The 72,089-nt window shown below is 37.7% G+C and overlaps 3 protein-coding genes across 3 annotated transcripts; all 3 read right to left on the minus strand.

Annotated features, from left to right (window-relative positions):
* Positions 1-18,711: 18,711 nt before the first annotated feature.
* On the minus strand, positions 18,712-19,686 carry LOC140609384 (olfactory receptor 2T2). The gene has a single exon (XM_072784731.1). The coding sequence runs from the start codon at positions 19,684-19,686 to the stop codon at positions 18,712-18,714; it is 975 nt and encodes a 324-aa protein (XP_072640832.1).
* Positions 19,687-31,489: 11,803 nt separating this feature from the next.
* On the minus strand, positions 31,490-32,443 carry LOC140609576 (olfactory receptor 2T27). The gene has a single exon (XM_072784782.1). It carries the CDS (start codon positions 32,441-32,443, stop codon positions 31,490-31,492), a length of 954 nt encoding a protein of 317 aa, XP_072640883.1.
* Positions 32,444-68,219: 35,776 nt separating this feature from the next.
* On the minus strand, positions 68,220-69,305 carry LOC140609577 (olfactory receptor 2T1-like). Its single transcript, XM_072784783.1, has one exon. It carries the CDS (start codon positions 69,174-69,176, stop codon positions 68,220-68,222), a length of 957 nt encoding a protein of 318 aa, XP_072640884.1. The 5' UTR covers positions 69,177-69,305.
* Between the last annotated feature and the right edge of the window lie 2,784 nt (positions 69,306-72,089).

The raw sequence follows: 72,089 nt of genomic DNA on the forward strand, positions 1-72,089 counted from the left end.
CACAGTAGCAAAATAAACATTCTTCTCAAACACACACAAAACATTTTCTAAGTTATATCATATATGAATTTGTAAATGAGTCTTACCAAATTTAAGAAGAGTAAAATCTTGACAAGTATTATTTCTGACCATTATGATATGAAAATCACAACATGGGGGAAAGCTGGAAAATCTACAAATATGTGAAAGCTAAACAGCATGCTTATAATCAATAATGAATAAAAGAAGAAATCAAATTTGAAATCAAAGAATATCTCAAAACAAGTGAAAATGGAAGTACAACATTCCTAAACCTATGGGATCCTGTAAAAGAAATGTAAGGGAATGTTTATAGCAATAAATATATCTATTAAAACATTATAGAGAATGACAAAAATAAGATGGCAACACAAGTTATTTCCAATTCACTCCCTTTCACAAAAACAATGGACAGTTACTCATGGGGAGGACACCATTAAGAAAGCTTTACAACATGGAGAGGAGGCTGAAGCATCCCCCTGTACCACGCATAGAGAGAGAGAAAAGTTCATTAGAAGGGTAAGAGAAGCAGTTACATTCTGACTGCATTGCCCCTCACCCAGGCATGTAGAGCACCTCACTGAGAGAGCTCCCCTGAATCTATTGTCCTCCAGAAGGAAAAGAGTGCAGGACTGACATCCAGCTCTCCAGTCTTGTGGGTCATTTTTTGGGATCCTTCACCCTAGTCTTGCACCACAGGGATTGTAGGGGAAATAATGGGACTTGATTACTGAAAATCTGATTGTGATGGAGAAGAGTGGGGGACTAACAACAGCCAGTACTCAGATACTAGCATATCAATTTCCTACCTGCTGCGCCCAACCACCAGTTATGTGCATCTGGAGAGATAGAATGGTGGTGCAGTCTAACCCGGGAACTAATTGGGGTACAGGTCTCCCTGATTCAGGACCTCAAACAATAGCCTTTTTAGATTTAGGGCCTGGTCTGCTGAGTCATAGCCAGGCCCACTTATGAGTATAGCTCCTGGCCCTACGTAACCAGAAAGGCTGGAACACTTTGAAACTGTAGCTCAGCAACATTCAAGCAGAGAGTATGGTAGGCAGAACTGATAGTCACATAGTAAAGCCAGTAGCATCATTTAACCAAGGAACTTGGAGAGTGATTTGGCTTGAGTCAAGATCACAAACAAAGAGCCTTTGGGTCTATAAGTCAGTTCTTTCCCCTTGGCCAGTAAGGGGAAGTGATTCATAGTCTCACCCATTGATAAATATAGCCCTATACACCTCTAGATCAGAGAGCCTGACTAGGAACATTTAGGAGGCCACTTGGGCCTGATCTTCCCATTCTGCTCTTGCAGAGGAACTAAATCTAGTCCCACTCGCCAGTGAATGTAGCTCCAGGATTCACCCAAAACAGAAAGGTTGGATGGAACACCTGGCAAACTGTGTAACCCAAAATATTTGAGTAGAGAGTGTACTAAGAAGAGATGATTATACTGATGACAAATTCAGTGGTCCCACTTGATCAGGGTACTTGGAGGCATGCATCACCTTTAGCCAAGACAACAAAGAGCCTTGGTGGTCTTGGAAGCAATTTTCCTGCTTTACCTGTTTAGGAATTTAATTTAAAGCCCAACCTACTTCCAAAAAGAAATGTCAGTCCACCTAATCAGGGAACTTAAGCAAACTACATGCTTAAGCCCACCAATAGCCTTGCTTAGAGTACCAATGGAACTCAGAACACAGCCTGTGGCTTTCACCATCTGCAAGACAAAACCGTAAATTCTACCTACCAGAAATTTTGGTGTACAGTCTTCAACCAACCACCATGGAGGCTCTGGGTTCTATTTCTGTGTTTTGCCACCTAATCACAGTCCTGACTATTGCTGAAAATAGTAGCAAGTTCCTAAATCCAGTAAAGCTTATCAGAAACCAAGACCACTACTGAACCTTCTACAGCCTCGCTAAACAGGGATCCAATCATCAATCCTACCCAAATGTTCTCAGCAGCAGCACTCAACCACTGATCTCATTATTTATGAATTGGAAGAATTAATACTCTTAAAATGTCCATGCTATCCAAACTTATCAGTACATTCAATGTCAACTTTATCAAAATGTCAATGTTAATTTTACAAAGGTACACAAAAGTTATCTTAAAATTTGTGTAGGACCAGAAAACACCACACATAGCCAAAGCAGTCCTGAGAAAGAACAAAGTAAAGGAACATCTGGATGGTTCAGTTGGTAAAGCATCTGGCTCTTGGTTTCAGCTCAGGTCATGATCTCATGGGTCATGGGAAAGAGCCTGGGGTCAAGCTCCACACTCAATGGGGAGTTTGCTTGGAGATTCTCTCCCTCTGGCTCTGCTCAGAGTGGGCCCTCTGGCACCACTCAGGTGCATTGCCACTCCAATCAATCAATCAATCAATCAATCAATCTTTAAAAAAGAACAAAGTCAGAATGATCACACTTATTGATTTCAAAGTTATAAAGCTATAGACTCTGGATCAAAATGGAAACATTGAAAAATCCTAAACTCTCCTCCTCCTATGGACACACTAAGTATATAGTTATGTCTGGAAATTTTTTTTCTGAAAAATACATAGAGGCTGATTGAGTGATGACTGCATATTGGACAAAGGAGAAGAAAACCACACCAAAGTATATAGGAAAGGGAACAGCGTCTCATAAAACCTATCTCTAATGCAGTGTTCCACAACTGGAGGGAACTCAAAACCCAGAGTTTCTCCCTGAAGAGCAAAAGGTTCAAATCCCATATCAAACATTCCAAGTTTTTAGACATGAAATTGAGATACAAATTGCAAAAAATCTAACTTTGAAAATTACCGGATCTGTGTCCCCAAAACTACAAGTCTGAAAAAAAAAACACTCTTGAATTTCAATTCAATTAGCCAACATACAGTACATCACTAGTTTCAGATGGAGAGTTCAATAATCCATCAATTGCATATAACACCCGGTGCTCATCATATCACATGTTCTCCTTAATGCTCATCACAGAATAACTCCATCTCTTTACCCCCTCCCCTCCACCAACTCTCAGTTTGTTTCCTATATTTAAGAGTTTCTCATGGTTTGTCTCCTTCTCTGATGACTTCCCATTCAGTTTTCCCTCTTTCCCCCTTTGATCCTCTGCACTCTCTCTTATATTGCACATACGAGTGAAACCATATAATTGTCTTTCTCTGATTAACTTATTTAGCTCAGCGTAATACCCTCCAGTTCCATCCACATCAATATGAATGGTGGATATTCCTCCTTTCTGATGGCTGAGTAATATTCCATTGTATATAGAGGCCACATCTTCTTTATCCATTCATGTGTCAATAGACATCTCAACCACAGTTTGGCTATTGTGGACATTGCTGCTTTGAATCTGGCGATGCAGATACCCCTTCCAATCACAATATGTGTATCTTTGGGGGCAAATACTGAGTAGTGAACTTGCTGGGTCATAGGGTAGCTCCATTTTTAACTTCTTGAGGCACCTCTATACTGTTCTCCAGGGTGTCTGCACAGGTTTGCATTCCCACCAACAGTGTAAGAGGGTTTCCCTTTCTCTGCATCCTCACCAACATTTGCTATTTCCTTACTTATTAATTTTAGCTATCCTCACTACTGAAAGGTAGTATCTCATTGATTTGTATTTTCCTGATGCCAAGTTATATGGAACATTTTTCTTTCATGTTTCTGTTGGTCATTTGTATATCTTCTTTGGAGAAATGTTTGTTCATGTCTTCTGCCCATTTCTTGACTGGATTGTTTGGTTTTTAGGTGTTGAATTTGATAAATTCTTTATAGATTTTGGATACTAGCCCATTATCTAATAAGACATTTGCAAACATCTCCAATTCTGTTGGTTGTCTTTTGGTTTTGTTGACTATTTCCTTTGCTGTGAAGAAGTTTTTATCTTGAAGAAGTCCCAATAGTTCATTTTTGCTTTTGTTTCCCTAGCCTTTGGAGATGTGTCTAGCAAGAACTTGCTGGGCCTGCAGTCAAAGACAATGCTGCCTGTGTTCTCTTATAAGATTTTGATGGATTCCTTTCTTAAATTTATGTCTTTCATCCATTTTAGGTTTATCTTCATGTATAGTTTAAGAAAATGGTCCATCTTTATTCTTCTGCATGTGACAGTCCAATTTCCCAACATCATTTGTTGAAGAGACTGTCCTTTTCCCACTGGATTTTCTTTCCTGCTTTATTAAAGATTAGTTGACCATAGAATTAAGGGTCCATTTCTGGGTTCTCTATTCTGTTCCATTGATCCATGTGTCTGTTTTAGTGCCAATACCATACTGTCTTGATGATTACTGCTTTGTAATATAGTTTGAAGTCAGGCATTGTGATGCCACCAGCATTGGTTTTCTTTTTCAACATTCTTCTGGCTATTTGGAGTCTTTTCTGATTCTATATAAATTTTAGGATTATTTGTTCCAACGCTGTGAAAAGTGTCCATGATATTTGATAGGGGTTCCTAGAATGTGTAGATTTCTCTGGGTAGTATAGACATTTTCATAATATTTATTTTTCTAATCCATGAACATGGAATGTGTTTCCATTTCTCTGTGTCTTCTTCAATTTCTTTCATAAGTGTTCTGTAGTTTTTGAGTGCGGATCCTCTTTGTCAGATTTCTTCCTAGATATCATGAGTTTTGGTGTAATTGTAAATAGGATCAATTTTCTAATTTCTCTTTCTATGGTCCCATTTTTAGTGTATATAAATGTAACTTATTTCTGTGGATTGATTTTATATCCTATCACATTACTGAATTGCTGTCTGATTTCTAGCAATTTTGAGGTGGTGTCTTTTGGGTTTTCCACATAAAGAATCATGTCATGTGTGAAGAGTTGGAGCCTTCTTTGCCAATTTGAATGCCTTTTATTTCTTTTTATTGTCTGCTGAAGCTAGGACTTCTAGTACTATGTTGAATAGCAGTGGTGAGAGTGGACATCCCTGTTATGTTCCTGACCTTAGAGGGAAAGCTCTCAGTTTTTTCCCATTGAGAATGACATTTGCTGTGGGCTTTTCATAGATGGCTTTTATAATATTGAGGCATGTTCCCAGTATCACTACATTCTGAAGAGTTTTAATTAAGAAACGACGTTATATTTTGTCAAATGATTTTTCTGCATCAACTGAGAGGATCAAATGGCTCTGTCCTTTCTCTTATTATTGTGATTTATCACGTTGATTGATTTGCTAATGTGGAACCTCTGTTGCAGCCCAGGAATAAATTCCATTTGGCCAAGGTGAATAATCTTTTTAATATGCTATTGGGCTAGTATCTTGGTGAGAATGTTGGCATCTAGTTTCATCAGGGATATTGTTCTGTAATTCTCCTTCTTGATGGGGTCTTTGCCTGGTTTTGGGATCAAGGTAATAATGATGGCCTCATAAAAAGAGTTTGGAAGTTTTCCTTCCATTTCTATTTTTTGAGACAGCTTCAGAAGAATAGGTATTAGTTCTTAAATGTTTGGTATAATTCCCCTGGGAAGCCATATGGCCCTGGACTCTTGTTTCTTGGGGGGTTTTTGATGACTGCTTCAATTTCCTTGTGGGTTATGGCTATGTTCAGAGTTTCCGTTTCTTCCTGTTTCAGTTTTGGTAGTTTATAAATTTTCAGGAATACATCCCTTTCTTCCAGATTGCCTAATTTGTTTTCATATCGTTGCTCATAATATATGTTCTTAAGTTGTTTGTATTTTTCGATGTAGTTCATGATCTCTCCTCTTTCATTCATGATTTTATTAATTTGCATCTCTACTCTTTTCTTTTTGATTAGCCTGTCTAGGAGTTTGCCAGTCTTACTAATTCTTTCAAAGATCCAGCTTCCATTTTCAATGATCTATTTCACTATTCTTTCTCTTTTTATTTCTTTGATTTCTGTTCTAATCTTAATTATTTCTCATCTCCTGTTTGGTTTAAGCTCTATTTGTTGTTCTTTCTCCAACCCCTTTATAAGGGTAGCTTTGGTATTTTAGATTTTTCTGGTTTCTTGAAAAGACTTGTATTGCTGTGTACTTCTCCGTTAGGTCTGCACTTGCTGAATCCCTAAGGTTTTGAATAGTTGTGTTTAATTTTCATTTGTTTCTTAGAATTTTTTAAATTCCGCTTTAATTTCCTGGTTGACTCATCCATTCTTTTAGTAGGATGCTCTGTAACCTGCAAATGTTTGATTTCCTTCCAAATTTCATCTTGTGATTGAGTTCAAGCTGCAAAACATTGTGGCCTGAAAACATGCAAGAAGTAATCCCAATCTTTTGGAGCCAGTTGAAAGCTGATTTGTCATCCAGTATGTCATCTGTTCTAGAGAATGTTCCATGTGCATTCAATAAGAATGTGTACTCTGTTGCTTTAATATGATTTTTAAAAAATACTTTATTTATTTATTAGAGAGAGAGAGAGAGTGGGGGAGAGGCAGAGGGAGAAGCAGGCTCCATTCAGGGAGCCTGATGAGGACTTGATTCTGGGTCTCCGGGATCACGCCCTGAACTGAAAGCGGCACCAAACTGCTGAGCCACCTGGGCTGCCCTTAAATACTCTTCTTAAAGGAGCAAATGATTCGTCTTGGAAATTAAAAACAAAAGGCCTATTCAATGTTAATATATAGCAATCCAGTTCTAGGCAGGACTCTGAGGATATAAGAAACACAAACACCCAAAGTAGAGGAGAAATGGGAACTGTGAAGTAAAAGATTTTGAGAAGGGAAAGACCAGGAGAGGTGGTAACAAAGGCAGGAAAAAATAGGAAGTATCGGTGTAAAGACTCCAGGGAATAAAAGGGAAGGAAACTTAACTGAAACAACATTGAGTATATTTCATAGATGAATCTTAGTCAGTTTCTTCACTTGAAGAGATTTATCTGTCCAAGCAATTTCCTCCATTTCTCTTTTATTTGTTTGATTTCTGGGTATGATCAAGTTATTAGGAACCTTCCAAGGCAAAACTAACCTTAAGAATCTTGTTGATGAATGTTTTACTTGCATCAACATTGATAGGGGAAACATTTCCCTCTCTATGTTGATGTTAGATTAACATAAGGCTAAGTAACTGTTTAGTATTTGTCAACTATGATACCTCTAAAACAAAGATCCAACATTTTCTAAGCCTTCTACTGATAGAGAAAATAAACACCAGATGAATCAAAACTTCTTTTTTTTTTTAAATTTGTCATATTTTAGAACCATATATTTCTTAGGAAGTTAAAATTAGATAAATGGATGAAGACAGTTCAGTCAGGGGTGGGAGGTTGTTTAGTTAATAGTCTACCAAAGTCTGGCATCTAGCAAAACATCACACTTAACCAAAAGCTAATTAAAAGCAGAAATATTTGTCTACCAGTATATCAGATCAAGAAGTTGAGAATAGGAGGATTGACCAAGAGAACTGACTTAACTCATGAAATGTCTTGATTTATTCTATGTTTTTCTATACCATATTATTAGGGCATAAAAAAGATTGTATTTAAAGACTCCTCCTCAGCCAAGCTTATAGACAAAACTCAAAGGTGCTTGTAGTTGGCCCTAATTCTGTTTTTCTAGGTTATAGTGACCTACATTCTCAGAAAATGGACACAGCTATAAAACATATTCTCTAGCTGGATCACAATCCACATCCTGGATGAGCCCTTGGGCAAAGCACCTCAGAAAACCTGCCACCTGCTGCTTTATCTGGCCAACAGTCAACTCCTTCCTCACACCCCGTGGGGCACAGGGCAATCCTCACACATCTTTCAAACCCCTTAAAAGGCTCAGCCTGACAGAAACTAAGGGCCAACATCTCACTTGATGTCTGGTTTCTCTCCTCCCTTGGAAAGTGAATCAACTCTGTACTGCTGGTGGCTCTACTCTTTGTGCAACGGGTTGTCATCCCCATTACCAGGACACCCCAACATTTTGGTGGCCTTACATATGGGGGTTGGCCATCACCTGCTTACCAGGATCCATCTCATCAAGATCTCCTTGTCAACCAATCTCGGGTGTGTCAACAGTTTCATTTTTCAGGAGGGCTCTTTGAGATTTTGAGCATTGGGAACAGTCATCACATGTTGGCTGATTCCCTATAGCAGGTTCAAGCTCCAGTATTGGGCTTAGTCAACAATCATTGGATTGACCATTGGAGAGATGCCTCCTCTGGGCCTTTCCATGTCTTGATATACTCAATCCCTTCCCTGCACATGGATCTCTGAGTTTGGGGGATGTCCCTTTCTCTTGGGCTCAGTGAGGCTCAGGGTTTCATCTTCTTGGGATGCTGGATTAAGATGTCTGCCTTCATGTTTTTTCCCTTTGTTCCAGTTTTCAAAATATCCCCTCACCTTTTCCTAGATTTCCAGATGGGCAATACCTTGCTCACCCCTCCCAATGTCTCCTTAAAAATCTCAAAACCTCTAATTGAAACAAGATATTCATCCCAAATGTCTTATTTTCTACTGTAATACAGCATGGCTCCAATATAAATTAGATGGCTCTGGAGGCTAAAGAATGACTCTCTCTTTTTAAAAAAATATTTTATTTATTTATTAATGAGAGACACACACAGAGAGAGGCAGAGACATAGGCAGAGAGAGAACACGCAGGGAGCTGATGTGGGACTCAATCCCAGGACTCCAGGATCATGACTTAAGCCAAAGACAGACACTCAACCACTGAGCCACCCAGGTGTCCCCAGAGAATGATTCTCTTAACCACAATATTCTTCTCCAGCTGAGTTTATGTTGTCATCACCTCTGAAAATGATGTGAGGTTCCTTATGTCAAAGATTTTTTGAACTCAATCGTTATCCTGACCTTCACTCTGCTTGGCATATGCTCCTTCTATCGCCTCAAAAGACCCCTCTCCCTGATTCTTCCAACTCAGACTTCGACCCTAATGACCAATCTCTGCCTTTACACTTGCCCATGGTTGATCCAACTTTGGCACCTCTACAACCTCCCACTTCCTCTCCTTCCCTTCAAGACCTGTTGGCACCCATTACCCTCTCCTTCAGCTCTTCCCTCCACATTTTGATCTTTCTCCCATACACACTCATTCAGACCACTCATCCCAACTTCCTGATGCTCCTGCCACTGAATTCCCTCTTTGTGAGGTTGCTGGAGCAGAGGGCATTGTTCAAGTCCATATGGCCTTCTCACTGCCAGATCTTTCTCCTATAGAATCCAAGATTGGCTCTTTCTCAAAAAATCCCTCCAGTTTCACTAAGCAATTTGAGTATCTAACCTTTTCCTATGATTTATCCTGGAGAGACTTATATGTTATTCTCTCCATTTGTACCACTCCAGAGGAAAAGACCAGAATTTTGTCCAAGGATACTGAATATGCTGGTGATTTGAAATGAATACAGCCTGAACAGTATGCTTCTGGCAAGGCAATGGTTCCCTTGGCTGAGCCCAACGGAAATTATCAGCCCTTTTCTGGAAACAAGGTCAAACACAACCACATGGTCACTTGCCTTATATAAGGCATGAAATGGGCATCTTCTAAACAGGTCATTTATTGGAAGTTATGGAAGATGACTCAGAGATGAGATGAAAACTCTGCCCTTATTCTCACTCACCTGACTGAGGCTCTCCAAAAATTCACCAACTTTGATCCTAACTCTTATGAAGGAAAATCTATTCTGGCTATGCATTTTATCTCCCAGTCAGCATCAGACATTAGGAAAAAAACTTTGAAAACGATATAAAGGCCCTCAAACCCCTCAATCTGAACTACTAAACCTAGTCTTCAAGATTTTTAGCAGCAGAGATGAGGAAATCAGAGAGAAAAAGAGGCAAAGAGATAAAAAATGATCTTAGGCTTACCAGCTCCTCACACTGTCTTTAATGGAGCTATTGAGGAAAAGACTTACCCTGTTACCTCAACTCAAACATTCCACAAGCCTCCTCTGAGAGCTTGCTACACCTGTAGTAAGCTTGATCACCGGTCTAAACAACGTCCTGATAAAAACCACCACTTAAAACCCCTTTCCTCTCCTGTAATCAGGTTGGTCACTGGAAGACTGACAGCCTCACCCTCACAGTAGGGAGGGGGGCACCTCCCAAAACCTATCTTTAGGACCCAAACTGGGGGCATTAGTCATATTTCTAGTGTCACATCTCTTGGGACTTCTTTAGGATAGGGACTGACCACCAGGATCTGCAAAGTCTCTCATATATATCATTTCCATGGCCAAAACCAGGGTAAATATCTGTTGAAGGTAAGAACATAACATTTCTTATCAACACTGGACCAACCTACAACATTCTCTCAGAAATTTCCAGACCCTCCTTTTCTTCCTCCATATCTGTGTCCTGATTGACAGAGGTTTTTTTCTCAAACCTTAGTTACCCTGCTTTTCTCTTGTGCCTTGGGAGATCAAATCTTTACCTATTCCTTTCTTTTTTTGGATATGCTGTCCTGTGCCCTTCCTGGGATGAGATATTATGACCAAACTAGGGACTCACCTTCATGTCCACCCCCTAGACATCCCCAATTCCAAATCATGGGACTCCTTGCTGAACCAATATATCCTGTCCCCACTTCACTCTCTTCAGTTTGGACTTTGATTTCCTCACCCATGTGGGACACCTCCAAATCAGTTAAGATTACTCAACTCACCACCAAGACCATATGCCTTAAGGATTCTACTTGTTTCCCTTCTAAACTTCAACATCTTCTCAAGCCTGAGACCCTGTGAGGCGTACAACCCCTCATTTCCAAATTCTTTTTTATTTTAATAATAAATTTATTTTTTATTGGTGTTCAATTTGCCAACATACAGAATAACACGCAGTGCTCATCCCGTCAAGGGCCCCCCTCAGTGCCCATCACCAATTCACCCCCAACTGCCGCCCTCCTCCCCTTCCACCACCCCTAGTTTGTTTCTCAGAGTTAGGAGTCTTTATGTTTTGTCTTCCTTTCTGATCTTTCCCACACACTTATTCTCCCTTCCCTTATATTCCCTTACACTATTATTTATATTCCCCAAATGAATGAAGACATATAATGTTTGTCCTTCTCCAATTGACTTACTTCATTCAGCATAATACCTTCCAGTTCCATCCACGTTGAAGCACATGGTGGGTATTTGTCATTTCTAATGGCTGAGTAATATTCCATTGTATACATAAACCACATCTTCTTTATCCATACATCTTTCGATGGACACTGAGGCTCCCTCCATAGTTTGGCTATTGTGGACATTGCTGCTATAAACATTGGGGTGCAGGCGTCCGGCGTTTCATTGCATCTGTATCTTTGGGGTAAATCCCCAACAGTGCAATTGCTGGGACATAGGTAAGGTCTATTTTAAACTCTTTGAGGAACCTCCACACAGTTGTCCAGAGTGGCTGCACTAGATCACATTCCCACCAACAGTGTAAGAGGGTTCCCTTTTCTCCGCATCCTCTCCAACATTTGTGGTTTCCTGTCTTGTTAATTTTCCCCATTCTCACTGGTGTGAGGTGGTACCTCATTGTGGTTTTGATTTGTATTTCCCTGATACCAAGGGATGCAGAGCATTTTCTCATGTGCGTGTTGGCCATGTCTATGTCTTCCTCTGTGAGATTTCTGTTCATGTCTTTTGCCTATTTCATTATTGGATTGTTTGTTTTTTTGCTGTTGAGTTTAATAAGTTCTTTATAGATCTTGGAAACTAGCCCTTTATCTGATATGTCATTTGCAAATATCTTCTCCCATTCTGTAGGTTGTCTTTTAGTTTTGTTGACTGTATCCTTTGCTGTGCAAAAGCTTCTTATCTTGATGAAGTCCCAATAGTTCATTTTTGCTTTTGTTTCTTTTGCCTTCGTGTATGAATCTTGCAAGAAGTTACCGTGGCCAAGTTCAAATAGGGTGTTGCCTGTGTTCTCCTCTAGGATATTGATGGAATCTTGTCTCACATTTAGATCTTTCATCCATTTTGAGTTTCTCTTTGTGTATGATGCAAGAGAGTGGTCTAGTTTGATTCTTCTGCATGCGGATGTCCCATGTGCCCAGCCCAATTTATTAAAGAGACTGTCTTTTTTCCAGTGGATAGTCTTTCCTCCTTTATCGAATATTAGTTGACCATAAAGTTGAGGGTCCACTTCTGGATTCTCTATTCGGTTCCATTGATCTATGTGTCTGTTTTTGTGCCACTACCACACTGTCTTGATGACCACAGCTTTGTAGTACAACCTGAAACCTGGCATTGTGATGCCCCCAGATATGGTTTTCGTTTTTAAAATTCCCCTGGCTATTCGGGGTCTTTTCTGATTCCACACAAATCTTAAAATAATTTGTTCCAACTCTCTGAAGAAAGTCCACGGTATTTTGATAGCTATTGCATTAAATGTGTAAATTGCCCTGGGTAACATTGACATTTTCACAATATTAATTCTGCCAATCCATGAGCATGGAATATTTTTCCATCTCTTTGTGTCTTCCTCAATTTCTTTCAGAAGTGTTCTATAGTTTTTGGGGTATAGATCGTTTACCTCTTTGGTTAGGTTTCTTCCTAGGTATCTTATGCTTTTGGGTGCAATTGTAAATGGGATTGACTCCTTAATTTCTCTTTCTTCAGTCCCATTGTTAGTGTATAGAAATGCCACTGATTTCTGGGCATTGATTTTGTATCTTGCCATGCTGCCAAATTGCTGTATGAGTTCTAGCAATCTTGGGGTGGAGGCTTTTGGGTTTTCTATGTAGAGTATCATGTCATTGGCGAAGAGGGAGCGTTTGACTTCTTCTTTGCCAATTTGAATGCCTTTTATGTCTTTTTGTTGTCTGATTGCTGAGGCTAGGACTTCCAGGACTATGTTGAATAGCAGTGGTGAGAGTGGACATCCCTGTCTTGTTCCTGATCTTAGGAGAAAGGCTCCCAGTGCTTCTCCATTGAGAATGATATTTGCTGTGGGCTTTTCGTAGATGACTTTTAATATGTTGAGGAATGTTCCCTCTATCCCTACACTCTGAAGAGTTTTGATCAGGAATGTATGCTGTATTTTGTCAAATGCTTTCTCTGCATCTAATGAGAGGATCATATGGTTCTTGCTTTTTCTCTTGCTGATATGATGGATCACATTGATTGTTTTAGGAGTGTTGAACCAGCCTTGTGCCTCGGGGATAAATCCTACTTTGTCATGGTGAATAATTTTCTTAACGTATTGTTGAATCCTATTGGCTAGTATCTTGTTGAGAATTTTTGCATCCATGTTCATCAGGGATATTGGTCTGTAATTCTCCTTTTCGGTGGGGTCTTTGTCTGGTTTTGGAATTAAGGGGATGCTGGCCTCATAGAATGAATTTGGAAGTACTCCATCTCTTTCAATCTTTCCAAATAGCTTTAGTAGAATAGGTACGGTTTCTTCTATAAATGTTTGATAGAATTCCCATGGGAAGCCATCTGGCCCTGGACTTTTGTGTCTTAGGAGGTTGTTGATGACTGCTTCAATTTCCTTCCTGGTTATTGGCCTGTTCCGGTTTTCTATTTCTTCCTGTTCCAGTTTTGGTAGTTTGTGGCTTTCCAGGAATGCGTCCATTTCTTCTAGATTGCCTAATTTATTGGCGTATAGCTGTTCATAATATGTTTTTAAAATTGTTTGTATTTCCTTGGTGTTGGTAGTGATCTCTCCTTTCTCATTCATGATTTTATTAATTTGAGTCTTCTCTCTTTTCTTTTTAATAAGGCTGGCTAAAGATTTATCTATCTTATTAATTCTTTCAAAGAATCAACTCCTGGTTTTGTTGATCTGTTCCACAGTTCTTCTGGTCTCGATTTCGTTCAGTTCTGCTTGAATCTTTAAAAACTCTCTTCTTCTGCTGGGTGTAGGATCTATTTGCTGATTTTTCTCTAGCTCCTTTAGGTGTAAGGTTAGCTTTTGTATTTGAGTATTTTCCAGTTTTTGGATGGATGCTTGTATTGCGATGTATTTCCCCCTCAGGACTGCTTTTGCTGCATCCCAAAGAATTTGAATGGTTGTATCTTCATTCTCATTAGTTTCAATGAATCTTTTTAATTCTTCCTTAATTTCCTGGTTGACCCTTTCATCTTTTAGCAGGATGGTCCTTAACCTCCACATGTTTGAAGTCCTTCCAAACTTCTTGTTGTGATTTATGTCTAATTTCAAGGCATTATGTTCTGAGAATATGCAGGGGATGATCTCAAACTTTTGGTATCAGTTCAGACCCGATATGTGACCCAGTATGTGGTCTATTCTGGAGAAAGTTCCATGTGCACTTGAGAAGAATGTGTATTCAGTTGAGTTTGGATGTAAAGTTCTGTAGATATCTGTGAAATCCATCTGGTCCAGTGTATCATTTAAAGCTCTCGTTTCTTTGGAGATGTGTTTAGAAGACCTATTGAGTGTAGAGAGTGCTAGATTGAAGTGACCAAGTATAAGTGTATTATTATCTAAGTATGTCTTAACTGTTGTTATTAATTGATTGATATATCTGGCAGCTCCCACATTAGGGGCATATATATTGAGGATTGTTAAGTCCTCTTGTTGGATAGATCCTTTAAGTATTAGATAGTGTCCCTCTTCATCTCTCACTACAGTCTTTGGGGTAAATTTTAGTTTATCTGATATAAGGATGGCTACCCCTGCTTTCTTTTGAGGACCATTTGAATGGTACTTGGTTCTCCAACCTTTTATTTTCAGGCTGTAGGTGTCCTTCTGTCTAAAATGAGTCTCTTGTAGACAGCAAATAGATGGGTCCTGCTTTTTTATCCATTCTGAAACCCTGTTCCTTTTGATGGGGTCATTAAGCCTGTTCACGTTCACAGTTACTATTGAAAGATATGAGTTTAGTGTCATCATGATATCTATTCAGTCCTTGTTTTTGTGGGTTGTTCCACTGGACTTCTTCTTAAAGGGGAATTTTAAGAGTCCCCCTTAAAATTTCTTTCAGAGCTGGTTTGGAGGTCACATTTTCTTTCAGTTCTTGCCTGTCTTGGAAACTCTTTATCTCTCCTTACATTTTGAATGAGAGCCTTGCTGGATAAAGTATTCTTGGTTGCATGTTTTTCTCATTTAGGACCCTGAATATATCCTGCCAGCCCTTTCTGGCATGCCAGGTCTCTGTGGAGAGGTCTGCTGTTACCCTAATAGTTCTCCCCATAAAAGTCAGGGATTTCTTGTCTTTTGCTGCTTTAAGGATCTTCTCTTTATCTTTGGAATTTGCAAGCTTAACTATTAAATGTCGAGGTATTGATCAGTTTTTATGATTTTAGGGGGTGATCTCTCTATTTCCTGGATCTGAATGCCTGTTTCCCTTCCCAGATTAGGAAATTTTTCAGCTATGATTTGTTCAAATACATATCCTGGACCTCTGTCCCTTTCGGCTCCCTTGGGGACCCCAATTAAACGTAGGTTTTTCTTCCTCAGGGTGTCATCTATTTCCCTTAATCTATCCTCACGGTCTTTTAATTGTTTGTCTCTTTTTTCTTCAGTTTCCCTCCTTGCCTTCAACTTGTCTTCTATATTACTCACTGTTCTTCCACCTTGTTAACCCTCATCATCAGGACTTCTAGTTTGGATTGCATATCATTCAATTGATTTTTAATTTCTGCCTGATTAGATCTAAATTCTGCAGTTATGGTGTCTCTTGAGTCCTTTATGCTTTTTTCTAGAGCCACCAATAGCTTTATAATAGTGCTTCTGAATTGGCTTTCTGACATTGAATTGTAATCCAAACTCTGTAACTCTGGGAGAGAGGACTGTTTCTGATTCTTTCTTTTGAGGTGAGGTTTTCCTTCTAGTCATTTTGCTCAGTGTAGAATGGCCAAAAACAAGTTGTATTTGGAAAAGGAGAAAAAGAGAGGAGAGAAGGAAGGAAAGAAAAGAGAAAAAGAAAAAAGAAAAAAGAAAGAAAAAATGAGAAGAAAAAGAGAAAGAAAAAGAAAGAAAAGAAAGAAAAGGGTGTGGGAAGCAAACAGGAAAAAAAAAACAAAAAACAAAAAAAAAAAGAAAAAACAAACAAACAAACAAAAAAACAAAAAACACTGGGGAGTGTCTTCTGATTCTGTATACTTTAAGTCCCTTGACTTCCCCTGGAACTTGTCTGTCTAGCTGGTCTTCTGGGGGAGGGGCCTGTTGTGCTGATTTTCAGGTGTTAGCACTTGGGGTAGGTGCTCAGCCCCCCTGCCTGGTGCAGGGCTCAGTGAAAGATGTTTAAGGTGTTTATCCTGTGAGGCCACTGTGAGGCCTAGTGGGGGTTGTTTACCCCATGAGGCCCCAGGAGGAACAACCACAGTGGCGGCGGCCAGCTCTGGAGCCCTGGAGTCAGCTCCTGCAGTAACTACAGAGCTCCATGTCTGCAGGAGCTTGGATGTTCCAGGGGCGGGGCATCTGATCTGCTCAGCTCGGGGCAGGAGTGTCCTTGCTGTCCTGGGCCCTCCTGGCCTCTGCCTGTCCCGGGGGGAGGTCGGATCCTGGGCTGTGTCCCTGGCGCCCTGTGCTCCGGGGCCTGCGCTGTTGGATTGGTGTTCGCAGCCCCCTCCGTGGAGCCCCCCGCCTGAGCCCCTCTGAGCTGCTCCCGGGTCCAGCCATGCACGCGCTGCAGCCCCTTAGGGAGCTCGGCAGACTCTCCCCGGGTAGCAGGTGCCTGTTAGTGTCCCAGGGAGCCTGAGGGCATCCCTGCCCTCTTGCTCTAACTCCCTGCGAGCGCCTTTCTGCCTGGGAAGATTGGTCATTTCCAAATTCTTTACCTCAAAATTAAAACCTACTAACTTGCCTTATCATACTCCCATTCTTATAGTAAAAAAAGCCAGATTTTTTTTTATAGACTAGTTTAGGATCCCAGAATTACCAATGAGGCAGTTGTCTCCATCCATTCCATTGTTCCTAATTTGTATTCCTTCTCTGCATCATTCCACCCCCCCCAACATGTACTTCACTTTATTAGATCTTAAAGATACATTTTTTTTCACTATTTTTATCTCCCCAGAATCCCAAGACCTTTTCGCTTCACTTGGACTGACCCCAACACCTGATGTTCCCAGCAGTTAACTTGGACCATTCTCCTATAGTGTTTCAGGGATTGCCCTCAACCGTTTGGATAAGCTCTGGTAGCAGATCTCTGTAACCTCTCCCTCCAAATAGTATCCTATCCAATATGTAGATGACCTTCTCTTAGCACCTCTTTTCCCACTTCTATTTCTGGCTCCACCTCTCTCCTCATCTTCCAAAATTACAAAGGTTATAGTGTTCCTCTCCAAAACTCAACTTACTCAACAATCTGTCACACATGTGGGAATCCCTGACTATCAGAGCAGTCTGCTACCAGCATGTCCCTCACTCTTGTTTCTATTGCAGCTAAGTAGGGACAAGTCTTTGACCCTACTCAGCGGGAAGTAGTTACAGAAGAATGACCTTTTCCCATTTTCCCAATCAAGAATAATTTCAAATGAGAGGAGGACATAAAAAGATTCTTTTTTTCTTAATTTTTATTTATTTATGATAGAGAGAGAGAGAGAGGCAGAGACACAGGCAGAGGGAGAAGCAGGCTCCATGCACCGGGAGCCTGACGTGGGACTCGATCCCGGGTCTCCAGGATTGCGCCCTGGGCCAAAGGCAGGCGCTAAACTGCTGCGCCACCCAGGGATCCCCCATAAAAAGATTCTACTCAAAGTCCCTTCCCCAGCCAAGCATACAGACAAAACTCACAGATGTTTGTAATAGATCCCAAATTTCATTTTTCTATGGCATAGTGTCCCACATTCTCAGAAAAGAGTCCACAAAATTTTCTCTAGCCAGACTACAACCCAAATCCTGGATAAACCCCAGACAGAGCCCTTCAAAAACTTGCCACCTCCTGCTCTACCTAGACAAAAGTCAATCTCCACGCCACCTGCCCGCCACCCATGGACACAGGAGTGACCTTCTCACATCCTTCAAAAACCCTTAAAAAACCCAGCATGACAGAAACTCAGGGCTGATATCTCTCTTGACCTCTGGCCTCTCTCCTCCCTTGGAGAGTGAATAAATTCTGCCTGCTTGTGGTTCTACTCTTTTAGCAATTCTTTACCACCCACATCACCAGCCACCCTAGCAGGGCATGAATGTAAATTTTTGAAAGATTTTAGCCATGTTGTTATCTTAATGACAGAGGTTAATTTTTATTCAGCTAGTAAATGTTTATTGATTTCCAGGCACATATATGACTCTATGTGAATAACAGCATAACTACCCACAGTTTAACTTCAGTGGTTAGAGAATACAAACGTTCATAAAAGATAACTAAGAATACAGAAACCAAAATACAATTAAATTGTCTTCATAAAATTTTCCTAAATAAAGCTACTACTTTATTATCATTAGAAAGTGTTTAATTTTTATTGGATCTTTGACATTAAATCCTCAAGGACATGGTGACTGCTCCTTGCAACTTCTATTCAAAAGTTGGTCAATAATATAGACAGAAAAACATGAACACATGTAACGTAAAAATACTTATTCAGTACTGTTCAAAGGGGCATTTGGCCTATTTGGGATTATTTATGGTGTTATTGGAAGAGAATGGTCTCTGGAAAATGTTTTCTAGTGAATCCAGACTACCAAATTGGCTAATTATGTTTCTTATAGGCTACAACTCTTGTTCCAAAATGTTGGTTGGAAAGGGATGATTTTGCCTATTGATAATTCTGGATTATTAAAATCACAGTAAATATTTTTTCAGGTTCAAAAGCATATTTTCTGGAATAACTGTGTGCCAGTTGTCAAAGCACAAACAATGTTTGTACTTGGCCCCCTCTAGTATTTCCTGGACAAATCCACCACTCTTATTCTCTGAGAAGAGGGGCATCTCCCCAGCACTTTTCTTAGAGCTGTGGCCACATCTTTGTTTCTCAAGCTGTAGATGAGTGGGTTGAGCATTGGGGTGAGGATGGTATAGAAGGCGGATACAACCTTGTCTTTCTCTGGTGTGTGGTAGGAATGGGGCAGCACATTAGTGTAGAAGGCTGCTCCATAGAAAATGCTCACCACCATAATGTGGGAAGAACAGGTAGCAAAGGCTTTATGCCGGCCCTCAGCAGAGTTCATTCGATGGACAGTGAGTAGGATGTGTGTGTAGGAAATAGAGATAATGGATATGGGAATGAGCAGCATTAGCACACAGCAGGCATACATCAGAGTCTCATAGAGTGATGTGTCAACACATGACAGTTTCAGTACTGCTGGGATTTCACAGAAAAAGTGATTGATTTCTCGGGACCCACAGTAGGGGAAACTCATAGTAAAGGGTGTCAGCATGAATCCATCTAAGGACCCACCAACCCAGGAACCCACCACCATGAATAAGCAAATTCTGCGGTTCATGAGGAGAGGGTATCGCAGGGGTTTGCACACAGCTACATACCGGTCATAGGCCATGAGGCCTAGCAGGAAAAATTCACCTCCAATTAGAGTCAGGTAGAGGAAGATCTGAAGGGAACATCCCAAGAAGGAGATCATCTTTTCCTTGGACAGAAGGTCTTGAAGCATCTTGGGAACAGTGATGCAAATGTAAACAGTGTCCATGATGGAAAGCTGGCTGAGTAAAAAGTACATGGGTGTATGGAGGTGAGAGTCAACATGGATGAGTAGAATCATGACCACATTGGCTGTGACAGCCACCAAAAAAATGGAGAAAACCACTGCAAAGATAATCCCAGGAAATGCAGGATGGGTGATAAGGCCCAGAAGGATAAAATCAGTGGAGTTCTGGAGAATGGTCTCCATGCTCATGTCACATGGTAGCTCCTAGGGCTCCAAAGGCAAAATGTTGCTGAGTTAATTAATAATCTATATTTAGGCAGGGCCCACCATGTATAATGTATCAGAAGCAACATGGGATAAAGGACAGAATATACACATCAGAATCATTGTGAATTCTAGTTTCAATATTAATGGTCATGTGATATTGGACAGATAAATTAATCTATAAATTAACACTTTCATTATCTGTGAAGGGTTATTGTTGGTCTATATTTCTGTAGGCTGGACATGTGATGTAAATATAATATTTCATACAGACTCACTTTCAGAATTTGCTTTATTTTATTTTGAACTACTTCTTTATAATCTTCATAATCTTATTACTTTAGATGAAATATTTCCTGAGGTTGATAACTGTGCCCTCCCCTCCATGATGCTTGCAACCAATATTCAAAGGTTGATTGAATTTAAGTTGTTCTCTGCTCTTAAGATGATTACATTGTTAAAACCATACATATACATTTATGATTTCATAAATTGATAGAAAATAAACATGGACCCAATAAATCTAATAAATTTAGTATTTGGGGCTGTTTTTGTTGTTATTGTTATTATTATTTATTATTGTTGAGAGAGAGATGGAGGGACAGGCAGAAGGAGAGAGAGAGAGAGAAGGAGAGAAAATCACAAGCAGGTTCCATACGCAGTATACAGTCTAATGTGGGGCTTGATCTGACACCCCTGAGATCATCACCTGAGCTGAAATCAAGAGTCAGACACTTAACCAACTGAGCTACCCAGGCATCCTGGGGTTGCCGTTATTCGTAAACAGCTTTTTGAATGGTTGCAACATTAGGGGTTAGCAGAGAAACGCTACTAACTTAAATTGAGGATCAGAGTCTGCTCTGCTATTGTGAGGTGTGCTGCAAAAGAAGTTTGCCTTTTTTGATACATGAATTTTAAACAGTTCGGTTTCTGTTCTTATGGGATAATTTGGGATGATAACTCTCTAATGAGGATAGCCATTCCACAAGGCGAGGTTCAAGTTCATCAAGGCAGGCTTTTTGGTTGCCACTGTGGAGTAGGTTGAAATTTTAGGACTTAATGCTGGATCATTTTATTCTACGGTGACCTAAACTTTTCTTAAATTATTGGTCAGCCAAAACATTAACATAGCTTTTCTGATAGGGAGGCATTCTGATTCTATTAAAATGTTATATTATCTTAGGAATCCATTGTTAGTTTTTTTTTCATTCCTTAACATTTATTTTTGTACTGTCTTACTGGTCCTTCATATTTATAAGTAAAGATAACTCCAGATGGGAAAATGGTTTCTGAATTTAAAAGGAAAAAGATACAATACTGTTAAAACTCCCTTGAACTAGATGGAATCAATTCTCATACTATTTATTCTTGAGGAATGTAAATGTGCATCTTTTGAATATGTTCATGGATATTGAGGAATTAGTTTATTATTATTATTGTATTGTATTGTTTCTCTTCTCCTTTATTTCTATGAAATATGTTGGCTACAAATACTGCAAAGATACCCAGATATTTTTTGTTCCATAATAATGAACAATGAATGTAGTCTCTGAAGCATTGAAAAGGAATAATTATCCTTTTATGTGAAACTAAAACCAATCAGAACAATAGAGAGACTTATTTTTCATTCTAAATGTTCATCAAAGATGGATTTATACTATGAGTAATTTTCAAAATAAATAAGTGAGATCCAGAGGGGAAATATAAAATATATTCTGTGTTGAATTTACATTTATTATACCTTATCAGCTAAGCAGGATAAAAACAAACGTCTGGATAATCAATAAATCATACCTGGAGATCAACTCTAACTCTCAACAAATTAGATGAAAATCAGTGACTTTTAAGGTCCACAAAAGCCAAGCTGTGGAAGGAAGTGAGATTTCCATCGACAGATGAATTCACAAAGAATATGTGGCATATAAAATGGAATATTACTCAGCTATCAGAAAGAATGAATGAAATCTTACCATCTACATTCACATGGATGGAACTGGAGAGTATTATTCTAAGTGAATTAAGTCAATTGGAGAAAGATATTTATTATATGGTTTCACTCATATGAGGAATATAAGAAACGGCACAAAGGGTCACAGGGGAAAGGAGGGGAAATTCAATGGGAAGAAATCAGAAAGGTAGACAAACCATGAAAGACTCTTAACTCTGGGAAACAAACTGTGGGTCACTGGAGGGGAGGTGGATGGGGGGATGGAGTAACTGGGTGATGGGCATTGAGGATGGCACATGAAGTGAGCACTGGGTGTTATAGGCAACTGAGGAATTTTTGAACATTACATCAGAAACTAAAAAAAATTAAAAAGAAAGTCAGCTACTTCTGCTTTCTTTAATATGCAAAAGATTTTCTTGTGACAGGCACAGGTCTGACTTGTATACAAAGAGAGAATTTGAGATATTATAACTGAAATTGTGTTTATAGGTCTCCACAATAACTGGTTGGATATTAAAATATTCTTGCTAGCAGGCAATAATTTTATCTTGACCAACCATCATTTTTTCACTTTGAGGTACATTGAGGATTTTCTATTTCATTTACTAAGAATATCAAATCAGCTCCCAATCATCCCTTTAAAAGTACAGTGAAGAACTGATATAGCAAAGAATATGACCAAACAATCTGAAAATTGCCTAAGAAAATAACTAATTACTTTTGAATCAAAATATGGGCCACATTATTTTATTTTATAGGAACACTATACTAGACTCTACAGAGATTTACATAGATGTAAATCACTCTTATTGCTTAAATTTCCTTGATGAAGGAATGAAAATTTTTCTAACATTTGGATCCTTTCTTAGTGTATATTCTAGAAAAATAGATTATGAAAGTTGAGGGAAAGATATAATTTTATTTATTTTTTTGAAAGATAATTCTAAATCAAATTTTTTATTTCAAAAATTAACAGTAGACTCATTGCATTAAAAAAATGGATCTAGGTTGCGTGTGTGTGTGTGTGTGTGTGTGGCACAGAGAGAGAAGAAAGAATGTGTATATAGGGAACAGACCCTGCTAAGGGAGTAGCACATTAAGAGACAGCACAAAGGAACATATGTTTACTTTGTCAATGAATCAAATATATAAAAACTAATGTGACACATGGTCAAAGTGCATGATTAATTTGTATTGTAGGATATTTGGAATGGCAATTAAGCAGTGATAATATCTACAATGATTTTTTAACGATTAACTTCTGTTTACATCAGCTCCTAGGATCTAATTTTAATATCATTGTTCACATTCTTGCTTAAGGTAATGTGTTATTTGGCTTATTTACAAATGCAAGGAAAGTAAACTTTCCTCTACTACCATTTTTCTCTATTCAAGGCTCCTGGCTTTTTTTTTTTTTTCCCATTCTCCTCCCAAATTTGAGTTTTTGGTTTGGTTTTCTTTTTTTCTAAGAAAGAAAAAAATATGTGCATGACCTCAGACTCAGGCCTTTCTGCTGTTTGAGTCACAGAATACCCTGACCCATAGACTGTTCAGTATTAACTACCCAGCCTTGCTAGGACATGGGAGTGGAGGAGATCCAGTCAAAGTGTGGAAAGGAAGAGTGAGCTTTGTAAGGGGTGTTGATCCTGCCTGTGGTCTTCTAAATGAAAGAAAGTAAAGAGATGTAGGAGGAGCTGTGTGTAGGGTGCCAGTTGGTAGAAGTGTCACATTTCAAGACAACAGACCTGCAGTTGTTCTGGGAAAAGCCACAGAAACCCAGGTAATTTGTAACCTTCATAGCTTCTTGAAAGAAGAGAATTCCAAGTGAAATTAGGCAATATTTTATCAGGAAGAAGTGCTGTCTAAGAATGAGAAGTTTTGGAACAATCCTTTCTGATACCCTGTATGCATATATTTTCAGTTTTCTGCATGTTATAATGTTTTGTCCATCTTAAAAACCTTTCTAACCATGGAAGGTCTGCCACTTCCAGGGCTAGCCAAATTTTCAGAGATAGCAAAAGGCTCAGCTAGAGCCATGTCTTTGATATGAAAACTAACCTATTCAGACCCAGACCTCCTCTATCTGGCATGTGCACCCTTAGAGGAAATACTTCTCTGCCTTAATCATTCCAGAGCTAGGTACCAGGCAACTAGAGATCACAGTAAAGCCAGACAAAATTACCTAAAGGAGCCAATCCTAACCTGTTTCCCATATCTTGTCTTATCTTTCCAGGAGAAACCCCCAATAAAAGCTATGGCCTCACTCCTGCCTTCTGCCTCCTGACCATCTTGGTAATTTTTCCATTTAGCTCTTGGTGTTGTGCCATGCTTCCTGTCTCTAAGACCTGTAAGTATAATATAGCTTTTTTCTTTCTTTCTTTCTTTCTTTCTTTCTTTCTTTCTTTCTTTCTTTCTTTCTTTCTTTCTTTCTTTCTTTTTTCTTCTTCTTTCTTTCTTTCTTTCTTTCTTTCTTTTTCTTTCTTTCTTTCTTCTTTCTTTTCTTTTCTTTTCTTTTCTTTTCTTTTCTTTTCTTTTCTTTCTTTTCTTTTTTCTTTTCTTTTTTTTTTTTTTCTGAGCCTTGCCTCTGTCTCTCCTTGTGGCTGCTCCTGGCAGACAATGAACATATCTCAGCTTTGTCCCAAGCATGCAGAAATACTTCAACTATACCTATCTACTTATAAAGAAGGTAATCCTTGTCTTAAAAATATTCAGAGGGAAATCCATGCTTCTCCCTGGGTAACTTATATTTGACACCTACACATTAATGCCTGAAAACTCCTCATAATAAATACTAAGCACCTTCTTTCAACCAGTCAGCTCTTTTAAGCCCTTTCCTCTTCAGTGAATCCATGCACATCCTTACGAACTATACCAGGTTCCCCTTAGTGTCCCATATTTTAAACTAAAATATCCCTTTTCCAATAATCTAATTGTAAAAAAAGTGAATGCATAAATTCATCATTTTTAATCTTGAGGAGACTTTCTAATCGTCACAGAGTGATGCCTAAAGAAAGTATCTCACTCTCTGGGGGGAATATATTATTTGGTTTCCATGAAAATCTAAGGTCCTACCTCAGAATAGCGGAGTCCAAGCCTTAGTAGGGAAACAGTGGAAAATAAGACTTCTTAAATGCTTGGAAATGGAGGTGGGGCTAGGTCAGAATATTTTTAATTAATAATGGATTTCAGCATCTTGCAGGAGGAATCCCCAGGTTAGCAATTAATCTAAATTTACAAGGTTTACTTTCTGCATTATAAGGAAGGTCAACCAAAACCCATCTTTCTAGAGTATGAATTCTTTTCTCAAGTAAGAGTGTAATTATTTCTTGAAATTTTGTCATTGAACTACTTACCTTATCCTGGCATCATTCTAGAATAATTATAAAAGAAATGTGGCCTAGGAGTAAAAGTAAGGCTCATTTATTTATTTATTTTTAAATATTTTATTTATTTATTCATGAGCGACAGAGAGAAAGAGAGAGAGAGGCAGAGACACAGGCCAAGGGAGAAGCAGGCTCCATGCAGGGAGCCTGATGTGGGTCTCCAGGATCAGGCCCTGGGCCCAGGCGGCGCTAAACCACTGAGCCACCCAAGGCTGTCCAAGGCTCATTAAATTTAAAATGAAAACAATGTTTGTCCTTCTCTGATTGACTTATTTCACTCAGCATAATACCCTCCAGTTCCATCCACGTCGAAGCAAATGGTGGACAAACATTATATGGTCTCATTCATTTGGGGAATATAAAAAATAGTGAAAGGGAATAAAGGGGAAAGGAGAAAAAATGAGTGGGAAATATCAGAAAGGGTGACAGAACATGAAGACTCCTAACTCTGGGAAACGAACTAGGGGTGGTGGAAGGGGAGGTGGGCCAGAGGTGGGGGTGACTGGGTGACGGGCACTGAGGTGGGCACTTGACGAGATGAGCAGTGGGTGTTATTCTATATCTTGGCAAATTGAACACCAATAAAAAATAAATTTATAAAAAAAATAAAAAATAAAATGAAAACAATATATTTAAAAGAAGCTAGGCCAAACTAAAAATTTCTCTCTCTCATGTCACTGGCCTATATTGTTTGAATAAAATTATGTAAAAATATGCATTTGACAGAGGTTAAGTGTTTTTTATAATTATTTATTTAGTGATTAGTGGAGAAGGAATTGAAATTCAGTACGAAATAAAGGAGACATGATAAAGAGACAGGAAAATAGAAGAGAAGAATGTATTAATGGAAATAAAGAGAGTGAAAGGGGAAGGAAAGAAAAATGAATAAGAGATGAAGTAAAACAGAAGTCATACATTTTCTAAAATTACTTTGCATAAATATATTAATAAACTTAAATGTGAAATAAATAGAAGTTTCTAAAAATGAAATTCATTTTATTTATCTAGAGAGTAAATAAAACGGTGGTCTTGTTTGGGGAGGTGGACAACTTAAGTATTACTAATGAAATAATAGCGATAATAATAATGATAACAAATATCGTGATAGAATGCTTTGTATGCACTACACCTGGTGATGGGCACATTCCTATCATGATCTCTAATCCTCACAAATGTATTAAGCCTAGACCTTAAGTCTCACATCCTCTACATTACAGATTAAAACACACACATGTTTCTAGCCATTTAGAATGCTATTTAAAAACTAATTATTCTTGAAGAATAATTCTTATGTCTCCAATAAATACAAAATTTCCTCAGTGAGATGCTCAGTCAATTTGAATAGGATCCTCCCTTTACTGTGATGTGGCTTTCTATAGAGCCTCCAATCGGGTACAACCACATATTGACCCTCTTAGCTCTGGATTGGTCTGTGGCACCCACACTGACTACAGCCAGCAGGGAGTTGATCTGGTTGTCAACAGCCACCAGTTTGCCACATGACTAGTATGTATGTATTTATCTATTTCTTTTTAAAGATTCACTTATTTATTTGAGTGACAGAACACAAGCTGGGGAGTAGACAGAGAGAGGGAGAGAGAGAAGAATCTCAAGCAAACTCCCTACTGAGTGCAGAGCCCAATGAGAGGCTTTATTTCAGGACCGCAAGATCATAACTTAAGCTGAAACCAAGAGTTAGACATTTAACTGACTGAGCACCCCAAGCACTCTATCATTTATTTTGATACCCATGTTGTGAGAATGATTGGGAAGTGTTGATATAACAATTAAGTCAAGTGTCTATTATTATTAGCATCTAGTTTGCTAAGGGAAGCAGCACAGCCTGTGAATATCACAATTTTTCACCTAGTGTTGAACTTGTTATTTTGTAAAAATACAAGATCCCAAATTATTTATAGATGATAGATATTTTGTGACTTCTCAACCTTGCCTTTCATGTTCTTCACTCATCTTTGTTTTTTTTTTTTTGTTTTTTTTTTGTTTTTTTTAGCTCTCCCCTTCCTCATCTTCCACACCTTCAGGAATTTCCAGATTTCCAGTAATATGCCTTGCATGGAGGTATAGACACGGTCTCTATAGTCCAAAACATCAATTCCCAAAGTCTGGGTTATTTATATTCCCAGTGTTTGGTTTGAGTTCAAGTAATTTTGTCCACTGACACCACTACAATGGGCTACCTGGCATTTGCAGTGAATTCTGTTTGATTAAAACTCTGCTATTTATTATGGTAAGACCTACATTAACGTATTTTTTTAGAATGTCCTTTCTAAATTTCTAAAGATTTTAGTTCTATTCTTGTCCCTGGAAGACAAAGACAAAGGTTTCCTAAATGGAAATTCAGAAGAATCAAGCATGAAGACATTCAGAGAACTGGGAAAGGGAAATTTCACAGCTGGTAGAATATTGGATCTTAACAATGGCTCAGAAATTATAGACTTCAACCATATCTTCTGAGGAATGATTTAAGTTGAAAGACTCAGAAGAAAGGCCGAAGATTCCTGGACTTGGGATAAGGATACTGGGATTACAGCTAAAGTTTTGCTATTTCTCATGTGTAATTAGGCATTGATTTTCATTCTCAGATATTTGTTTGTTTCTTCCATTAAATAAAAAGTTTTGACACAACCATCTGCAGGGTTACTTCAAGTTCCAATATTCCATGATACAGTATTGCAGTGATGTTTCCAATAAATAAACAAAATAATTGTCTTAATTCTTATTGCTTAATGATTTTTACTTCACCTACAATAATCCTATAACTATTACCAAAGTCAGCTTAATATATTTATTTCCTACAAGTAACTAAGTGAAGAGCATTCAGTAACTGTATTCAGAGCATTTCTCCTGAGATTATTGAAGGTACTCAATACCTATAAACAAAGACTGGGAATCACTAAAATCGATGTCTACATTCTAAAGCAAAATGTCATAAGAAGTCACAAGCAGATGAAAGAGCCTAACCAGAGCACTCATGATGGATCTGACACCCAAGTCAGAGAATGCAGTCACAGGTTGAGAATCAGATTCCTTCCCATAGTAGGAAACAAAATTCTCTATAGTTATCTCTTATTATGGAACAGTAGATTCTGGACTATTGGGTGAATTTTCATTTATTTTAGACTGAAAATATTTATATTGATATATCAGAACCAGAGAACACTACTGAGCATACTATAAAAGGAGCAGATACAGATTTGCCTCTGTTTTCTTTTACATAAACCTCTTGCTACAACTAAGAGCATCTAACCAAGACAAGTGCATCTGTGTTAAATAAGTTTCTATTACAAATTTCTCTACATTAACTAAATCACCTTTCCCCATCACATCATTGCTAATACAGTTTAGAAGCCCATTTCAAAAGACCATGAAACTCCTTTGTTCCTGGATATCCTGCTAATCTAGGCTAGTTAAAATCTCATCCACCACTGCAGAAGTGCAGTGACACTTCAGATACACCACCTCCAGGGGATGCTGGAGTATAGTCAAAATAACAGAAAAAGTAGAAATGGAAAAAGTGCAACAGCAAAGGGTGAGAAAAAGAAAAGTGAAAAAAGGTTAGGAGGTTGGACATGTTAGTCAGGAATGGAAAAGAAAGGGATATAAATCAAGGAAGAGAAGAAGGAGTATAAGAAAAAGAGAGAGGAAATAAAAAGGCTTACATTGAGGAAAGACAGAGCCCACTAATGGCAAGGCAAATATGCTACTACTACTCTAGAAGGGAGAAAATAGACTGATGTTGAAAGGAACTGTATTATAGAACATTTGACATTTATTTCATTCTTTCAATTTACTAATTTGAATACCAAGTATATGTCCAAAACTAAACTGAAAAAAAAAAGGAAACATACATGACAAATGTGTCTGGAGGAATGTAGCCCTTTGTGATTCATTTGGTTGGGAAAATAAGGAGTAAAACACTACACAGTTGGTTGAGTAGCTTTCTCCCACCAAAAAACTATTTTCATGTCAAGTTTTTGCTTAGGTTCTTTAATTTCTGAGGTCAAGTGAAAATCAATGTAAAGAGACCTCATGACATCAGCCCTCAAGATATACTAGAGGCAATAACTTATTCTATCAGAAGTGTGTGTAATGACTACTCAGACTAATAACAGTCCTTAAAAAAATTTCTGTATATTTTATTAGAGGTCTTATGTGGGAATTAGAAGGAATTGATTACCCTCTGTAATCTGATTTCTGCAAGAAAGAATTATGCTTTAAGTGCAATGTCAAGAAACAAGACTGCAATAGAAGTGGTTGAGGGAAGCAAGTTTCACTGTCCCTGATCTATAGTGATGAATTAATTATAATAATACATCATGGCATATAGCACCTTCCAAAGCCAAAATTGCTTTGCACCGGTAATCTCATATTCTCTATATTTATTTGTTATGAGGTAAGGAATAGGTTAGAAGGGACTCCTGGGTGACTCAGTGGATTAGCATCTGCCTTTGGCTCAGGGCATGATCCCAGGGTCCCGGGATTGAGTCCCACATAGGGCTCCCTGCATGGAGCCTACTTCTCCATCTGTCCATGTCTCTGCCTCTCTCTCTCTCTCTCTCTCTCTCTCTGTGTTTGTCTCTCATTAATAAAGAAATAAAATTTTTTTAAAAAATAAATAGGTTAGAATATCCTAATTTAATAATTCAGAAACAAGAATTCAATAAATTATTTTGTTCAATTTTATATACTAAACTTATCTATAATTAGAATTTTACAAGGGTTACAATGGTAGAATTTGTCCATAATGAGAATATAATTTTTCTAACCTCTCTAATTCTTTCCTACAAGAATTCACTTATAATGCATATCCACTATTTCCAAAACAGAAAATGGCCTAAACTGACTAATCCTCATCCAAATCATTCTCTTCATGACACAGATGTTAGAAAATAAAGTTCAAAGAGAATGAAGAACTAGGTTGAGGAATCCTAGGATATCAGATTATAGTGGATTGGTTCCAATTTGAGTGTTATTGATGAAAATGTAGGACAGATGCCTACATTTAAGGATAAGAAACAATGCCATCATCCAACTGTATCTGTGGAAATCCAAAATAGAAAAATAAGTTGTCTTTGAAAGCTCTATAATGAGATGTTTCTCATTTTCTTTTTCAAAGTATGAAAACAATGTAATTTTGAAAACATATATTAACTCCCAGTGAACTTGCCTATACACATTTAAGCCACCCTAATACTTACAGATTTTTCAAATAAGGTTTTATATAAACACATGTTGTTTTTTATGTTGCAAAATATTTTCTTCATAGATAATGGAATGTAAGTAAGCTCTAAGATAAGAAAGCAGGATGTTAGAAAAGCAGAGAACCTAAAATAGAATGAATTTTGTCAAGTAAGGAAAAGCATGAAAAACAGAAGAGAAACAAATAATTTTCTCTTCCTCCAAAGAATACTGGTTAAAGTACAGTTATTAAAATAAATAAATAAGGCTAAATTTAAGAATATGAGAATATTAAAAAGTGAGTAACAATAATTGAATAATAAATATGTTAATTTCCAAAAGAATAATCAACCTTTAGCTCTCAAAAGAGTCCTATTATTTTTCATAAGAATTGTTAGAAATAAAAAGTTAGACCATCAGACAACTTAAATGCAGTGAGAAAGATGTTATTTCAAATTTCCCTGGTTGCTCCTTTAAAATGATATCATTAAGAGTCGGAGGCAAGGAGGGGTAGAAAATATAGGAGCAATACCTGTTTACCAATGCTTCAAAACCACACTTTTAAAATACTGAATTCATTATTCTAGGATGATTTTAGTAAAACTTTAAGGAGAAAGAATTAAAATTGCTGGCCTCCTCCAAAAGTTGATGTGTGCTATTGTGTTTACAAGCCTATTTATGAGATTCAGTTGAAAAAGTTAATAACATAGAGCCAAACCATTGTTTTCAACAAATAATGCCAATATTGACTTGATTGAATTAAATGTAGAATAGCAACAACATCGTTTGTAGAGATTGAAATAACATTTGAAATACAATAAAAACAATATTTAGACAGTTGATTTCTTTTGAAATGGTCAATTTGTAAATTGTCTAAGAAAGAGACTGGTGGGAAAGTCAAAAGGAATAGCTGAAGATAAGCATTTCCTTTGCCATTACTGACCGTTGCAAGAAACAGGCAACTTCATAATTTCCAATGGCATGCATGCTTTGTGGAAAGCAGACAGTGGCTATCGAAAACTCAACTTTATTCCAACTCCAACTCAAGCTATCCACTGTTCAGAACACGTATACTTTCCAAAAAAAAAAAAAGGCTAACTTCTCAAAATCCTGCAGTCAGCTTTTCAAATCCCAAGAATACCCCACTTTTGCTTGCTGGCATGTGAATGACTTGTTAAGTTTCCAATATGTAAATCTTGAGGTAATGATAATGTTTTGTATTCTTTTCTTCAAATTGCATGAGGCAAATGAAATTTCTTTAGAAGGTGGATACACTTCCTGAGGACAAACACTTGCCCAGAGTTTTCTTTAAAGCCCTGCTAACATCCTTGTTCCTGAGGCTATAGATGAGTGGGTTGAGCAAGGGTGTGAGGATAGTGTAGAAGGCAGATACGGCCTTGTCCTTCTCAGGAGTATGGTAAGAGTGAGGCAACACATAGGTGTACATGGCAGCACCATAAAAGAGGCTGACAACCACCATGTGTGAGGAGCAAGTGGCCACCGCCTTTCGCCTTCCTTCTGCTTCATTCATTCTATAAACAGTGATGAGAATCCTTGTATAAGAGGCTGAGATGACAGAGAAAGGGATGAGGAGCATCATGATGCAGCAGACATACATGGCTGTTTCATAGGTTGATGTGTCAGTACAGGAGAGCTTCAGAAGAGCAGGGACCTCACAGAAGAAGTGATTGATTTCTCGAGAGGCACAGAAAGGGAACTGCATGGTCACTGGAGTGAGCAGGAAGCCATCTATGGACCCTCCCAGCCAGGCTGCCACCACAATTAACAAGCAGACCTTTCGACTCATAAGGACAGGGTAGCGCAGAGGGTTGCAGATGGCTACATAGCGGTCATAGGACATTAATCCTAAGAGGAAAAACTCAGCCCCTGCCAAGGTCAAGTAAATGAAGTGCTGGGAAGTGCATCCTGCAAAGGATATGGCCCTCTGGCCCACTATCTGGTCAACCAGCATCTTTGGCACAATGGTAGAAATGTACAAGATATCCATAAGGGAGAGCTGGCTGAGCAAGTAGTACATGGGGGTGTGGAGGTGGGAGTCCATGTGGATGAGAATGATCATGATGGTGTTGCTGGCTATGGAGATGACAAAGACCAAGAGGATGAGGGCAGAGAGAAGCCAGGGAAAACGGGTGTTGCTGAACAAGCCCAGGAGAACAAAGTCAGCATACATGGAATAGTTGCCCAGCTCCATGGCTCTGTGAGTTATACTAAAATGACATGGATATGGTAGAGAAATTTGGGCACAGAAGATAAATAGTTGGTTTATTTAAAACATTATGATGGACAAAATCAAGACAAATCATCACATCTCATCTTGTAATTTCCCCCTTTTCCTAATATTTGGGACCATGGGTTGCTTTGAGATAGTAGTCTTTACCTTTGAGCCCTAAGATTGATCTATCCCATTCATGAAGCTCAAAAATTTCAACTTCCTGGAAGAACATTCTCTGAAGAATTATGTATGCCACACCATACAACCACTCCCTCAAGGATGATAGACTTGATTCACCATTACTTTTAAACTTAGAGGTCATGGTGAAACAATTTTATGTTCTTTGGCTCAAGAATATGAATTAATTAATTCCTTCATTTATTTAAGAAAAACATATTTTTGCCTTTCTTTTTGCTAAAACATAATCTTACAGTGAGGAAAATACATATACAAGAGAAAAATTTAGACTTGTCTGATTTAATAAGAATGGAGCAGTGGGAAAAGAAAGGACAAAATTCCCACTATATATATATATATATATATATATATATATATATATATATATATATACTAATATATATAATATGTATGTATATTATATTTCTCTCCCTACATTAGGGTCTAGTTTTCACAGTCAAAATTCAATTTGAAAACCATTGATTAAGAGAATATAATTTGCCTATGAAAGGGTAACCACTTTGACCTATTTTACCTAATTTACACTATTCTTTTTTTAAAAAAAATCTAATTCTACTATCCATTCATCTATGTATAGACATTTGGTCTGTTTCCATAATTTGTCTATTGTAAATAATGCTGCTATAAGCACTAATTTATACTATTCTTGAAGCATTTGTACATTGAAGATTTAGAGTGCTTAGCTGATATTTATTAGGTCTTGGATATTTGCAAATAATGATTCTATGTTGAACTAAAAATAAAAGCTCTGAACTCTAAGAAACAATCTAAGAATTATTAGGAAAAAAAGATAATCAAAGGGAAAAGGTTTAGGGTCAAGTAGTATGCATTTTCCTTCTAGCAGAAAAGTACTGATTAATACCTATCACTCATTAACATGACTAATGAAATGGGAGCAATAACTATTGAATAACAAAGAAGACATAGACATGGCTAACAACCACATGAGAAAATGCTCTGCATCACTGGCCATCAGGGAAATACAAATCAAAACCACAATGAGATCCCACCTCACACCAGTGAGAATGGGGAAAATTAACAAGATAGGAAACAAATGTTGGTGAGGATGTGGAGAAAAAGGAACGCTCTTGCACTGTTGGTTGGAATATGAACTGGTACAACCACTCTGGAAAACTGTGTGGAGGTTCCCCAAAGAGTTAAAAATAGAGCTACCCTACGATCCAGTCATTGCACTACTGGGGATATACCCCAAAGATACAGATGCAGTGAAAGACAGAGACACCTGCACCCTAATGTTCATAGCAGCAATGTCCACAATAACTGTGGAAGGAGCCTCGGTGTCCATGGAAAGATGAATGGATAAAGAAGATGTGGTCTATGTATACAATGGAATATTCCTCAGCCATTAGAAACGACAAATACCCACCACTTGCTTCGACGTGGATGGAACTGGAGGGTATTATGCTGAGTGAAGTAAGTCAATTGGAGAAGGACAATCATTATATGGTTTCACTCATACTGGGAATATGAGAAATAGTGAAAGGGATTACAGGGGAAAGAAGAGAAAATGAGTGGGAAAAATCAGAGAGGGTGACAAAACATGAGAGACTCCTAATTCTGGGAAATGAACAAGGGGTAGTGGAAGGGGAGGTGGGCAGGGGGATGGGGTGACTGGGTGAAGGGGACTGAAGGGGGCACATGATGGGATGAGCACTAGGTGGTATGCTATATGTTGGCAAATCGAACTCCAGTAAAAAAAAAATATACAAAAGAAAAAAGAAAAAAAAAGAGGAAAAAAACCTATAATTATTTTAAATAATACTAGAGATCATTGTCTCCCAAAGAGAGATTTTTCTGCTCAAACCTAAAGTTTAATTATGTATATATAGCTATTTCAGTTAAAATATAGTTTAACATATTTATGAACAGGTAGGCTTTTTGGACAGTTTCTATTAGCATCATATAGACCTTCCCTGTCCAGTATGATAGACATAAACTACATGAGGCTATTGAAGATCTGCAATATGGGTGTTCTGAATGGAGATATTCTGAGAGTACAAATTACATTAAGAATTTAAGATTCATGTGGAAAAAATGCAATATATATCGTTAAAAATACTATATTGGTTATGTGCTGAAATGAAAATATTTTGGATGTATTCAGTACAATAGCATAGACTAAGTCTAATTTCACGTGTTTCTTTTTATTTTTTTTTATTTTATTTATTTATTTATTTTTTTTTTACGTGTTTCTTTTTATATTTTTGATATGGCTACTAGAAAATGTAAAATTATCTCTGTGCTAGACAGTATTATGCTAAGTGATAATAAGTCAGTCATAGAAAGACAAATACCGTATGATTTCATTCATATATAGAATTTAAGATACAAAACTAATGAGCAGAGGAAAATAAAGAGAAGCAAATTAAGAAATAGACTCTTAGCTACAGAGAACAAACTGATGGTTACCAGAGGGAAGGATGGTTACAGGGGTGGGGGGAGGGAGATGGGTGAAATAGATGATGGTGACTAAACTGTTGAGCATCACGTGTCATATAGAAGTGTTGAATCACTAAATTTTACACCTGCAACTAATATTACACAGTATGTTAACTAACTGGAATTTAAGTAAAAAAAAAAATTAATTACCTCTGTGGCTTCTTTCAGATTTCTGCTGGAGAGTACTTCCCTTTTCCCAGAATATGGTGGCTCTAAGTATTTCCGTCTGATTGAGTCACCCAGAATTGGATACACTGCAAATTATAAAGAACTGAACAAAACATTAAGTGTAACAGTAAATAAGAAAAAAAAAAAACAACAACAACAAAACGTGATGTTACCTCAGTACACATTCACCTGTCAATAGCAGTAAGAACACATTAACAACAGTGTTTTCTGCTTAGTGATTCATATATATTGTTAATTAGTGTATTTAACAACCCTATGGAATACTACACCACTGCTTTATACATCCTACTCGTGAAAAAAAAATGAGACTGAGGTTAGGAGACATTCTCAGGAGCACATGGCTTTAGTTTACCAGTGGCAGAATAATTACTCTAAGCTTTTTTTTTTTTCAATAAGCCTAAGTAGAGATCAATTTATTCATTCCAAAAATATTTCCTGAGGCACATTGTGTGAGTGAATTTTAAATTCTGAAAGGACCTAAAGGACTGTACAAGTCTCCCACCTTCAAGGAGACTAGAACTGAAGCACAGAAAGAACGGCTACAGTATGTATTACTGTAGGTGCACTAGAAGAATGTTTTTTTATTAAAACCTTTGGGATTTTGACTTCTCTCTGCCTGATGTATAATGGAGATCATGAAGAGAGCAGGGAAGAGGGCAATAGGAGCTAAAAATCTAGCAGCTAGTTCATGAGAAGTTCATATCAGGTCCCCCTGTATATTTCACCAAAACTGTCACAACAGATAGATCTGTAACTATATAAAGTAAATTCTCAGTAGAATTTTATTAATGAGGTCTACATCATATCTTTACAGATTTTTGCTTTCTCTTTCTTGAAATAATTGTTAGTTTACATCAAAGCTTTCACCAACTATTTCTTAATGTGAGTCCTTGTTCTGTTTCTGTCTTTATTTTTGTCTCCGTTGTGTTCAAACACTGGGGAAATTAAAAGCAGATATTTAGAGGCAATCCAGAAGGTGGAGAGAAGGAAATGCCCATTCAGCCCTACCCAACAGAAGTTCAATAAGAACCATCTCCTTAGAGGGTTCTGCTCATTATTTCACTATAAATTCAGAGATTGGTAGTTGGCTAATAGAGACCACACACAGTGACAAGTATTGGTCCAAGGGGAACATTAAAGCCCGAGAGAGACCAATGGGCCCCAAAATTTCCTTTTCAGGGCACAGGTGTCCCCAGCCCTGACCATGAGTATATATGGTGCTGAAACTCACTAATAAGACCCTAGAGAACCCCCCAGCATTCCTCACAAAGGGAAAGGAAGATTTCAGCAAGTCCATAACTCTTCAGTTCTTAAAAGCATCTTCCTCTCATTCTGTCAATGTTGACTCATGACCTGAATTATAAAAATCATAAAGCAGTAAAACAACATTAAATAATGTGGGGAAAATAAGGAAATGGAAAAGAGTCAGCTGGAATACTCCATGTCCCCAGATAATAACTATTTATATGTCTATGCATATTTTTAAATCTTAGTGCACTTTTAACTTTTTAATATATGTAATAGTGTTAAATGCTATTAATTGTGACATTTCTACATAAATGTACAGTCTTTACCCAAAACATGATTATGGGTGAATGATGTAACATGCATTTACTTATTCCTCAATTGGTTGACGTTCACATTGCTTGTAAGTTTGTGTGCAGTGTATTATCCTATAGATATATTTCAAGGTCATGATCCTTGCCCTTTTCTGTTTTTGGAGATTTCTCCCAAATTAGCATTTTTCATTAAAGGATAAGGACATTTTTATGTATAATATTTATTGCAATGATTTTACCTAAAGTATTGCTTGCAATTATAACTTTTTTTAAATTTTTAGACCAACATGTCTAAACTATAATGTTGTTAAAACATTTATTTTGTCCCTTTGAAATCTGAGTTTGGATTGGAAATTATTCCTTATACAGGTCTGTGATTAATGTATAATTCTAGTTTAATACAGCTCCCATAATTTTTAAATGTGTCATAATTTAATACATATAAAATCTATTTTGCTTTTTGTTGAAAACTTTAGGACTATGGCTTCTACTTACTCAAATAAGCAATTTAAAAGATGAATGAGGAATAGGGATAACCTCACTGAGGTCCACTACTTCTTTCTATTGATACAGAGAACACATCATCATAGGTGAAATAAAATTTCACACATGTTGCATGTGAAAATGCTGGTATGAAAAATGGGTACTGAAAAATGGATGAGTCTTAGGTTAGTCCTAAGCAAAACTGTAATAGCAGTGATAATTGAATTTTTAAATTTTACCCTGTCTTTTCCATATCTATTCTCTCCAAGAATAGCATATCCAATAAAGGATAACTAGATTTTTTTTCCTTTTCTTCTTTTTTTTAAATTTGTTATTCTGTTGTCAAATGCTTCCCTGTGTCAAAGACTGACACAATGCTTACTTACCATATAATTCAGTTGTTTGAGGTGCTAAAAGGATGGACCAGAAAGGACATGAGGACAACTCACATAAATAGGAAGTGACCTGGACAAACAAGGAGAAAAGATGACCTCTACCATAAGTCATTTAATCTTCGTTTAATCTATTTCATTCTGTTTCTTCTCCAGCAGGTTTTTCTCATAAAGCTTCACTTCTAATTTTTGAATAAAAACTTTTTTCTAAATAAGTGATGGGGATTAAGGAGTACACTTGTGACGAATGGTGGGAATTGTATATAAGTGTTGAATCACCAAATTGTACACCTGAAATTAATAATACACTAATGTTAAGTAACTGGAATTTAAATAAAAACTTAAAAAAATAAAGTAGAATAATTTGGAGAATCTTTATTCAAAAGACTATTAATTATTAATAATCAAAATCAAAGGTCCATCCATCTTTTGACAAACAGACCAAAAGCATGATAATCTTCTCAGCTAAATCTCAAAAAACAGTTCTACTGAGGACTTCCCCTATTTCCACCCTTGAAATCTATTTTTCTTAGCATTTGGGATGTAATACTGTGAACATTATACAACATTTAGAATCAGAAACCAGTTTTCACATTCTATCTTCATCATTTGTGAGCCTCTGAATATCTGATAAGCCATTCATATTTTCTGTCTTACCTGCCTCCTACAATTTCTAAGTATAAAATAAGAAAGTATTGTGGAGCAGTTCCTTAGAGCAGAAAATGTAGGATCTTCCTACCTAAATCATCTTTAAAGAAATTCATGAGTTACCTGAGGAGATGGGCTAGTATAAACAAATTGATAAATTCCTGTCCCTATAAACACTTCAAAATTATATAAATGAATATAGTCTTTCAAGAGACAAAGCTTTGTTGAATATTTATATTGTAATAAATCCATTAAGAATTCTCTGGTCAGAAAAATAACCAACATTCTGATACACACAATAGAAATTTGACTTTATCACTTCAGTTAAGAGAATAAATGAAATCAAACGTTATAAAATTTACATGAGTAACACTGATCCATAATATCTATAATTAGAATGCTGAGGGTTATCAACCTCAATATTCTTTGATAAATCCCTAGCTTGAACTGGCTTTCCAAAACTAAGTCCAGAATCAATTATTTCAAACATCTCATAATTGATTAACAAGAAAGTGCTCAAAGTTACTTACCTGACACAGTAGCCTCCTCTAAATCAGATGGTCAGAACTGAAGATCAAATATCTACTGTCCAGAGAAAAATCTTACAGAACTGACATAACAAATGGGATTTCTCATTTTTTTGTTAGACATGGGTAACTAAGAGATATGAATCAAATCTTTCAAACTGAAAGCTTGTATTGTAAAGGAACGCAAAGAAAGAGGACAGAAGAAAAGCAGAAACAAAGAAGTGAAGGCAGAGAGTGATTATAGATTCAAACAATGAAGCATTTCTGAAGCTTGAGCATGGGATTGCATTTTGTTGACATAAAGATAAAGGTTAGTCTCTAACTAGTGTTAGATGCTTTAAAAAAGGAAAGAATAGGCAAATAGATTGAGGACCTAGAGATGGATCATCCTGAGTCCTTAATGAAGATGTGCAAGGAAAGTTGGCACCAGCTGCATTATGTAGCTGACTAAAAACAAAGAGATCATGCAACTTAAATATGAAAGCTTGAATCATCAGGTTAGACCAATACTTCGGTGTGGAAGAATAATTGACATCAGAATCAGTCCCAGTGGCACGTCATCCCTAGCCTACAATTACACAGTTAATATAGATGTAATCATCTCTTTCACTCTTTTTTTTTTAGTTTCAATGTTTTTAGTTTTTATGTTTTCAAGAAACATAACCTGTTTTTCATACATTTATTTTTTTCAGAAATTTATTTTTTATTGGAGTTTAATTTGCCAACATATAGAATAACACCCAGTGCTCATCCCATCAAGTGCCCCCCCAGTGCCCGTCACCCAGTCACCCCCAGCCCCCGCCCACCTCCCCTTCCACCACTCCTAGTTCATTTCCCAGAGTTAGGAGTCTCTCATGTTCTGTCTCCCTTTTTGATATTTCCCACTCATTTTTTCTCCTTTCCCCTTTATTCCCTTTCACTATATTTTATATTCCCCAAATGAATGACACCATATAATGTTGTCCTTCTCCGATTGACTTATTTCACTCAGCATAATACCCTCCAGTTCCATCCATGTCGAAGCAAATGGTGGGTATTTGTCATTTCTAATGGCTGAGTAATATTCCATTGTATACATAGACCACAGCTTCTTTATCCATTCATCTGTCGATGGACACCGAGGGTCCTTCCACAGTTTGGCTATTGTGGACATTGCTGCTAGAAACATCGGGGTGCAGGTGGCCTGGCGTTTCATTGCATCTGTATCTTTCAATTTACAAAGTTACAATAATTAATCTGTCCCCATATAAATCAGACTGTGACACACTACACCAAAATTAATTATTTTGATGATTAATTCACTTTTTTTCATGGAACTAATTTGGAAGTTTCTTTCCATTTTAACATTTCCAATCCTTATGATTTTCTCTCTTCAAGGATTTAAGAAAAATCCTGCTAAGGAAGAGCTGTAGTAAATATTTTTGTGACATTGTTTCTAAAGTATCCACTTGGTATGTAAATGATCTTGTGTTTTTTATAACTTGTAATGAATTGTAAGGAGTTACAACAAAATCTTCACCATTGGAAGACATTTGAAATATACAGGTCAACAATGAAAAGGAATAAAAAATGAAATCTTTGAGTCATCTGAAGAGTAATAAAATAATTTTTCATATATTTACCAGTATTCCAACAAGTGCTTACTCTCTACTCTAGGGGGAAGAAATCCTTGGTTATAGGACTTTGTGGTGCTTCTACCTCCCTCTTGTCTCTTTATCACACAGCTCACATTTACCTCTCCTGGTTGTGTTCATAAATGAGGGTTGAATTTTATGTTTTCTGATCCTTATGTATATGTAATTTGGGGAGTCTTCTTTAAGAAAAAGTTTACAAAATCATTCTCACATAACTAGATACAGATAAATATCTTCTTCAGGTGAAAAAAAAAGAAATCGCTTCAGATAGTACACTTAGAAAGCAGATAAATATCCAAAAGAAATCCAGAAAAACACAAACTTAATCTTGTTATCATTTAACTGCTTGACACACCATTTTCACTGCTTTTCCCAACAGTTTTTTAAAAGATTTTATTTATTTATTCATAGACACACACACACACACAGAGGAGAGAGAGAGAGAGAGAGAGAGAGGCAGAGACACAGGCAGAGGGAGAAGCAGGCTCCATGCAGGGAGCCTGATGTGGGACTCGATTCTGGGTCTCCAGGATCACACCCAAGGCTGCATGTGGCGCTAAACCGCTGCACGACCGGGGCTGCCCTTTTCCTAATAGTTTTGAGCTTCATGTTCTCTAATTGCATTTTATAAGACAATGTTATTTTCTATAGAAAGAAGAGAAAAATAATACAATTCTTCTAGTATGGCCATCTGAGGAGTTTTTTTTAATTGTTATTTTGATACTTTAGAAAAGTTTCTTTCAGAGCCTCCTACTTGTTAAAGATTGGGGTACAATTGTGATAACTGCTATTAAATTACTTAAATATAAGACATGCCTTAGCCTGGGCTTCCCAGAAAAATTTATCTTACGAAGTTATTTACTTCAGTATTTCTGAATTCCAAGTATTTTATTGAGGAATGTGATCCAGAAAGCCAGAAAGATGGCCAGGGAGGAATGGAGGGTAAAACAGGGAGAAAAAGAGGGTCTCTTACAAGGGAATCTGTTGTGATAGCAGCCACCAAGTCTATGGAGATTCCCTCCAAGGACCCTGGAGAAGTCAGTTCAGATGCACTTAGCACTTTGCTTCAAGAAGAAAGGGAGTAGCATCTGTTCACCAGGTTCCAGGCTCCTTATGATGTTTTGCTTCAGGCTATGCCCACAAACAGAAAATCCTACCCTGGTAGCTCCTTTATGGTAAAGGGCAGGAAAGGACATCTGGTAAAGATAAGGCCCCATCTGGTATAGCTGCTTGAAGCTGTATGGCTAAGAACAAAACTGGTGCTGCAGCAGTGATGGAAGAAGGAACAGGTGTGATCTTGAGAAATTTCAGTGGTATATGATATACAAGATGTGTTCTGTATGCATACTGTAAAATTTTAGGGCATTTCAACCCCTCTTGTGCAGTGATGTGTCTTAAATACTTTTGGAATTGACAACATTATGAGTTTTATTTCCTTACATATCAGTATTTTGTGAGAGATAGATATGTGGAGATACCTTTTTTCCTCAAAAAAGTATTGCTGCTATATTCATGCATATATACATGTATATACACATCTACATATGTATATGTATTCATGTGTATATATTTGCATATATGTATGACTATATATAGTCATATTAGTATATTTTATAATCGCTCAATGAATTTGTATCAATGTAAGATATGTAGTCACTTCTCTAAATGAACTGTAAAACTCCAATTTGTTTTTACTAAAATATGTCTTTCCCAATTATGACATGTTGTAAATATACTTTATTATTATTTCTCTAATATCAGAATACTTGACATACTTTGTAACTCATCATAATTACTTTTAATTAATAGCCCATTAGTTTGTATTTAAATGTTCACTATGTTATTAAATAAGTAATTTAAAGAATTTTTATTGTGATAAAATATATAGAACATTGTTTTAATGACTTTTTAGGTGTACAATTTAGAGGCATTAAATGCATTCCCAATGCTGTATAATTATCACAACCATCAATGTCAAGAACTTTTTCATCATCCCAAATAAAACTTCTATATCCTTTAAACAATAACTCATTATTCCTCTGCTCCAAGACCCTGTTAATTTCTAGTCTACTTTCTGTCTTTGTGAATTTGTCTATTCTAGCTAGGTACCTCATAAGAATTGAATCACACCGTATTTTTATGCTTATTTCACTTAGCATAATGTTTTCAGTATTCATCCATGTGGTAGCCTATATCAGAAATATATTCATTTTTAAGACTGAATAATATCACATTGTCTTAAATATCACATTAAAAAATCTATTCCTCTGTTGATGCACATTTGGGTTGATTTCATTTTTTAGCTATTGTTAATAATAATGCTATGAACATTGATTAAGAGTATATGAGTCCCTGCTTTCATTTTCTTTGGATATATACCTAGAAATGTAATGGATGAATGACAGCTTAATTCTATGCTTAACTTTTTGAGGAAATACCAAGCTATTCTCAAAAGTGGCTGCTGCTCTATAAATCAAACCACAATGAGTTACCACCTCACACCTGTCAGAATGGCTGAAATGAACAACTCAGGAAACAGAAGATGGTGAGGATGCAGAGACAGGGCAACCCTCTTACACTTTTGGGAATGAAAACTGGTGCAGCCACTCTGGAAAACACTGTGGAGGGTCCTCAAAGTTAAAAATAGAACTACCCTATGATCCAGCAAAGATATTTATCCAAAGGATACAAACATAATGATTTGAAGAGGCACCTGCACCTCAATGTTTGTGATAGCAATGACTACAATAGCTAAACTGTGGAAGACCCCAGATATTCATTGACAGATGAATACACAAAGAGGTTTATATATATACCTGATTTATATAATGGTATATATAATGGTATATGTCATGGTTTATACACCATTATCTATCTATCTATCTATCATCTATCTATCTATCTATCTATCTATCTATCTATCTATCATCTATCTATCAGCCATCAAAAAGAATAATATCTTGGTGAAATTTCTGTTCATGTTTTCTGCTCATTTCATGATTAGATTGTTTATTTCTTGGGTGTGGAGTTTAATAAGTTCTTTATAGATCTTGGATACTAGCCCTTTATCTGATATGTAATTTGCAAATATCTTCACCCCCTTCTGTAGGTTGTCTTTTAGTTTTGTTGACTGTTTCTTTTGCTGTGCAGAAACTTTTTATCTTGATGAAGTCCCAATAATTCATTTTTGCTTTCTTTTCCCTTGCCTTCATAGATGTCTCTTGCAAGACATTACTATGGCCAAGTTCAAAAAGGGTGTTGAGTGTGTTCTCCTCTAGATTTTGATGGATCCTTGTCTCACATTTAGATCTTTCATCCATTTTGAGTTTCCCTTTGTGTATGGTATAAGAGAGTGGTCTAGTTTCTTTCTTCTGCACGTGGCTCTCCAATTTTCCCAGCACCATTTATTGAAGAGACTGTCCTTTTTCCAGTGGATAGTCTTTCCTGCTTTGTCAAATATTAGTTGACCATAGAGTTGAGGGCCCATTTCTGGGTGCTCTCTTCTGTTCCATTCATCTATGTGTCTGTTTTTGTGCCAGTACCACACTGTCTTGATGACCACAGCTTTGTAGTACAACCTGAAATCTGGCATTGTGATGCCTCCATCTCTGGTTTTCTTTTTTAATATTCCCCTGGCTATTCGGGGTCTTTTCTGATTCCACACAAATCTTAGATTATTTTTTCCAACTCTCTGAAGAAAATCCATGGTATTTTGATAGGAATTACACTGAATGTGTAAATTACCCTGAGTAGCATAGACATTTTCCCATGACCAACAAGCACATGAGAAAATGCTCCGGATCACTTGCCATCAGGGAAATACAAATAAAAACCACAAGGGAATACCACCTCACACCAGTGAGAATGGAGAAAATTAACAAGACCAGAAACAACAAATGTTGGTGAGGATGTGGAGAAAGGGGAACCTTTTGCACTGTTGGTGGGAATGTGAACTGGTGCAGCTACTCTGGAAAACTGTGTGGAAGTTCCTCAAAGAGTTAAAAATAGAGCTACCATACTACCCAGCAATTACACTGCTAGGGATTTACCCCAAAGACAGAGATGCAGTGAAAGGCCGAGACACCTGTACCCCAATGTGTATAGCAGCAATGTCCACAATAGCCAAAGTGTGAAAGGAGTCTCGGTGTCCATCACAAGATGAATGGATAAAGAAGATGTGGTCTATATATACAATGGAATATTACTCAGCAATTAGAAATGACAAATATCCACCATTTGCTTCGATGTGGATGGAACTGGAGGGTATTATGCTGAGTGAAGTAAGTCAGTCAGAGAAGGACAATTATCATATGGTTTCATTCATATGGGGAATATAAAAAATAGTGAAAGGGATTATAAGGGAAAGGAGAGAAAATGAGTGGGAAAAATCAGAGAGGGTGACAGAACATGAGAAACTCCTAACTCTAGGGAATGAACAAGGGGCAGTGGAAGGGGAGGTGGGCAGGGGATAGGGTGACTGGGTGACAGGCACTGAGGGGGGCACATGACAGGATGAGCACTGGGTGTTATACTATATGTTGGCAAATTGAATTCCAAATATATATATTTATATATAATATATAATATATAATATATAATATATATAATGATATCTTGCCTTTTGCCACATGGATGGAACTAGAGCGTATTATGCTTAGTGAAATAAATCAGTGAGAGAAAGACAAATGCCATATGATTTCACTCACATGTAGAATTTAAGAAATAGACAGAAGAGCATAAGGGAAAGAAAGGAAAACTAAAACAAGATGAAAATTGAGAGGGAAGCAAGCCATAAGAGAAGTTGAACTCTATGAAACAAACAGGTTACTGGAGGGAAGGTGTGTTTGTGGGAAAGGAGGGATAATTGAGTGATGGACATTAAGGATGGCACTTGATGTAATCAGCAATGGGTGTTATATGCAACTGATCAATCACTAAATTTTACCTCTGAAACTAAAACAAACAAAGAAACAAAGTGGTTGCAGCATTTTACATTCCCACCAGCAAAGCACAAGGTTTCCAATGGATTCTGTTTCTCCCTCTCCCTTGTGATCTCTCTTGCTCTCAATTGCTCTCAGATAAATACATAAAATGTTAAAAAAAAGAAAAGAAAATTTGCAAAAGGAAGCATGTCATATGTTATAAAAACATATGTCACTTGAACACATTTCCAGGGTTCCTGGTAGTGATAAGTTATAATTGCAGATAATTTTCCAGAACTGGTAAGGGATAGAGGTATAAAAGATACCTAATAACTCCCTAGCAGAATAAATAAATAGATAACCAGAAGTAGATATCTCATGGTGAAATTGCATAACAGCAAATATAAGCAAAAAAGTACAAAATGAGCTACAGAATAAAGAGATTACTTAGTCATGACAGTTAAATTAACAGCTGTCTGCTCAACAGCAAAGATAGAGAAATACTACTTTTAATAAACAGATGTAAATATTTACATTTACAGTATGAACTGCTGAGATTTGGAGTGTTGTATATGAAAGTGCTCAGTGTAAGCAGTGGTGTCCTGTTTTCACTGTTTATGATGATATACTGAGGAATAGAATACAAAGACACTGGACTTTATCTTAAGATACTTCAACATGATATAAATTGAGTTAAAAATGGAGGGTATTATGCTGAGTGAAATAAGTCAATCAGAGAAGGACAAACATTATATGTTCTCATTCATTTGGGGAATATAAATAATAGTGAAAGGGAATAGAAGGGAAGGGAGAAGAAATGGGTAGGAAATATCAGAAAGGGAGACAGAACATAAAGACTCCTGACTCTGGGAAACGAACTAGGGGTGGTGGGAGGGGAGGAGGGCGGGGGGTGGGGGTGAATGGGTGACGGGCGCTGAGAGGAGCGCTTGATGGGATGAGCACTGGGTGTTATTCTGTATGTTGGCAAATTGAACACCAATAAAAAATAAATTTATTATTTAAAAAAAAAGGAAGAGCAAGCAACAAAAAAAAAATGAAACTGTCTGAGATACTGATTAGAGACAGATACAGAGATTGATAGAGATAGAAGAGATAAAGACAGAAATGGAAGTATAGATTCATTGCAGTCTCAATAAATATTAAATTTATAATTAATTTGAAAAGCTATTAAATATTCAAGGGATAAAAAAAACCAGCCAAGACAATGCTAAACAAGAACAACTCAGGTCAGAACACCTTGGTGGCTCAATGATTGAGCATCCACCTTTGGCTCAGGGCATGATCCCAGGGTTCTTGGATTGAGTCCTGCATTGGGCTCCCTGCAAGGAGCCTGCTTCTCCCTCTGCTTATGTCTCTGCCTCTCTTTGTGTCTCATAACTAAATAAATACAATCTTTCAAAAAAGAGAGATAAAGAATTTAGCATGAAGAGAGCTGGGGAAAGGGAATCCAAAGGAGAAAAAAAAGTCCAGTAGAATGGTTTATAGGTGTGTTAATCTTGAAACATCCAGTTACTTTACCAGCAAAAATGTGTTTATTTGGGAACAGCAGAGAATTCCCATCCGGGGCACACACAAGCCAAGGTGAAGCCATGGCATGTCTGGAGAACAAAAGAGAGAAAAATTAATTTATACAGGAAAAGTAAGAGTTGTCAGAATCTTTTATAAACAAGAAGTCTATTGGAGGAGACCAGAAATTTGAAGTATAGTGGATTTTCATTGGCTGAGTTGTAAATATTTTTCATGGGCTAGGCTGTTGCAAGGAAAGGAGCAAAGCTCTCTACCTTATGCTGGGGGTTGGAGGGACTAAAGTAGTATCCACTTGAAAGTTCTGTTTCTTACTTAGGTCTGCAATTTACAACATATTGTAGGACATGAGAGTTCCTGATTTTATCTCCTGAAACCATTTTATTTTTAAAATTTTTATGGAAGTAAATTTATCTTCATTATATTAACTTCAGGTGTTCAATATAATGATACAAGAAATCTATACATTTCTCAGTGTTCCTTAAATAAGTGTATTATTATTTTTTTAAGATTTATTTATTTATTCAGAGAGAGAGAGAGTCAGAGACACAGGCAGAGGGAGAAACAGGCTCCATGCAGGATGCCTGACATGGGACTAGATCCTGGGTCTCCAGGATCACGCCCTGGACTGAAGGAGGCGCTAAACTGCTGCGCCACCGGGGCTGCCCAAATAAGTGTATTCTTAATCCATTTTATTTATCTATCCTCCCGCCTGTGTCCTCTGGCAACTACCTGTTTCTTCTCTGTATTTAAGCCTTTTTTTTTTTTTTTTTTTTTTTTTTAGTTTGTGACTCTTTTTTCCTTTGTATATTTGTTTTTTAAATTCCACATGCATAAAACCATGTGGCATTTGTCTTTTTCTGATGTTTAAATTAGCATTATACACTCTAAGTCCATCCGTACTGTTGTAAATGACAAGTTTTCATTCATTTATGGTCGAAAACATGAGAAAAACTTAACTCTAGGAAATGAACAGGGAGTGGTGGAAAGGGAGGTGGCAGGGGGTTGGGGTGACTGGATGACGGGCACTGAGGGGGGCACTTGACAGGATGAGCACTGGGTGTTATTCTATATGTTGGCAAATCGAACTCCAATAAAAAATAAAAAAAATATTTCCTACTATATATGTACCACATCTTCTTTACCATTTATCTATGGATGGACACTTGGGATGCTTCCTTATTTGGGAATTGTAAATAAATGCTTCAACAAACAGGGGTGGATACATCTTTTTGAATTAGTGTTTTCATTTTCTTTGGGCCAATATCCTATAGTGTAACTACTGGATCACGTGGTAATTGTATTTTTAATTTCTTCAGGTTCTCCATACTGTGGATAACCGGTGCCCACAGCGGTTGCATGAATTTGCATCCCCACCAACAGGGCACAAAGGTTCCCTTTTCTCCACATACTCACCAACACTTGTTATTTCTTGTGTTTTTTATATTAGCCATTGTGACAAGTGTAAAATGATATCTCATTATGGTCTTAGTTTACATTTCTCTGATGACTAGTGATGTTGAGTATCTTTTAATGTGTTTATAAAACATCTGCATATTCTGTCAATTTTCAAGTTGGATTATTTGTGTGTGTTTGGTGTTGACTTGTATAAGTTTCTCTATATATTTTGGATATGTTTTCTTCTCAGAATTTGTTTTAGATATTGTATTTAGGTCTTTGATCCATTTCAAGTTTATTTTTGTGAGTGTCATATGTAAGTGGTTCAGTTTTATTCTTTTGCATAGAGCTGTTCAATTTTCCCATCACTATTTGTTGAGGAGATTGTCTTTTTCCACCATTGTATGCTTTTGGCTCTTTTGCCTTTATTTGATCGTAAAAGTGTGAGTTTATTTCTGGACTATTTATTCTGTTCTATTGGTTTATGTTTTATTTTTGTGCCAATACCATACTGTTTTGATTACTACAGCTTTGTGGCATATTTTGGAATCTGGGATTATGACACCTTCAGCTTTGTTTATCGCCATATTTTGCAAATTTAATTGCAATATGTCTTGGTGTTGGCCTGCTTTTGTTGATTTTGATGGGAATTCTCTGTGACTCCTGGATCTGAATGCATTTTCATTTTCCAAATTAGGGTTGCTTTAAGCTATTATTTCTTAAATTTTTTTTCTGTGTCTTTTCTCTGTTGTCTTTCTGGGACTTCCATATTATGAATGTTACTATGTTTGAGGGAGATACTGAGTTTCCTGTCTATTCTTCTGTTTCATGAGTCTTCCTCTCTTTTGTTCAGTTTCATTGCTTCCATTATTTTGTCACTCATTCCTCTGCTTCTTCCAGACTGCTATTCATTGCATCAGATGTATTTCTCCTCTTGTTTCCTCCATTGTTTATATTTGAATCTTTTTTTATGCTTTTATATTTGTGGTAATGGTAACACTCATGGCTTCCATTCTTTTCTCAATCTGAGTGAATACCCTTATGATTGTTGCTCTAAATTTTCCATCAGGTATGTTACTTATATGTTTTGCTTGGATCTTGTTCTTTCAGTTGGGATAAATTCTTCTGTTTTCTCATTTTTGTCTATTTCTCTGCCTCTTTCTTCTGGCTAATAGAGAAGTCAGTTATGTTTATTGCTCATTAAAATAATGGCTTTATGAAGAACATGCCATGTCATGCCCATGCTTAAAGAAGTGCTTCCATTGTATGTTGCATATACTATGTTGTTGCGTTCTCCCTTTACTATTCTTCAGTCCATTCATTTTCAGAGCTTCTCTTTGTATGCAGTGGTCAGTGTTTGATCTCTGGCCTGAGTGTGGTAAGTTTTAACTGGGTGTGCTTTTGATGCTTGTGAAATGTGACCTGTCACCACCTCCACCACCACTGAGGCCCTGAAAAACTCTAGGAAATATATTGTGGGAGGGGAATTTTTGCTGATATTTTGGATGAGAGGCCTGACTCCCAGGGGCCGTGGCAAGACTGAGTGAGAAGGTGTGAGGCTTCAACTAAGCAAGTTGAGCATCCAGGGTACCCGCTACACTGCTTCCCGCAGGGGGTTCTGTGTTTATGCTGAGAGGTGGAGGTGGTAAATGATGCTTACCAGCTTCCTTGTCTCTAGAGAGGCATCGCTGTCTCTCAGGAAGGCAGGTGTTTCTTTCCGAATGTTTTTTCCAGAGTCAGCCTCCAGGTTGTTTGCCTATCTTCTCTCCAGGAGCCCCCTCAGGGCTCTATCCTAGTGAAGCCTGCTAAGTTAAAACTCCAGGCTTTAGGGTCATGGTGTGGGCAGGGGCATGCACTCGTCTACTGCAGAGCATGCCCACGGTGTTGGGGCCAAGATGAGCTTAACCAAGAAAAGTAGTCATATCAGAGCTCAGTCGTTCGGGACACGGTATAAGCAGGTTAGGCAGCCAGTGTTGGAACTGAACTGCTTTCTTCAGGTTGCTCTATGTTTATTCTGAGGGATGGGGGAATGGGAATGGTGCCTGCTGGCTCCTTTGCCCCTTTTGAGGTTCCTCTCTGAATCATGCCTCTCAGTGACATGCTCCAAGAAGAGCAAATAATGTATGTCCCAAGTGTTCTTTAGATCACTGTTTCCACACTATCTATCCCAGGTCTGTCTGCCTGCCTTCCCTCCAGAAGTAGGGCAGCACTTTCAGGGCTCTATCCCCGCCAAACCAGGGAACACTTAAAACTCCAGTGGTTAAGCCCTGCTTGTTTTAAGAACTCATGAAAATTAGTCCCTATCATTTTCCCAGAAATGGCTTTGGGGAAATGTTCTCCTTGTGTGTTTCCGTGTGTGCTTGTCTCTCTTGCCTTCCTCTGAGACTATGGTAAACTTCCAGAGCAACTGTGACTTGTTTCTCCCCCAAACCATGTCTCTGTACTTCTTACCTTCTTTGATGAGGCTTCTTCTCTCCCTTTAGTTGTGGAGTTTGTTCTGTCAGTCTTCAGGTTGATTTCTGGGGTATTCAGGATGATTTGATAATTATATACCTGTGTTCAGGAAACAACACAAACTTAAGTTCTCCTACTCTGCCACCACCTTAGCTCAGATCTCACGATTGCACTTGTGATAAGCACCAAGTGATCCAATCTATCCAACTATGATTGTTAGGTATATGTTTTGTCTCCAGTTTTGGGCTACTGTGAATATTACATATTACCTGGGATATATTAGTTCAATGGAATACATTACACTAAGGAAAAATGTGAGTACTTCATATATACCATAAAAATGATGAATATCACAAATGTCATATTTGGTAAAAGAAGTAAATGTCAGAACAATAAATTCAGTATAATGCTATTTTTACAGTTAAAAAATAAACAAAAAATAAAATATGCTGTTTAAAGATGCATGCAGGGGCACCTGGGTGGCTCAGTGTTTGAGCATCTGCCTTTGGCTCACGTCATGATCCTGTGGTCCTGGGATTGAATCCCATATCAGGGTCCCCCCATGGAGCCTGCTTCTCCCTCTACTTAAGTTTCTGCCTCTCTCTCTCAATATCTTTCATGAATAAATAAATAAAATTTTAAATATATCTATATATTTATCAAGATATATATAATATCTATATATTTATCAAGATTTATATATATGTATATAAAGGTGCTTGCATAAGAAATACAACTATGAAGAATTTTTAAAAAGGGAAACTCCTACTTATGTCTCTGCCTCTCTCTGCGTCTCTCATGAATAAATAAATAAAATCTTTTAAAAACAAATAAAGATGCATGCATAAGAAATACAACTACAAAGAAATTTTAAAAAAGGAAACTTAACCAAATGATATCTGATATAATCAGTCCAAATATGAAAGCAGCTTGTGTGTATTGTAGGGAAGAAAAAAAATTCTCCTTTACCTTTTTTGAGTCTCTGGTTGGGTCTAAGAATTAAATTGACATAGGACTAACAGAAGAAAACCTTAACAATTTTACTGAATTTATATATATACATGAGAGTTTGCACAAGACAATGAAGACTAAAATAAGTGACAGAGACAAAAACAGGAAAATTTTATATCTTTTGGACAAAGAAAACAAATTTGTGAAGAATTGATAAGGCTGAGGATTTTGGATTAAATGAAGCAAATGGTGAAAAATTAATAAGGCTTGTTTATATAGCCTTTCAAACCTACATTCCCTGTCTCTGGTGATAAGGAGGTCTTTTCTTCTTCAAGTATAGGGAAAACATCAATTGCATGGAAGTTTTATCTCCTGCTTTCAAGAAAGAAGCGGGAGGTGGATGTTGTAGTGATCTTTTTTCTGCTGTTTTTTTTTCTCAAAAATATTCAATATGTGAAGGAGTGCATCCTAAACCTCATAAGTACTAATGAAATTTAACCACTCTTCATAGTCTTCTGCAATGATGCTACTAACATCAGAAAGCCAGAAGTACAGAAACTAAGTAAATACATTGTAGATACACAGACAATGTGAGCTTTGCTGTGAGTTCCCTGTGAATGGGACAGATCTAAACAGAAGAGTAGGTGTCAAAGCTTTGTGAAGTTCACAACTTGTGGGATTTAAAAAAATCACATCCATGTATTTTATTTTTATTTATTTATTTTTGTATATTTTTTTATTGGAGTTCGATTTGCCAACATATAGCAGAACACCCAGTGCTCATCCCAAGTGTTCCCCTCAGTGCCCATCACCCAGTCACCCTGTCCCTCCTCCCACCTCTCCTTCCACTACCGCTAGGTTGTTTCCCAGAGTTAGGAGTCTCTCATGTTCTGTCACCCTCTCTGATATTTCCCACTCATTTTCTCTCCTTTCCCCTATAATCACTTTCACTATTTTTTCTATTCCCCGTATGAGTGAAACCATATGATGTTTGTTTCTTCTCCAATTGAATTATGTCACTCAGCATAATACCCTCCAGTTCCACCCATGTTAAAACAAACAGTGGGTATTCATCCTTTCTGATGACTAATATTCTATTGTATATATAGACCACATCTTCTTTATCCATTAATCTTTTGATGGACACTGAGGTTCCTTCCACAGTTTGGCTCCTGTGGACATTGCTGCTATAAACACTGGGGTGCAGAGGGAAACAAAAGCAAACATGAACTATTGGGACTTAATCAAGATAAAATGTTGCACAGCACATCCGTGTATTTTAATCAAAGACTAAGTATGGTGTATTTTATCATAGACTAAATTAGTTTAAGAAGTTAAATGAAATGATCAAATATTTCAAACAAAAATTTGGCTTTAGTAGATGGTCTACACATAAGGTCTACATAAGGTCTAATCATAGTGATCCATCTGTTAGGATTGTGTTTTTAAAAATCAAGAAACAAACGTGATGATAAATCAGTCAGTAATTAGCAGCAGGAATAATGAAATAAGGTACCACATTTTATACTCAGTTTTATTTTTATTCATTTTATTGCATTTATCCTTGCATTTATTTATTTATTTATTTATTTGACTTTTTAAAACAGTTTTGTTGAGACAAAAATAACACAGATTTACCACGTAAAATGGACAATTCAATATTTTAAGCAGTTACTGGATTGTTCAGCCATCACTACAGTATAATTTTCTAACATGTTTGTACCCTATGAAGGCACCTGCATATCTATTAGCAGCTGATCCCATTTCCTCTATCTGCACCCCCACTAAGTTCTAAGCAATTACTGATCTACTTTATTTACTTATTAATTTACCTATTATAAAATTTTCATTCAAATGGAATCCTAGATTATGCAGTCTTTATTTAAGAGACTCCTTACAGTTACCATAATATCTGCAAAGTTCATTTTCTCATTTAACATTTTTTTATTGAGTTCAATTTGCCAAAATATAGCTTAACACCCAGTGCTCATCCAAAAAAGTGCCTCCCTCAGTGCTTGTCACCCAATCACCCCCAGTCCCCCCCCACCTCCTTTTCCACTACCCCTTGTTCATTTCCCAGAGTTAGGTGTCCCTCAGGTTTTGTCACGCTCATTGATATTTTCACTCATTTTCTCTCTTTACCCCTTTATTCCCTTTCATTTTTTATATTCCCCAAATGAATGAGACCATATAATGTTTGGTCTTCTCCGATTGACTTATTTCACTCAGCATAATACCCTCCAGTTCCATCCACGACAAAGAAAATGGTGGGTATTTGTCGTTTCTAATGGCTGAGGAATATTCCAATGTATACATAGACCACATCTTCTTTATCCATTCAACTTTTAATGGACACCGAGGCTCCTTCCTCTAGGATTTTGATGGAATCTTGACTCGATTTATTTATTTTATTTATTTATTTTTTACTGATAGAGTTTTTTTTTATTTTTAAAGATTTTATTTATTTATTCATGACAGACAGAGAGAGAGACAGAGACACAGGCAGAGGGAGAAGCAAAATTCATGCAGGAAGCCCGAGGTAGGACTCAATCCCGGGTCCCCAGGATCACACCCCAAGCCGAAGGCGGCGATAAACCACTGAGACCCCGGGGCCGCCCTGTCTGCTGTTTTATTTTTTTATTATTAATAAATGTTTTTATTATTGGTGTTCAATTTGCCAACATACAGAATAACACCCAGTGCTCATCCCATCAAGTGCCCACCTCAGTGCCCATCACCCAGTCACCCCCACCCCCCACGCACTGCCCCTTCCACCACCCCTAGTTCGTTTCCCAGAGTTAGGAGTCTCTCATGTTCTGTCTCCCTTTCTGATATTTCCCACATTTTTTCTCCTTTCCCCTTTATTCCCTTTCACTAATTTTTATATTCCCCAAATGAATGAGACCATATAATGTTTGGTCTTCTACGATTGACTTATTTCACTCAGCATAATACCCTGCAGTTCCATCCATGTCGAAGCAAATGGTGGGTATTTGTCGTTTCTAATGGCTGAGTAATATTCCATTATATACATAAACCACATCTTCTTTATCCATTCATCTTTCCATGGACACCGAGGCTCCTTCCACAGTTTGGCTACTGTGGGCATTGCTGCTAGAAACATCGGGGTGCAGGAGTCTTGGAGTTTCATTGCATCTGTATCTTTGGGGTAAATCCCCAGCAGTGCAATTGCTGGGCCGCAGGGCAGATCTATTTTTAACTCTTTGAGGAACCTCCACACAGTTTTCCAGAGTGGCTGCACCAGTTCACATTCCCCCCAAAAGTGTAAGAGGGTTCCCCTTTCTCCGCATCCTCTCCAACATTTGTGGTTTCCTGCCTTGTTAATTGTCCCCATTCTCACTGGTGTGAGGTGGTATCTCATTGTGGTTTTGATTTGTATTTCCCTGATGGCAAGTGATGCAGAGCATTTTCTCATGTGCATGTTGGCCACGTGTATGTCTTCCTCTGTTCATGTCTTTTGCTCATTTCATGATTGGATTGCTTGTTTCTTTGGTGTTGAGTTTAAGAAGTTCTTTATAGAACTTGGAAACTAGCCCTTTATCTGATACATCATTTGCAAATATCTTCTCCCATTCTGTAGGTTGTATTTTAGTTTTGTTGACTGTATCCTTTGCTGTGCAGAAGCTTCTTATCTTGATGAAGTCCCAATAGTTCATTTTTGCTTTTGTTTCTTTTGTCCTCACGGATGTATCTTGCAAGAAGTTACTGTGGCCGAGTTCAAAAAGGGTGTTGCCTGTATTCTACTCTAGGATTTTGATGGAATATTGTCTCACGTTTAGATCTTTCACCAATTTTAAGTTTATCTCTGTGTATGGTGCAAGAGAGTGGTCTAGTTTCATTCTTCTGAATGTGGATGTCCAATTTTTCCAGCACCATTTATTGAAGAGACTGTCTTTCTTCCATGGATAGTCGTTCCTGCTTTGTCAAATATTAGTTGACCATACAGTTGAGGGTCCATTTCTGGATTCTCTATTCTCTTCAATTGACCTATGTGTCTGTTTTTGTGCCAGTACCACACTGTCTTGATGACCACAGCTTTGTAGTACAACATGAAATCTGGCATTGTGATGCCCCCAGCTATGGTTTTCAATTTAATATTCCCCTGTCTATTCGGAGTCTTTTCTGATTCCACACAAATCCTACGATGATTTGTTCCAACTCTGAAGAAAGTCCATGGTAATTTGATAAGGATTGCATTAAATGTGTAAATTGCCCTGAGTAACGTTGACATTTTCACAATATTAATTCTTCCAATCCATGAATATGGAATATTTTTCTATCTCTTTGTGTCTTCCTCCATTTCTTTCAGAAGTAATCTGTAGTTTTTATGGTACAGATCCTTTACCTCTTTGGTTAGATTTCTTCCTAGTTATCTTATGCTTTTGGGTGCAATTGTAAATGGGATTGACTCCTTAATTTCTCTTTCTTCAGTCTCATTGTTAGTGTACAGAAATGCCTCTGATTTCTAGGCATTGATTTTGTATCCTGCCAGAATGCCAAATTGCTGTATGAGTTCCAGCAATCTTGGCAGTGGAGTCTTTTGGGTTTTCTAGGTACAGTATCATGTCATCTGCGAAGAGGGAGAGTTGCACTTATTCTCTGCCAATTTGAATGCCTTTAATGTCTTTTTGTTGTCTGATTGCTGAGGCTAGGACTTCTGGTACTACGTTGAATAGCAGTGGTGAGAGCGGACATCCCTGTCTTGTTCCTGATCTTAGGGGAAAGGCTCCCAGTGCTTCCCCATTGAGAATGATATTTGCTGTGGGTTTTTCGTAGATGGCTTTTAAGATGTTGAGGAATGTTCCCTCTATCCCTACGCTCTGAAGAGTTTTGATCAGGAATGGGTGCTGTATTTTGTCAAATGCTTTCTCTGAATCTATTGAGAGGATCCTAGGGTACTTGTTTTTTCTCTTGCTGATATGATTAATCACATTGATTGCATAAAGTGTTGAACCAGTCTTGTATCACAGGGATCAATCCCACTTGGTCATGGTGAATAATCTTCTTATGTACTGTTGGATCCTACTGGCTAGTGTCTTTTTGAAAATATTGCAGGTGTGTTCATCAGGGATATTGGACTATATTTCTCCTTTTTGATGGGGTTTTGGTTTTGGAATTAAATTGATGCTGGCCTCATAGAACTAGTTTGGAAGTGTTCCATCTGTTTCTATCTTTGAGAAAGCTTTAGTAGAATACATATAGTTTCTTCTATAAACATTTTTTAGAATTCCCCTGGGAAGCCATCTGGCCCTGAACTTTTGTGTCTTGGGAGGTTTTTGATGACTGCTTCCATTTCCTCCCTGGTATTCGCCTGTTCAGGTTTTCACTTTCTTCCTGTTCAGTTTTGGTAGTTTGTGCTTTTCCAGAAAAGCGTCCATTTTTTCTAGATTGCCTAATTTATTGGCATATAGCTGCTCCTAATATGCTTTTAAAATCGTTTATATTTCCTTTGTATTGGTGATGATCTCTCCTTTCTCATTCGTGATTTTATTAATTTGATCTTTTCTCTCTTCTTTTTAATAAGTCTGGCTAATGGTTTATCTGTCTTATTAATTCTCTCAAAGAACCTACTCCTGGTTTTGTTGATATGTTCCACAATTCTTATGGTGTCTATTTCATTGATTTATGCTCAAATATTTATTAACTCCATTCTTCTGCTGGGAGTAGGTTTTATTTGCTGTTCTTTCTCCAACTCCTTTATGGTCAAGGTTAGCTTTTGTTTTTGCAATCTTTCCAGTTTTTTTGATGAATGCTTGTATTGCGATGTATTTCCCTTTCAGAATTGCTTTTGCTGTATCCCAAAGATTTTGAATGGTTCTATCTTCATTCTCATTAGTTTCCATGAAACTTTTTAATTCTTCTCTAATTTTCAGGTTGACACTTTCATCTTTTAGCGGGATGCTCTTACTCTCCACGTGTTTGAATTTCATCCAAATTTCTTCTTATTATTTACTTCCAGTTTCAAAGCATTATGATCTGAAAATAGGTGGGGGACAATCTCAAATTTGGTATCAGTTAACACCTGATTTGTGACCCAGTAAGTGGTCTATTCTGGAGAAAGTTCCTTGTGTACCCAAGGAGAATGTGTATTCAGTTGTGTTTGGATGTAAATTCTGTAATTATCTGTGAAATCCGTCTGGTCCAGTGTATGTTTTAAAGATCTTGTTTTTTTTGGAGATATCGTGCTGAGAAAATCTGTCATTCACAGAAAGTGCCACGTTGAAGTCTCCTAATACAAGTGTATTATTATTATTTTTTTAATAATAAATTTATTTTTTACTGGTGTTCAATTTGCGAACATACAGAATAACACCCAGTGCTCATCCAGTCAAGTGCCCCCGTCAGTAACCGCCACCCAGTCACCCCGACCCCCGACCACTTCCCCTTCCACCACCCCTAGTTTGTTTCTCAGAGTTAAGAGTCTCTCATGTTCTGTCTCCGTTTCTGATATTTCCAATCAATTTCTTCACCCTTCCCCTCTATTTCCTTTCACTATTATTTATATTCCCCCAATGAATGAGACCATATAATGTTTGTCCTTCTCTGATTGACTTATTTCACTCAGCATAATACCCTCCAGTTCCATCCACGTCGAAGTAAATGGTGAGTATTTGTCATTTCTAATGGCTGAGTAATATTCCATTGTATACATAAACCACATCTTCTTTATCCATTCATCTTTCCATGGACACCGAGGCTCCTTCCACAGTTTGGCTATTGTGGACATTGCTGCTAGAAACATCGGGGTGCAGGTGTCTTGGAGTTTCATTGCATCTGTATCTTTGGGGAAAATCCCCAGCAGTGCAATTGCTGGGTCGTAGGGCAGGTCTATTTTTAACTCTTTGAGGAACCTCCACACAGTTTTCCAGAGTGGCTGCACCAGTTCACATTCCCACCAACAGTGCAAGAGGGTTCCCCTCTCCCCACATCCTCTCCAACATTTGTGGTTTCCTGCGTTGTTAATTTTCCGCATTCTCACTGGTGTGAGGTGGTATCTCATTGTGGTTCTGATTTGTATTTCCCTGATGGCAAGTGATGTGGAGCATTTTCTCACGTGCATGTTTGCCATGTCTATGTCTTCCTCTCTGAGATTTCTGTTCATGTCTTTTGCCCATTTCATGATTGGATTGTTTGTTTCTTTGCTGTTGAGTTGAAGAAGTTCTTTATAGACCTTGGAAACTACCCCTTTACCTGATACGTCATTTGCAAATATCGTCTCCCATTCTGTAGGTTGTATTTTAGTTTTGTTGAGTATATCTTTTGCTGTGCAAAAGCTTCTTATCTTGATGAAGTCCCAATAGTTCATTTTTGCTTTTGTTTCTTTTGCCATCGTGGATGTATCTTGCAAGAAGTTACTGTGGCCAAGTTCAAAAAGGGTGTTACCTGTGTTCTCCTCTAGGATTTTGATGGAATCTTGTCTCACATTTAGATCTTTCATCCATTTTGAGTTTATCATTGTGTATGGTGCAGGAGAGTGGTCTAGATTCATTCTTCTGCATGTGGATGTCCAATTTTCCCAGCACCATTTATTGAAGAGACTGTCCTTCTTCCAGTGGATAGTCTTTCCTGCTTTGTCGAATATTAGTTGACCATAAAGTTCAGGGTCCACTTCTGAGTTCTCTATTCTGTTCCATTGATCTATGTGTCTTTATTTGTGCCAGTACCACACTGTCTTGATGACCACAGCTTTGTAGTACAACGTGACATCTGGCATTGTGACACCCCCAGCTATGGTTTTCTTTTTTAAAATTCCCCTGGCTATTTGGGGTCTTTTCTGATTCCACACAAATCTTAAAATAATTTGTTCTAACTCTTTGAAGAAAGTCCATGGTATTTTGATAGGGATTGCATTAAACGTGTAAATTGCCCTGGGTAACGTTGACATCTTCACAATATTAATTCTGGCAATCCATGAACATGGAATATTTTTCCATCTCTTTGTGTCTTCCTCAAATTCTTTCATAAGTATTCTATATTTTTTAGGTTATAGATCCTTTACCTCTTTAGTTTATGATGACTGCTTCAATTACCTCTCTGGTTATTGGCCTGTTCAGGTTTATTATTTCTTCCTGTTCCAGGTGTGGTAGTTTGTGGCTTTCCAGAAATGCGTCCACTTCTTCTAGATTGCCTAATTTTTTGGCGTTTAGCTGTTCATAATATGTTTTTAAAATCCTTTGTATTTCCTTGGTGTTGGTAGGGATCTCTCATTTCTCATTCATGATTTTATTAATTTGAGTCTTCACTCTCTTCTTTTTAATAAGGCTGGCTAATGGTTTATCTATCTTATTAATTCTTTCAAACAACCAACTCCTGGTTTTGTTGATCTGTTCCATGTTCTTCTGGTCTCGATTTCGTTGAGTTCTGCTCAAATCTTTATTAACTCTCCTATTCTGCTGGGTGTAGGATCTATTTGCTGTTTTTTTTTTTCTATCTCCTTTAGGTGTAAGGTTAGCTTTTGTATTTGAGATCTTTCCAGTTTTTGGATTGATGCTTGTATTGCGATGTATTTCCCCCTCAGGACTGCTTTTGCTGTATCCCAAAGATTTTGAATGGTTGTATCTTCATTCTCATTAGTTTCCATGAATCTTTTTAATTCTTCCTTAATTTCCTCATTGACCTTTTCATCTTTTAGCAAGATGGTCCTTAACCTCCATGTGTTTGAAGTCCTTCCAAACCTCTTGTTGTGATTTAGTTCTAATTTCAAGGCAGTATGGTCAGAGATTACACAGGGGATGATCCCAATCTTTTGGTATCGGTTCAGAAGCTCTTGCTTCTCCGGGACGGGGCTTTCCTGTCCTGGAGACACTCGCCCCAGCCTTAGCCTGGCTCCTAGTGGGGCCCCTCCCACTTGGAGGCCTTTTGTTTCTTTATTTCTTTTTCCCCGTCTTCCTACCTTGATAGAAGCGTGAACTCTTCTCCCTGTAGCATTCCAGCTGTTCTCTCTTTAAATTTCAGACCGAATTCGTAGGTTTTCAGGATGATTTGAAAGTTATCTAGGTAAGTTGGTGGGGACAGGTGACTTGGGGACCCTACTCTTCCGCCATCTTACTCTGCCACTTCTATCCTTGCTTTTAATGAGTGAATGTTTCTGCTCTTATTCAAAAGTAAAACCCTCTAATGGGACTCTGTATTGCAGCTTTTCAGCCTACTCACAGGCTTATCCTGAAATTTCTTACCTCTCTTTCTTCAGTCATTGATTTCTTCTTCTATATTGGACTATGCTTGTCAAAAACAAATCATTGATATCATTCATCTTGAAGAAAAAAAATCACCTTCTCTTAACCCCTTATAATTCTAAAGAAATAATTTATCTCCTATTCAGAGCAAATTGCTGAAATTTTCTTTAAATCATGAACATGTTTCTTCCCTTAATCTATGTCATGGGGCATTCTCCACCACTCCATGGAAATCTCTCTGTCAAGGACATTAAAAAAAAATATTATTAGCTTTCCTACTGAGGTGATCAATGTTTTGTTTCAAATTTACTTAAATTATACCCAGTATTTCACATGACAGTCTCCTCCTTTCTATGTGATAGATTGTCTATTCTAAGTTTCTATCACAGCACAGTGCCCTGGATGTTCTACATTTTTTCCCTACCCCTTTATTGTCATCTCCTTTCATGGCTTGGCATTTATACCTTAAAATATTTGCCCTATTATTCAGGTTTTTTTCTTTATATATACAAATTCTCCCTAGTTGATCTCCTAAAGTAGTCTGCTGTGGTTACATGCAATATGCTTATCAATGACTCTTAAAGTCTGTCTTCACACTTAACAACCCAAATGATATACAAACTAAAATAATATCAATATATATTCAAAAGACACTTCAAACTTAACATTTCAACTTTACTGTCCCATATCCTGAACACTCATTCCCTATTTCGGTACATTGACACTTGCTGTTTTTTTTTTAACCTGGAAGCCTCTCCACCTGCATTTTCTCATGTCTGACTCCTTTCCTGCTCAAGTTAGAGTCTCCTCAAAGTCTTCCCTTGAACATAGTAGCTTGGGTAGCCCTTCACTGATCTCCACTATCCCACTGTGTATTTCTTGTATACACTTCATTATGTCATAGGTTCTATTTTACCAGTTTTAAGATAAAATTGACATATAACATGTATTAGTTAAAATGAGCTAGAAACTTAGATGCTAGAATTGTTGTCATCAAAAAGATAGGAGATAACAACTGTTATCACGGGAATCTTTGTGCACTGTTTGTGAGAATGTAAATTAGTGTAGCCATTGTGGAAAACAGTATGAAAATTCCTCCACAAATAAAAACAATAGTACTACCATATAATTAAGTAATTCCATGTCTGGAAATATATCTGAAGGAAACAAAATCACCATGTGAAGGAATATCTGAATATCCATGTTTATTGAAACATTGGTCACAATACTCAAAATATGGAAGCAACTTAAACAGCCATTGATGGATGAATGGATAAAGAAAATGTGACATATATCTAATATGAGTTATATTTTAACTTTTTATGAAGCAAAATAAGCATACAAAATATTAAACATAAAAAATGTTTAAAGTTGATCAATTTTCTCAAATTGAACACTGGGTGTGTAATCAGCACAGAAAGCTACCAGCATCTCAGAACCCACCCATATGCCCTGTAAGCCACTCATCTTCCAAGCATAGGCTAGTTTTACTGAATCTATACTTTCTATAAATATATTCTTTTTTAACTTTCTACTTCACTCCAACATGTTTCTGAGATTAATCTATATCATTGTAGTGGCTCCATCAAGATGACGGAAGAGTAGGGTGTCCAAGTCACCTGTCCCCACAAACTTACCTAGATAATTTTCGAAAACCTACAAATTTGGTTTGAGATTTAAGGAGAGAACAGCTGGAATGCTACAGTGAGAAGAGTTTGGGCTTCTATCAAGGTAGGAAGACGGAAAAATAAATAAATTAAAAAGCATCCAAGGGAGAGGGGCCCCAGTGAAAAGCCGGGCTAAGGCCACATGGCCAGTGCCCCCAGGACAGGAAAGTTCAGTCACGGAGAAGCAGGAGCTTTATCAATCTTCCCGGATAAAAGGCTTTCGAGGGGACCTCGGGCAGGATCCCAGGAGGGGCCGGGATGCCCTTAGGCTCCCAGGGGCACTAACAGAGGAACTGCGCCCCGGAGGAGAGCACATCACACAACCAGCCTAGCCCCCTAAAGGGCTAGAGGGCGCGACCAGCAGGCCCAAGGAGCAGCCTGGGGGGCAGCTCGGGTGGCGGCTCTGTGAGAAGGGGGCTGTGCAGTCCTGGGAGTATGATTCCAGCAGTGCAGGCCCATGAGCCTAGGGCGCTATGGGACACAGCCCAAGATCCAGCGCTCCCCCCGGGAGACAGGCAGAGGCTGGGAGGACACAGGGCATCAAGGATGCTCCTGCCACCAGGAGGACCCAAGGTGGGCAGATCGGAGGCCCCCACCCCCAGAGCATCCAGGCCCCTGCAGACTGAGCTGCAGTAGTTACTACGGGAGCTGACTCCAGGGTTTGAGAGCTGGCCAACACCAGTGTTGTTCCTCCTGGTGTCACGTTGTACCTGGGACTTAGCAGGGGCCTCACAGGATAAACAGCTCCTACAGAGCCCGCACCTAGCAGGGAGCTGGGCAGCTTCCCCAGGTGCACACACCTGAGAATCAGCACAGCAGGCCCCTCCCCCAGAAGACCAGCTAGAAGGACAGGGGAAAAGCAAGGTATTTGACCAAGCAGCACTGGAAAGTTCCAGGGGAAGTTGAGGGTTTTACAGAATATAGAATCAGAGGATACTCCCCCTTGTTATTTGTTTTCTGTTTGTTTCCCCCACCTATTTTTTCTCTCTCGTTTTCTCCTTTTTCCAGTACAACTTGTTTTTGGCCACTCTGCACTGAGCAAAATGACTAGAAGGAAAAACTCACTGAAAAAGAATGAGAAACAGTCCTATCTCCCACAGAGTTACAAAATTTAGATTACAATTCAATGTCAGAAAGCCAATTCAGAAGCACTATTATACAGATACTGGTGACTCTAGAAAAAAAAGCATAAAGGATTCAAGAGACTTCATGACTGCAGAACTTAGATCTAATCAGGCAGAAATTAAAAATCAGTTAAATGAGATGCAATACAAACTAGAGGTCCTAACAACAAGGGTTAAAGAGGTAGAAGAATGAATGAGTGACATAGAAGACAAGTTGATGGCAAGGAGGGAAACTGAGGAAAAAAGAGATAAACAATTAAAAGATCATGAGAATAAGTTAAGGGAAATAAATGACAGCCTCAGACGGAAAAATCTACATTTAATAGGGGTTCCCCAGGGCACCAAAAGGGACAGAGGTCCAGCCAGAATATGTATTTGAACAAATCATAGCTGAGAACTTCCCTAACCTGGGAAGGGAAACAGGCATTCAGATCCAGGAAATAGAGAGATCCCCGTCTAAAATCAATAAAAACTGCTCAACATCTCAACATTTAATAGTGAAACTTACAAATTCCAAAGATAAAGAGAAGATCCTTAAAGCAGCAAGAGGCAAGAAATCCCTGTCTTTTATGGGGAGGAATATTAGGGTAACAGCAGACCTCTCCAAAGAGACCTGGCAGGCCAGAAAGGGCTGGCAGGATATATTTAGGGTCCTAAATGAGAAGAACATGCAGCCAAAAATACTTTATCCAGCAAGGCTCTCATTCAGAATAGAAGGAGAGATAAAGAGCTTCCAAGATAGGCAGAAACTGAAAGAATATGTGACCACCAAACCAGCTCTGCAAGAAATACTAAGGGAGGGATCCCTGGGTGGCACAGTGGTTTAGCGCCTGCCTTAGGCCCAGGACGCGATCCTGGAGACCCGGGATTAAATCCCATGTCTGGCTCCCGGTGCATGGAGCCTACTTATCCCTCTGCTTATTTCTCTGCCTCTCTCTCTCTCTCTCTCTGTGACTATCATAAAAAAAAAAGAAATACTAAGGGGGATTTTGTAATAGAAAGAGTAAGTCCAAGGGAACACTCCATAAAAACAGGGACTGAATAGGTATCATGATGACACTAAATTCATATCTTTCAATAGTAACTCTGAATGTGAATGGGCTTAATGAACCCATCAAAAGGCTCAGGGTTTTAGACTGGATAAAGCAGCAAGACACAATGCCAGATTTCAGGTTGTACTACAAAGCTGTGGTCATCAAGACAGTGTAGTACAGGCACAAAAACAGACACATAGATCAATGGAACAGAATAGAGAATCCACAAGTGGACCCTCAGCTTTATGGTCAATTAATATTCAACAAAGCAGGAAAGACTATCCACTGGAAAAAAGTCAGTCTCTTCAATAAATGGTGCTGTGAAAATTGTACATCCACATGCAGAAGAATGAAACTAGACCACTCTCTTACATCATACACAAAGATAAACTCAAAATGGATGAAAGATCTAAATGTGAGACAAGATTCCATCAAAATCCTAGAGGAGGGATCCCTGGGTGGCGCAGCGGTTTGGCGCCTGCCTTTGGCCCAGGGCACGATCCTGGAGACCCGGGATCGAATCCCACATCGGGCTCCCGGTGCATGGAGCCTGCTTCTCCCTCTGCCTGTGTCTCTGCCTCTCTCTCTCTCTGTAACTATCATAAATAAATAAAAATTAAAAAAAATTAAAAAAAAAAATCCTAGAGGAGAACACAGGCAACACCCTTTTTGAACTTGGCCACTGCAACTTCTTGCAAGATACATCCATGAGGGCAAGAGAAACAAAAGAAAAATGAATTACTGTGACTTCATCAAGATAAGAAGCTTTGCACAGCAAAGGAAAGAGTCAACAAAACTAAAAGAAAACCTACAGAATCGAAAAGTTATTTGCAAATGACCTATCAGATAATGGGCTAGTATCCAAGATCTATAAAGAACTTCTTAAACTCAACAGCAAAGAAACAAACAATCCAATCACGAAACGGGCAAAAGACATGAACAGAAATCTCACAGAGGAAGACATGGACATGGCCAACAAGCATGAGGAAATGCTCCGCATCACTTGCCATCAGGGAAATACAAATCAAAACCACAATGAGATACCACCTCACACCAGTGAGAATGGGGAAATTAACAAGACAGGAATCAACAAATGTTGGAGAGGATGTGGAGAAAGAGGAACCCTCTTGCTCTGTTGGTGGGAATGTGAACTGGTGCAGCCACTCTGGAAAACTGTGGGAGATTCCTCAAAGAGTTAAAAATAGATCTGCCTTACGACCCAGCAATTGCACTGCTCGGGATTTACCCCAAAGATAGCGATGCAGTGAAACGCCAGGATACCTGCACCCCATGTTTAGAGCAGCAATGTCCACAATAGCCAACGTGTGGAAGGAGCTTCAATGTACATCAAAAGATGAATGGATAAAGAAGATGTGGTCGATATCAATGGAATATTATTCAGCCATTAAAAAAAACAAATGCCCACTATTTGCTTCGAACTTGAGGGTCCTGGAGGGTATTGTGCTGAGTGAAATAAGTAAATCGGAAAAGGACAAACATTATATGGTCTCATTCATTTGGGGAATATAAAAATTAGTGAAAGGGCATAAAGGGAAAATAGAGAAAATGAGTGAAAACATCAGTGAGGGTGACAAAACATGAGAGACACCGAATTCTGGGAAATGAACAAGGGGTAGTGGAATGGGCAGTGGGCAGGGTGTTGGGGTGACTGGTTGATGGGCATTGAGGGGGGCACTTGGCGGATGAGCCCTGGGTGTTATTTTATTTGTTGGCAAATTGAACTCCAACAAAAAAATAAATAATCTATATCATTGTAAGTAGTATTAATAGAATGTCTATTCTTATTGCATGACCAGGTCACAATTTATTTCCCCAAGTCATCACTAGTGGGCTTTTGGGTAGCTTCTTATTTTAATCTGTTACTAGATGTCTTTTGGTAAAGATATCATACATGTTTATAAGAAATTCACGAGAGGGTGTTTCTTTTGCGTCACAGAGAACAGATACTTTCAGCCTTAGTCACTGTTGCTGCATACAGTGCGGTGGGATGATATAAATTGTTTTCTTGATTGCTAGTGGTTTTTTTCTTTCATTGTCTTTCCTCCATTAGAATGTAACATTTTTGACATTTTCACTGTAGATACTTTAACTATCTTGCTATCAGCTATGATGAATAGATTAGTACATGAATGAATGAATGAATGAATGAAGATGTATCTGAAATATATAATGTTTAATCAATTATATTTTTTGAAAATTTGCACTCTAATTTAAAATATTTCCCAACAGAAGTCTCTTACTTCCTTGATCCCCACTGTTTTCATCTGTAATTAGAGCTGTTAATACGTGTTTTTTGGTTCCAAGTTTGTTAGAGAATGGTGAGCCTTACAAGGTGTATGAATTGTTAAGTTTTAGACAGATTGACTAATATGATTGATTATGATTATTAATAATTTTAACAAAGTAACCTCTATTATACTTAAACTCTTTATATAATCAAATGCAACACTAAATATGTTTTGCCACATGTTTATTGTCCTCAATTCCCGAATCAGTGAGGAGCATGAATATGGAAAAAGAGCAAACTCCTAGTATCTGGCTGGTATATGATAACCCTGATGACCCTGTGACATATTTGAAAAAAATTATTTTAGTATCCTCCCAGCCCATATCCCTGTGTGTTCCTCTGACATTTAGGAAACTTTTATAAGCATATTATATCCCCACATTTTCTTTTCTGGGCAATGTCCTTCGTCATCATCCATAAATTTTAATTTATCTGACAGGTAGTTTTCACTTACATGCTACAAACAAAAGTTAAATACTGCATTGATACTTAAAGTAAAACACACCTAGTTATTTTATACAACACAATGACTATTTGAGAAAACTATATTCAGTGACTCTTTTGACCAACTGACAAACTGGAACACATAGGTAGATACACAATTGTCTTCTTAAAAGGCTGAGTCAGGTATTAGTCTTCAAAATAGAAAAGATAATATTTTTCTTATTTTTAGGTGGTGCAAAGAGTTTTAAAACAGTATCATCTATACCAAAAGTACCATCTTCCTTTCTGCACTCAGCGTACTTCATACCATTTAAAATTTCATGCAATTTATGTTATCTCCAAAAGGTGAAATTGCAGATCAAGAAATTTTATCTTCTATTCTTGAAAAACACTGGGCATTTATTTTGAATACAGGTGAACAGGACAGAATAAAGGGAAGGTATAAGAAAGATGAAGGAATGAAGATCAAGAGGATGAATTTTTTTATATTGATCTTTCTCTCTCTTTTTTTTTTCATCCTGCACAATTGAACCTACTCTCCAGTTTAATCCTTCATTGAGAGCATGGCTACCACTGTCCACAAAGTCTCCCATTTGCCATCCACATGAGAAGAAGCCACTATCAAAACACTTCTCCTGCCACCCTTTGTGTACCCTTGAACCTGGCCAATGCTTTTTTCAGAGCTCCAGTCACATCCTTGTTCCTCAGACTGTAGATGAGTGGATTTAGCATTGGTGTAAGGATTGTGTAGAACACAGAAAAGACTTTGTCCTGGGCTGGCCTGTGGTAAGAGTGTGGCAGCATGTAGGTGTACATGGCAGCCCCATAGAACAAGGTCACCACTGTTATGTGAGATGAGCAGGTGGCAAATGCCTTTTTCCTCCCTTCCACTGAACTCATGTGGTGGACTGTGGTCAGAATTCGAGCATAGGAAGAAATCACCACAGAGAAAGGAATCAGCAGCATCAGAACACAGCACACATACATTACTGTCTCATAGAGGGCTGTGTCTGCACATGCCAACTTCAAGACTGCAGGTGCCTCACAGAAGAAATGATTAATCTCTTGCGAGTTGCAGAAAGGAAAGCTCATGGTGATAGGAGTTAGAAGAAAGCCATCCAAAGAGCCCCCAAACCAGGAACCTGCTATGATCATCCAACAGACCTGGCGGCTCATAAGAACAGGATAGCGAAGAGGGTTGCAGATGGCCACATAGCGATCATAGGCCATGAGGCCCAGCAGAAAGAACTCAGCTCCCACCAGGGTGAGGTAGAGGAAGTGCTGAGCTGTGCACCCCATAAAGGAGATGGTTCTTTGACCAAGTAGGTAATCAACCAGCATCTTTGGCACAATGGTGGAGATGTACATCATGTCAATGAAGGAGAGGTGGCTGAGCAAGAAGTACATGGGTGTGTGAAGTCGTGAATCGGTGCGAATCAGGAAGATCATGACTCCGTTGGCCATCAGTGCAGTGAAAAAGATGATAGAGACAATGAGAAAAAGAAGGCCGGAGATGTCCTTCCTGTTGAACAGCCCCATGAAGGTGAAGTCCGTAGAGGATGTGTTGTGCATCTCCATTAATCCTATGATGGTGCTACTATGACCTACAATCTTCCAAATAAAATGACAGTATCCTCAGAGAATTAACATAACAACATATGGGTTGATTGTTAGGCAACAAACTACTAAAATTTGGGAGAAAACTCTTAAAAATATTTTCTTACAACTTTAGCACAGATATCTAGAAACTAATCTATTCTAGAATGTTTTTTACATAAAATTGATCATTTTGAATCAATATTTCTTTAAAAACATTGAACAAGATGATGTCAACAGATGCTATTGTACTACAGTGATACATTTAACAACACATAAGGGTGTAAACCATGTTATTCAGTTAAATATACCCTGGTCTGCTGTGTGTGTGTGTACATATACATACTGTCTTAGATATGTTTAAACTGCTATCCTTATTAAATGAATCTTTATTATAATCAACATTAGCACCATCTTAAAAACATTTCAATACTGACTATGAGTCATCTATCTCTGCTACTTAGCTACAAATGAGTGATCTGCTACATGGGCTGTGAGAATTATGAGTATTCTCCTGGTGCCAGTTCATCTGCATTGCAAAATCAAATTGTATGGGAAAAAATAAAGTGGGAAATGGAAACCACTCTTGCAAACACAGAAAAAAAGGGAAGTCCCTCTTGTAGAATTATTTTTATTTTTAAGAAAGAAATTTAATTTTAGGATGATGAAGAATTGGAATTAACATTATGTACTAGTGGGCAGCCCAGGTGGCTCAGCGGTTTAGTGCCGCCTTCAGCCCAGGGCCTGATCCTGGAGACCTGGGATTAAGTCCTACGTCGGGCTTCCTGCATGGAGCCTGCTTCTCCCTCTGCCAGTGTCTCTGCCTGTCTTTCTCTCTGTGTCTCTCATGAATAAATAAATAAATAAAATCTTTTTTAAAAAAAGATTATGTACTAGAGGGACACCTGCATGGCTCAGCAGTTGAGCATCTGCCTTTGGCTCAGGGCATGATCCCGGAGTACTGGGATCAATTCCCACATTGGGCTTCCTTCTTGGAGCCTGCTTCTCCCCTTGCCTATGTCTCTGCCTCTCTCTCTCTCTGTCTTTCATGAATGAATAAATAAAATTTTTGAAAAAAAAGATTATGTACTAGAAATGGCATTAGCTGTTAGAATTTAGCATTAGCAACTAAGCCCAGAGACATACATGTTAAGCTATAAATCACCTCTTATTATTAGTAATTTAATTTTTTCATAGTGATTAGTAATTAAGAAAAATTGGTTACCTATATTTTATGTAATTTCAGGTGATATCTACAGTTGTGAAACATCTACAACAAAGTTTTTGAAAGTTAAGGATGATTTTTATATGCTTTAATATTGAATATGTCATGGCAAGATATATTTTACCAATACATTTTTGAGGTAGATTGATCAAACTAATTTATGTTTCTAGAAATATTCAAAGTATGAGCATGTGAGTCAATTGCACAGAAAACGAAAAGCTATTAAAAATAATTGTGAGGAGTGTACTTTGTGTGAAGTACTTCATATATATGGGCTTGTAAGGCTTCACAATAAACCTAAAAAGTGAGGAACTATAATCCCCTTTCTCACTGATGGCAGAATTGTGAATAATGTTTTTATGGTCACACATACTATTAATGGAAGAAATGTTTGGACCAGGCTGTCTCAAATCATTCTGTGCTCCTACCTACATTCTAAAAAAACCTAGATATTTACATTAGTTGTCAAATGAAATGTGCCAAAAATGTGAATCTGTTAAATTTTAAACTATATATAATCATTAATATGGCTAATAAAGATGTTATAATTGAGAATACATCACAGAAATTATTATAATCATGGCTGCTGATTTTTAACAGAATAAAGTGTTTTTCTTATCTTATTTATTTTTGGTGCTAATTTCAAAAGATTTGAGCCAGGTTTCATAAGTTCTCCGACACCATGTACCATTTCATCATGATTTCCAATCTGCCTCATTTTTCTCCCATCTTTCTAGTTTTCATTAATGGAACCCATTAACATGTGTATCTACAGGGAAAATGTTGTCGAGTTTATGGGATAGCCTAAATATTAGTTGTTTTCTGTTTCCATACTTCCCACAATTTGATCCTAACATTTGATCATGCCCTAGGATCTCAGTATCAAAGAGAAAATAGGTATTGCTTTATAAGATCAAGTAGCTTTCCCTGTTCAACCATTCATATGCATTCCAAAAATTTTTAATACTATTCTGCCCCTCTCATTGTTTTTTTTTTTTTCTTTCTGTTGTTGTGGTTGTTTCCCTCTCATCCTATCATCCTAGCAGTAACAAAGGCAAACTCTAAAGTCTTCTCTAGTTTGCAGCTGGCTTGCCTTATTTTCCTTTTATGCACATGAAAAGACCTGATTGGCTTTTGTGGACATTGCTGCTATAAACAAACATTGGGGTGCACATATCCCATCAAATAGCTGTTTGTATCCTTTGGATAAATATCTAGTGGTCCCAAAATCTGGAAAGAGCCCAGATGTCCACTGACAGATGAATGGTTAAAAAAGACATGGTATATACATACAATGGAATATTACTCAGCCATCAAAAAGAATGAAATCTTGCCATTTGCAACAATATGATTGGATGTAGAGGGTATTATGCTGAGTGTAATAAGTCAGTCGGAGAAAGATAAATACCATATGATTGCACTCATGTGGAATTTAAGAAACAAAAAGATGAACCTAGAGGAAGGGAAGGAAAAATAAAATAAGATGAAAATTGAGAGGGGGTTAAACCATAAGAGATTCTTAACTCTAGGAAACAAACTGAGGATTGATGGAAGGGAGGGGGGTGGCGGAAGAGATAATTGAGTGATAGGCATTAAGGAGGGCACTTGATATAATGAGCACTGGTTGTTATTTGCAACTGTTGAATCACTAAATTTTATCTCTGAAACTA

The sequence above is a fragment of the Canis lupus genome, chromosome 18 (genome assembly GCF_048164855.1).
Source record: "Canis lupus baileyi chromosome 18, mCanLup2.hap1, whole genome shotgun sequence".
Lineage (NCBI taxonomy): Eukaryota > Metazoa > Chordata > Mammalia > Carnivora > Canidae > Canis > Canis lupus.

Excerpts from the sequence above, each read along its gene's own strand:
- LOC140609576 (XM_072784782.1), bottom strand. The coding sequence starts at position 32,443 with ATGGAGCTGGGCAACTATTCCATGTATGCTGACTTTGTTCTCCTGGGC.
- LOC140609577 (XM_072784783.1), bottom strand. The coding sequence starts at position 69,176 with ATGGAGATGCACAACACATCCTCTACGGACTTCACCTTCATGGGGCTG.
- LOC140609384 (XM_072784731.1), bottom strand. The coding sequence starts at position 19,686 with ATGAGCATGGAGACCATTCTCCAGAACTCCACTGATTTTATCCTTCTG.